General features: G+C 47.1%; 1 protein-coding gene across 2 annotated transcripts; it reads left to right on the forward strand.

The window, feature by feature from the left end:
* The first annotated feature begins 27,966 nt into the window (after positions 1 to 27,966).
* On the forward strand, positions 27,967 to 55,087 carry SLC46A1 (solute carrier family 46 member 1). 2 transcript variants are annotated; one of them, XM_073565537.1, is made up of 5 exons: positions 27,967 to 28,264; positions 46,012 to 46,864; positions 50,773 to 50,856; positions 51,835 to 51,991; positions 54,270 to 55,087. In XM_073565537.1, exons 1-5 carry the CDS (start codon positions 28,016 to 28,018, stop codon positions 54,325 to 54,327), a joined length of 1,401 nt encoding a protein of 466 aa, XP_073421638.1. In that variant the 5' UTR covers positions 27,967 to 28,015; the 3' UTR covers positions 54,328 to 55,087. The 2 variants fall into 2 exon arrangements, with proteins under 2 accessions (XP_073421638.1, XP_073421637.1); XM_073565536.1 differs by lacking the exon at positions 27,967 to 28,264 and adding an exon at positions 34,847 to 35,150.
* The last annotated feature ends 17,002 nt before the right edge of the window (positions 55,088 to 72,089 follow it).

The following is a 72,089-nucleotide window of genomic DNA, read 5'->3' on the forward strand; positions in this document are numbered from 1 at the left end:
CCTAAACACAGTATGATGAGCCCACTCCTCCACTGTACACAGTATGAGCCCATAGCTCCCCTATACACAGTACGATCAGCCAACACTTCCCCTAAACACAGTATGATGGGCCCACTCCTCCACTATACACAGTATGAGCCCATAACTCCCCTATACACAGTATGATCAGCCAACACTTCCCCTAAAAACAGTATGATGGGCCCACTCCTCCACTGTACACAGCATGAGCCCATAGCTCCCCTATACACAGTACGATCAGCCAACACTTCCCCTAAACACAGTATGATGAGCCCACTCCTCCACTGTACACAGTATGAGCCCATAGCTCCCCTATACACAGTACGATCAGCCAACACTTCCCCTAAACACAGTATGATGAGCCCACTCCTCCACTGTACACAGTATGAGCCCATAGCTCCCCTATACACAGTACGATCAGCCAACACTTCCCCTAAACACAGTATGATGGGCCCACTCCTCCACTGTACACAGTATGAGCCCATAGCTCCCCTATACACAGTACGATCAGCCAACACTTCCCCTAAACACAGTATGATGGGCCCACTCCTCCACTGTACACAGTATGAGCCCATAGCTCCCCTATACACAGTACGATCAGCCAACACTTCCCCTAAACACAGTATGATGAGCCCACTCCTCCACTGTACACAGTATGAGCCCATAGCTCCCCTATACACAGTATGATGGGCCCACTCCTCCACTGTACACAGTATGAGCCCATAGCTCCCCTATACATAGTACGAACAGCCAACACTTCCCCTAAACACAGTATGATGGGCCCACTGCTCCACTGTACACAGTATGAGCCCATAGCTCCCCTATACACAGTATGATGGGCCCACTCCTCCACTGTACACAGTATGAGCCCATAGCTCCCCTATACACAGTACGATCAGCCAACACTTCCCCTAAACACAGTATGATGGGCCCACTCCTCCACTGTACACAGTATGAGCCCATAGCTCCCCTATACACAGTACGATCAGCCAACACTTCCCCTAAACACAGTATGATGGGCCCACTCCTCCACTGTACACAGTATGAGCCCATAGCTCCCCTATACACAGTACGATCAGCCAACACTTCCCCTAAACACAGTATGATGAGCCCACTCCTCCACTGTACACAGTATGAGCCCATAGCTCCCCTATACACAGTATGATGGGCCCACTCCTCCACTGTACACAGTATGAGCCCATAGCTCCCCTATACATAGTACGAACAGCCAACACTTCCCCTAAACACAGTATGATGAGCCCACTCCTCCACTGTACACAGTATGAGCCCATAGCTCCCCTATACACAGTATGATGGGCCCACTGCTCCACTGTACACAGTATGAGCCCATAGCTCCCCTATACACAGTATGATGGGCCCACTGCTCCACTGTACACAGTATGAGCCCATAGCTCCCCTATACACAGTACGATCAGCCAACACTTCCCCTAAACACAGTATGATGGGCCCACTCCTCCACTGTACACAGTATGAGCCCATAGCTCCCCTATACACAGTATGATGGGCCACTGCTCCCCAATACAGCATGATGAGCTTATAGCTCCCTTATACATAAAAATGCTTTTGCAGCAGCAAGGTTTTCCCATGGGGGCTAAATTGTCACCCTCACTGACTAACATATATATGAATTGGTGGGAGGAAAATTAGTGATCGGACACACCTGAGAAGGTATATTAGAGTAAGTGCACACGTAGTTTTTAGGTTGTGCGGATTTTGATGAAAAATACGCAGTTAAATCCGCAGGACAAAAGTCCTGCGGTTTATCTGCGGATTAGCCTTCAGTTCAGCCTCTGAGCGCTCCGTGGAGCCAATCAGGAGCTGAAGAATTGCTGACAACATTGTGTAACTCCCCTAAGCTTGGTAGGAGGCGTCCAAACTGCTAGCGAGGGGCTGCGCTGCGATTGGCTGGCTGGATGGTGTGATCAGGCAGTATAAAAGGTTGCGCCTGCCATTTTAGCCTCACTCTACTGTGAAAGCAGATAGGGATAGGTTGCTGTTGGAGATAGGGAGAGATCTCGGATCTAATAGCGATAGAAATTGTTTTTCAGTGACTGTAGCAGCCCCTCTGTGTTACAAAAGCAGTCTTTTTCCTCACTGACGCCGCTCAGTTTCATTTTTTGTGCTGTGCAGGCTCTCAGTGAGATGCTTAGTGAGACAGCGCAGCGCACATTCACTGCAGCTCCTCTTGCTGCAGCACTGTATGGTGTGTGTCTCACTGCCTTTTCTTTTCATCCCTTAAATCCCCTTCCCCTATTTTTTCCTAAAAGTGTAGCTTCACCATCCAGTACATTTTGGTGAACGCTATATAGGGATTTTTCAGTGAGGGGTTCACCCCCCAAACCTACCCCCCAATCCCTTACCCCCATTTATCCCTCAATTTTCCTGGTGCTCGGGTGCGCTTTGCACAGTTTAGTCACCTCCGCTGCGCAGACCGCCTGTGTGCTTTTTTTGGGGAGTGCAGCACCCACTAGGTCAGTCTTTGTAGTCACATCAGACTGCAGGACCCCTAGTCGGCCTGTTCTATTGCGCACCCCCAAATTTTTCACCAGTAAATTCACTCTCAGTGCCCCTATAAGTGTTACTTTACCTCACAGCATCTATTGAGGTTAAAGTTAAACACTATATAGGGATTGTGCTGTGAGGGACCCAAACAACCTCTGTGGCTGGTGTCACACTGCACCTGGCCCAGTCTCGGAGAATCCTTTTTTTTTTTGGTATCACAGCAGTGTCATTTATTGCGCTGTGACATCCGACGGTAACGTGTACACCAACACCACAAACACACGTTACTCTTTGTGTAGGCCACACTAGATTCAAATAAAGTGTAGCAGACACACCATCATACAGTGCCATTAGTGTTTCTTATACCTGTTTGTAGTCCTACAGGAATAAGCACACTAATCCCTAATAATTACTTTCTTGCCGTTCTGAATCCATCGATAGAGATGAAGAAGGCAGGGAGTAAGGGACATCCCTGTGGCAGCCGCGGAAGAGGTGCATCAGCAGCTAGACATGGCGCACATCCAGAGCAAGCATCAGGCCCAAGTCACTCAGCACCTACTTTCACCCGGCAGCAGTCATTTATGCGCAGCTTGTTAGGAGCGCAGAGCCATAGGCTGATAAGAGAGGATCAAGTAGAAACCGTTGTTGGTTGGATGGCAGCTGAGGCATCCACCTCAATGAACGCAGCATCCTCCCAGGACCTCTCCACCACATCGGGTCAGGCCACTGAAGAGCAGCACCCATCTGCTTCTTCACCGCCCACTAAAATGCCCAGACATTCAGAGGGCCAGGAGCCAACCTTAATCCTCTTCTCAGAATCTGTTGGCTTGGAATCTGTGTGCCAGCCAGACAGCACTCCTGCAGCTGAAGAGGAGGTAGTGTGCACAGATGCGCAACCACTGTGTGCGTCTGAGGAAGAAGTGGAGGGTGGGCCAGTGCCCACAGTGACCAGACCCCAGTCAGCAGATGATGAAACTCAGCTGCCAGTTTCTGCTGACGAAAGTGTATTGGATGACGAGGTCCTTGATGTGGCGCCCCTGAGGCTTTAGTCGCCACAGAGGTACTGCTCCTTCTCCTAAGGTGTAGTGCCCCACCATCCAGGTAAGGTGGGAACTCCTGACCACACTCCACACCTGCATTCCACACACAGGATAGTTCAGTGGGGCCACCTAACAGCTTCATGCTGGGGATTAGCAGAGCACCCCTCGTGGAACCCTGCTTCGTAACACGAGATGTGCTGGGAGGCGGGTGGAGTAAGATGATACAAAAGAGTGGGAAGAGTGAAAGTTATCGGTTAGTTGGTTAGAGGAGAGAGAAGATGGGTGTCTGAGGGACGTGCTGCAGCAGGTCCCAGTGATCTGGGCTGCTGGCACGAGAAAGACCAGAGAAAGAGACTGATAAGATTGATAACCTAACCTTCCATGAGAGAGAGAGAACAGATCGGAACGAAGGAGAATAGAAGGACGGTGGGAAGCAGGTTGAGAAAGAGAGAGAACCCTTCCAGTCCAAAGAGCGCAAAGGCCGGGGCCCGGTCCCCGAGGTAGATTGGATCTTTATGTCCGGCAACAGACACCGGAGGAGTAGTGAGCCGCTAACGCCTTGCTCCCATCATAGACTTGGGACACAACAGCAACTGAATAGAGAGCCGGGACGCGGTGAGGAGTCCCCAAAGCAGGCTACAGCTGTCTGTCATACAAGTAAAGACTAGGAACACCTATAGAGAGGCATTCCAGGGTAACTAAGTACTGGAGTGCTTCGCACCTAAAGGCGCATTGGAGGAGTCGTTCAGTAAGGTACATGTTGGCGAAGTATGGAAGGGAGAATCCTATCCTGCCTGGAGGTTGGCTGGAGCCCTGACCTGGAGAACACAGTGCGGAGGCAGGCAATTGTGTGAACTGCAAACAGTGAGTAAAGCTTTGGAACCGCATACTCTGGTGTCCTCCAGTTATTCCAGCACCACTACACCTGGGTACCAGCCTCCATACCATTCTGCGCCTCTCCTCATCCATTGCACCTACACTGCCCTGGGACTACAGCTCCACCTGTGGGGAGCTATACCATCTCTGCTGCACCACACCATCAGTCCCAGCGGATCTCCATGCAGCGTTGGCTTACCATCTTACTTGCCAAACACCACGGGTGGCGTCACAAACTATTCATATAAACTTTAACATCATTAACATCACTGCCATTGATATTGGGCGCCCAGGGCCACGGACCGGGTCGCCGCTGCTGTGACACATTCCCGCCTTGACACTGGCCCGGTACCGAGTACCCCGCTGCCCTGGGTATGCGAGGGCGACCCATCATGGCATACTGAGGGGCAGCAAGCAAGTGGGGATAGCTCAGAGGGAGAGCTTGCAGGTGTGGCGCAGCGTGGCCATCCACGTGGGAGAGGAAGAGGGAAAAATTGGTTGTCGGCTCCCTCAATTTCAGCACCCATTAGGAGCAGGGCTCTTTTAACCCCTTTCTGCCATGAGACGTACGTCCATGTGCCCTGGGACTTAATTCCCAGGGACGGGATAGTACGTCATAGCGATCAGCGGCGCCCACGTGGTGAGCGCCACTGATCGCGGCCGGGTGTCAGTTGATTATCACAGCTGACACCCGGCACAATGTGTCAGGGGCAGTCACGGGCCGCCCCCGACACGTTAACCCCTTGAACACCGTGATCAAACACGATCGCGGTGTACCGGGGGTTAAAAGGGAAGCATCGGCAGGGAGGCGGCTCCCTCCGTGCTTCCCTGAGCCCCCCACGGCAGCGCAATGTGCAGCGCTGCTGCGGGGGGCTCCTTCCCTGCAGGCCCCCGAATCCAAGATGGCGACGGGGACCTTCGGGGGCCTGCAGGGAGCCGGCTTCCTCAGTGCCTGCAAAGCGCAGGCACGAGGAAGCCTGCTGCACTGCCTGTGCAGATAGCCTGCCACAGTGATCTGTGATGTGACATCAGCGATCTGTCACAGGACAGTGCTGTCCCACCTGGGACAATGTAATAAAGTTAAAAAAAAAAAAGTGTTAAAATAATTTTAAAAAAATCGCCAAATAAATTAGAAAAAAAAAAAAATACTCCCCCAATAAATTCATTTTTTGGAAATAAAAAAACCCAAAAACAATAAAAGTACACATAATTGGTATCGCCGCGTCCATAACGACCTGCCCTATAAAACTGTCCCATTAGTTAACCCCTTTAGCGAACCCCTTAAAAAATAAAAAACTAAGCAAAAAATAATGATTTATTATCATACCGCCGAACAAAAAGTGCAATAACGCGCGATCAAAAAGACGCATATAAATATCCATGGTACCCCTGAAAACGTCATCTTGTCCCGCAAAAAACGAGCCACCACACAGCATCATCAGCGAAAAATAAAAAAGTTATAGCTCGCAGAATAAAGCGATGCAAAAATAATCATTTTTTATATAAAATAGTTTTCATTGCATAAAACCGACAAAACATAAAAAAACGACCTAAATGAGGTATCGCTGTAACCGTACTGACCCGAAGAATAAAGCCGCTTTATCAATTTTATCGCACGCGGAATGGTGTAAACGCACCCCCCCCAAAAGAAATTCATGAAACGCTGGTTTTTGTTCATTCTGCGTCCCAAAAATCGGAATAAAAAGCGATCAAAAGATGTCACATGCCCGAAAATGGTACCAATAAAAGCGTCAACTCGTCCCGCAAAAAATAAGGCTTCACATGACTCGGTGGGTCAAAATACGGAAAAATTATAGCTCTCAATATGTGGTGATGCAAAAACTATTTTTACAATAAAAAGCGTCTTTTAGCGTGCGACAGCCACCAAACATAAAAACCGCCATAAATAGTAAATCAAACCCCCCGTTATCACCCCCTTAGTTAGAGAAAAATAATAAAATTAAAAGAAAATGTATTTATTTCCATTTTCCCATTAGGATTAGGGCTAGGGTTAGGGCCAGGGCTAGGGCTAGGGTTAGGGCTGAGATAAGGGTTAGGGGTGTGTTGGGGTTAGGGTTGGAGTTAGAATTGGGGGTTTCCACTGTTTGGGCACATCAGGTGCTCTCCAAATGCAACATGGCGTCTGATCTCAATTCCAGCCAATTCTGAGTTGAAAAAGTCAAATGGTGGTCCTTCCCTTCCAAGTTCTGCCATGCGCCCAAACAGTGTTTTACCCCCACATATGGGGTGTCAGCCTACTCAGGAGAAATTGCAAAACAACTTTTGGGGTCCAATTTCTCCTGTTACCATTAGGAAAATAAAAAATTGGGGGCAAAAATATCATTTTTGTGGAAAAAAAATGATCTTTTTATTTTCACGCCCGGGCGTTATAAACTTCTGTGAAGCACTTGAGGGTTCAAAGTGCTCACCACACATCTAGATAAGTTCCATGGGGGGGTCTAGTTTCCAAAATGGGGTCACTTGTGGGGAGTTTCAATAGTTTAGGTACATCAGGGGCTCTCCAAACGCACATGACACCCGCGGACCATTCCATCAAAGTCTGCATTCCAAAACGTCACTACTTCCCTTCCGAGACCCGACGTGTGCCCATACAGTAGTTTTCTCCCACATATGGGGTATCAGCGTACTCAGGACAAATTGGACAACTTTTGGGGTCCAATTTCTCCTGGTACCCTTGGGAAAATAAAAAAATTGGTGACTAAAAGATCATGTTTGTGGAAAAAATACGATTTTTTTATTTTCACGCCCGGGCGTTATAAACTTCTGTGAAGCACTGGAGGGGTCAGAGTGCTCACCACACATCTAGATAAGTTCCTTCGGGGGTCTAGTTTCCAAAATGGTGTCATTTGTGGGGGGTTTCCACTGTTTTGGTACATCAGGGGCTCTCCAAACACGACATGGTGTCCGATCTCAATTCCAGCCAAAAACGTCAAATGGCGCTGCTTTCCTTCCGAGCTCTGCCATGCGCCCAAATAGTGGTTTACCCCCATATGTGGGGTATCAGCGTACTCAGGACAAGTTGCACAATAACTTTTAGGGTCCTGTTACCCTTGGGAAAATAAAAATTGGGGGGTGAAAAGATCATTTTTGTGGAAAAAATATGATTTTTTAATTATACCGCTGTACGTTATAAACTTCTGTGAAGCCCTTGTCGGTTCAAAGTTCTCAACACATATCTAGATAAGTTCCTTGGTGGGTCTAGTTTCCAAAATGGGGTCACTTGTGGGGGGTTTCCACTGTTTAGGTAGATCAGGGGCTCTCCAAACGTGACATGGCGTCCGATCAGAATTCCAGCCAATTTTGCATTGAAAAAGTCAAACGGCGCTCCTTCCCTTCTGAGGTCTGCCATGCGCCGAAGCAGTGGTTCCCCCCATATATCAGGTATCAGCATACTCAAGACAAATTGCACAATAAATTTTGCAGTCCAATTTCTCCTGTTACCCTTGGTAAAATAAAAAAAATTGAACCTGAATTATTTTTTTTGTGAAAAAAAGTTAAATGTTCATTTTTTTTTTAAATATTCAAAAAATTCCTGTGACGCACCTAAAGGGTTAATAAACTTTTTGAATGTGGTTTTGAGCACCTTAAGGGTTGCAGTTTTTAGAATGGTGTCACTTTTGGGTATTTTCTATCATATAGACCCCTCAAAATGGCTTCAAATGTGATGTGGTCCGTAAAAATAAAATGGTGTTGCAAAAATGAGAAATCGCTGGTCAATTTTTAACCCTTAACTTCCTAACAAAAAAAAATTTTGGTTCCAAAATTGTGCTGATGTAAAGTAAACATGTGGGAGATGTTACTTATCAAGTTTTTTGTGTGCCGTATCTCTGTGATTTAAGGGCATAAAAATTCAAAGTTGGAAAATTGCGAAATTTTCAAAATTTTCGCCAAATATCCGTTTTTTTCACAAATAAACGCAAGTTATTTGAATGAAATTTTATCACTAACATGAAGTACAATATGTCACGAGAAAACAATGTCAGAATCACCGGGATCCATGGAAGCGTTTCAGAGTTATTACCTCATAAAGGGACAGTGGTCAGAATTGTAAAAAATGGCCCGGTCATTAACGTGCAAACCACCCTTGGGGCTTAAGGGGTTAAAGAGCACAAGGGGTGCGCCCAAGAGTTGTGGTGCATGGGCCTTTTTCCACCAAGTTGCAGATGACGTTACAGTAGTCAGATGCAAGCTTTGTCGACAAACTGCCGAGAGGGAAGAAAGTCAGCAACCTTCATTCCACCAATATGTTGACGCATGTCAGGAAGAGGCACCCTGTGGAGTGGCAGCATCACACCCAAGATGATTCGCCACCTGTAGCTGGTCCCCCACCTTCCACCTCTTCAGCCACAGCGGCCACCTCTTCCTCTAGCTCGCAAACAACTGCTCCCGCTTCCTCGCCAGAATGCCAGGGTGCATCTGCAGGCAGTGTTGTACGGCGGCACACTGTCTGTACTTCGTCAGCATCCCAATCGATGGCATCCTCACACTCCCAATCCAGTGTGCAGCCATCTGTCACACAGGTGTGGGAGAAAATGCGCCCGTACTCGGCAAACCACCCACGAGCACAGGGCATGAATTCTCGCATTGCCAAACTGCTTGCAGTGGAAATGCTACCATTCTGGCTGGTGAGCAAGCCAGCCTTTATCGATATGTTGGGGTTTGTAATCCCACAATACAGTGTTCCCAGCCGCTTCTACTTCAGCAGGCAAGCCGTCCCCGCAATGCAACAGCATGTGGAGCGTAAAATTAAGCATGCGCTACAAAATGCAGTTAGTAGCAAGGTCGACCTGACCACCGACGCGTGGACCAGTCAGCATGGCCAGGGATGCTACATTTCCATCACCGCCCATTGAGTAAATGTAGTTGAGCCTGGAACTGAAGTAGACAGTGCAAGTGCGCGGGTCCTGCCAACTCCACGGATTGCAGGCCTCTCCTCTGTACAAATTGACTCCTCCTCATACTCCTCGTCAGACTCGCCTGCACCCAGACGTACCACAACAACCGATTTCAGCACTGCATCGGCCAAACATCAACAGGCCATGTTGAAATTGGTTTATCTGGGTGATGTTATCCACACCGCAACCGAGCTGTGGAACACGCTCAAGGAGCAGAGCGACATGTGGCTTGCGCCGCTCAACCTCCAGCCAGGTATGGTGGTGTGTGACAACGGTCGAAACCTGGTCGCGGCTCTGGGCCTAGGTGGTCTGACTCACATTCCATGCCTTGCCCATGTCCTAAACTTGGTGGTGCAGAGTTTCCTTAGGAACTATCCTGACCTTGAGGAGCTGCTGCACAAAGTCAGATTCGAGTGCTCTCATTTGCGGCGTTCAAGCATGGCTGCATCGCGCCTTTCAGCCATGCAGCGCAGATTGGGCTTGTCCGAGCACCGCATCATTGTTGACCTCCCCACCAGGTGGAATTCGACTTTGCATATGCTGCGGAGGTTGAGTGAGCAGCAACCTGCAATTATGGAGTTGCAGCTGCAGCAGGCGCAAAGTAGGTGACACACATCTCAGCCCTCCCACTTTACAACCACAGAGTGGGCATCAATGAAGGACATATGCACCATTTTGAAGTGCTTCGAGGACTCCACTCTGATGGTGAGCACGGATGCTGCCCTACTCAGCCTGACTATTCCCCTTATATGCCTTATAGAATCATCACTTAAAGGACTAAGGGATGAGGTTTCTCAGGAGGAGGAGGAGTATGATGAGACACTTGCACCAACCAGGCAATCTTCATCGGCCCAGTTGGTACAAAGCTCTGTGGGTGCCTCACAAAGGTCCAGGCAGGACACAGCAAGTGAGGAGGATGAGGAGGACTATGAGGATGAGCCAGAGGAGGAAAGTACACAGCGCTCTACTAGTAGTAGTCACCAGATAGAGCATGGATGGGGTGATGCAGAGCAGCCAGAGCACATTCTTCCAGCTGGTGACAGCGATGCATGGCCAGCTGGCAGCCTTCAGCACATGAGTGACTTCATGCTGCAGTGTCTGAGAAACGACCCACGCGTGGCTCGTATTCTCCACACAAATGCCTACTGGGCGGCCACCCTCTTAGATCCACGTTACCGGGACAGCCTTCAAAGCCTAATTACACCGTTGAGCCGGGCGCGTAAAATGCAGGAGTACCAAGACGCACTGGTTAATTCTCTCATGTACTCTTTTCCACCGCATAGCAGTGATGCGCGTGCACTAGCAGGAACGTCAGTGCGTCCTGGGCCCAGCGGAATCCGTTCAGAAGCCGGTAGCAGAAGCAGTACATCTGCTACTGACAGGTTCAGTATACCCAACCTGTTCCAATGGTTTCTGAACCCGCAAACAGTTCGGGCACCATCAGCACAGACAGTGCAACACACTAGGAGGCAACGTTACCGTGACATGGTGGCACAATACCTCTCCACCCCTGTCAGTATGCTTCAGGATGGATCTGCCCCCTTAAAGTTTTGGGTCTCCAAGTTGGATACATGGCCCGAGCTTACCCAGTATGCCTTGGAGGTCCTGGCTTGTCCTGGTGCCAGTGTGATTTCTGAACGCGTCTTTAGTGCAGCTGACAATGTACTAACAGACCAACGTACCAGACTATCCGCTGCAAATGTGGACTGGCTTACATTCGTAAAAATAAACCAGGCCTGGATTTCTGGTGACTTTTGCTGCCCTGGGCCAGAGTAGACAGGTTGCATGCATGGTTGGTAGCAGTATGCATGCTCTGTCATGTGCCTATGTTGCACACAGCATCATCTGTTATGCCCGTGCTCTGGCCTCTAGTACCAACATCTAGCACCTGGTTCTGTGACTGACTCTTTCACCTCATACTGTTTTCCATGGGCTCTAGTACCGCCAGCTAGTGCCCATTTCCATGACTGCTGATTTCACAGCATGCCGTGTTTCTGGGCTCTAGTACAGCCAGCTAGTGCCCATTTCCGTGACTGCCACTTTCCCAGCATGCCGTGTTTCTGGGCTCTAGTTCCGCCAGCTAGTGCCCATTTCCGTGACTGCCACTTTCACAGCATGCTGTGTTTCTGGGCAATAGTACCGCCAGCTGTACCTCGTTAGACCAAAGTGGAAAAAAAGGACGACAGATGCCAAACACCTATAGGCAGAAGCACAAGAGGCGGGATCCAGCCACGCCGGCTGTTTCCTGGCAGTGAAATGCGGACACAGGTGCCTCCCCCAAGAGGTAAACCGAGTTCCAGCATCGCCAACTGGTTCTCGGGAGTGCCCAAGTGCACGGGTACCTCCTGCTCCAAACCGTGTTTCAACAACGCTCGCCGTTACATGGTTGTGTCCGCCGCACTGTTCCACGCCCCCGCCGTACATCATTCCGGCTCAGTTTGCTGTTATCAGTGGTGTCGGCAGTGTAGGAGCCCCCTACATGGACTCCGGGACCTGGCGCTGAAGGCTGGTCTCGACGGTGCCAGTAGGCCCTGCTCCTCCCCTGCTGCGACTGCGGAGCAAAGAAGACCGTGTCCGGGTTGCGGGGGCAAATGTGGCTCTTGCACCTTCTGCCGAGAAGACATTACTCCGGTAGAAGACCCAAGACAGGAAGACAGATGCAGAAGACCCAAGACAGGAAGATAGATGCAGAAGACCCAAGACAAGAAGACAGATGGAGATGTCCCCGGAGTCCTATCTTTTTGCTCTTGAACTTGCGTCTTTATGGGGTTTTTTTGGGCTTCTCGGCATTGCTTTTGGCTTATGTCACTACTACATTGTGGTATCCGGGCTACAGTAATGTCAGCTGTTGCCCAGTACAGCCACTGGCACTTTTACCTTATGCTGCTTATCTTGGTTCCAGTAACGTCAGCTGGTTCTCAGTAGAGTCAATGGCTTAGGTCCCTCCTTTGTGGTATCCGAGTTCCAGTAACGTCTGCTGGTCCTTGGTAGTGCATTCTGGCACAGGTACCTCCTACTTAGTTAACGGGCTCCGGTAACGCCAGCTGGTGCCCGTTAGTTCCATTGGCTCTTATGCTGATTTCTGCTGCCTATATGGGTTCCAGACTCACCAGCTGGTTCTCTCAAGTTCCTGTGCCTACTGTTACTTCTGCGTATTTCCTCTGGGTTTGGGACATTCTGTGACCAGCCAATAGCAGAATAACCATAGACGGAGGTTTAGGAAGCAGTAGGAGCAGATGTACATGAACCAAAAGCAGAATATCAATATGCAGAATTACTGAATAACAGTAACATAATCAGAAGAAGACTAAGCATGGTTTAAAGGGAGTGTATCCGTTCCTCCACGTGGTGCTCCAGAAAACTCCCTGCAAAGCAAGGTGAGCTGAACGCGGACACATGTTAGTCAAAGGGCATATTGACACCACCACTGGCAGTTTTAATTTAATAATGTAAAATCACTAACCCTAACCCTTAACCCTTACCACTAACCATAACTAACCCTAACCACTAACCCCAACCCCTAACCCTTACCCTAACCCTACTAACCCTAACCCTGCTAACCATAAGCATAAGGCTAAGTGCACACGTACCGGAACTCTCGCGGAAATTACCGCGAGAATTCCGGAATTCCATTCCGCGGGAAAATCGCATTTTAAATTCCCACGATTTTCCCACGGAAATACTAGCATTTTGCAAGCGTATTTAGCTTGCAGAATGCTAGCGTTTTCCAAGCGATCTGTAGAATCGCTTGGAGAACTGATTGACAGGTTGGTCACACTCATCAAACATAGTGTTTGACAAGTGTGACCAACTTTTTACTATTGAGGCCGCCTACGCGGCATCAGTAGTAAAAGATAGAATGTAAAAAAAAATAAAAAATGGTGTTATTCTTACCTTCCGACGTCCCGCGCAGGCGTTCCCAGTAATCCTTTGCGAAAATGCCCGCGATGACGTCAGTTCTCGCGGGATCGCGATGTCTCGCGGTAATTCGCGATGACGTCGCGCGAATGACCGCAAGACTTCGCGATCCCGCGAGAACGGACGTCATCGCGGGCATTTTCGCAAAGGATTACTGGGAACGAGAGCATGGAGAGAGGCGGGAAGGCAGCGCGGGACGTCGGAGGGTGAGAATAACAATATTTTTTATTTTTAAATTCTATTTTTTACAGGGATATGGTACCCAAAGCCCGGAGGACAGTCTCCTCTCCTCCGGTCCGTGGGTACCTTCCGCAAATGTTCTGCTTACTTTCCGCATGGTGTGCACAGCCACATGCGGAAGTAAGCGGAACAATGCATTCCTATGGGTGCGGGATCGCCGCGATTCCGCAAATTAATGAGCATGCTGCGGTTTTTACCGCGAAGCGATTCCGCCGTGGTAAAAACCGCAGCATTAGCACAGCATTGCGGAATCCCATAGGAATGCATGGGATGCTTATTTTTCCCTTTTTGGCGGCAAAATCGCGTGGTTAAAACCGCCGCGGAAACGCGAAAAAAACGCCACGTGTGAACTCAGCCTAACCCTAACCCTACTAACCCTAACCCCTAACCCTACTAACCATAAGCATCACCCTAAACCCTAACCCTACTAACCCTAACCCCTGACCCTAACCCTACTAACTATAAGCATAACTCTAACCGTAAACCCTGACTCTGCTAACCCTAACTAACCCCTAACCCTACTAACCCTAACCCCTAACCATAACCCTACTAACCCTAACCCCTAACCCTCCTCCTCCATACTTTGCTACGTGACCACCCACCTCCCCGTTCTACGTTGCAGAAGACACGCCCACTTTCCTTACAGTAGATTTGGGCCAGTTTTGGGAGGTCTCAATCTTGTTCATTTTGGGCTCACTAACCCCGCAGCTCATCCGTGACCTAAGTACCTGCCTTCAGGCCCTTGGTACCGTTTCCTCCATACCCTTACCGGGGTTTCGGTGACTACATCACGCTGAAACACCGTGGTCCGCCCTAGCAACTCCGGGCATACATCCCTACCAAGCCACACCTTACCCCAAGCCTCCCAACACTGCTGTCTAGCGAGAGCTCCTTCCATTTTACCCTGACCCTCGGCCACATCCTTGGCTGGTCCCAGATGGTTCCTTGTGCGTACGTTCCTAGTCACCTCCGCAACCACACCTTCCCGGTTACTCCAGCCTTTCTTTTTTTCTTTTTATATGTGCGTTTTTTTATACCTGCTTCTCTGCATGGGACCCGGGAACTGAACTGCCCCGAACTTACGAGGGGACATTTCCAGCTCGGGTTTCGGTGGGGTCTCCATGACCTCTCCTGCCACAACCTCTAGGGGAAACCTATCGGGGTTACACACTGTCCCTAAGTGCCGACCCCTATGGCAGATATCCCTGACTTGGGATCTTCAGGTTCTGAACCCGGAACATCCTTGACCTCTCCTGCCATTATATCTAGGAGAAACATATCGGGGTTACACTCTGTCCAGAGGTGGGTGACCCCTATGGCAGATACTTCTGACTTGGGAATTTTGGGTTCTACGTTCGGAATAGCATTTACCTTGAGAGGGTTGACCCTGGAATCCCACAGGGACCAAAACAGGGGCAAATCTCTTCCCAACAGAGCCCCATATGGAAGGGTCTAGACCACTCCCACAACATGTTTAATGTCCCCACATGACGTAGAAAAATTAACCTCGGGTACTCCTGGATTTCCCCATGGATACCCATCATCTCCACTTTTCGTCCATTAGGATTGTCCCAGGCAACAAGGGTCCTATGGACATAAGTCACTCTGCTCCCCGAGTCCAGGAGAGCGTCCTTTTGGTACCCGGTCACGAGTACCTGGCACAGCTGGGGCTCGCTGTCTGCGGAACAGACTGGCTGGGCATACATAGACATACGGTGGGAATACCCGCAGTCCATGGGTTCAGACATCAGAGGGTAGTTGATAGTCACATGTCCGGACCCTTGGGACCACCAACACTTAATAAACACCTGCTGATCGACACTCACCTTAGGGGTCTCCTCTTTACTCCGCTGACCACCCTTCCTCTTAGGGGTCTCCTGTTTACAAGGCTGATCGCCCCTCACCTTAGTGGTCTTCTCTCACAGGGCCACAACCTGCTGCAAAATCAGCTCACATGTTCTCTGCTGCTTCCGCTGAAACTGCAGTACCTCTTGCTGGTGCCACTGGAACTGCAACTCCTGCTGCTGCTGAATGAGGTCCACCTGTTTCAAAAGCTCCTCCATTTTTCCAACCGGCTTGCTCACCGACATGGAGCACTCTTTAGGGTATGCCTCAGTTCACACTGCCCTGCATTCTCCAGCCATATGTAGTGCAGCGGTAGCACACTATGCAGTGATGAGGCAGTGACCCAGCAATGTTCAAAGCAAAATGTCTCTTTAATGTTCAACTCAGCAAAACACAGTACACGATATCCTCCGGATCACAGCCGGGCACATATCCTCTGGATTACAGTCACTAAACACGCCAGTCCACCTTTGACCGGTTGCCGTGGGCGACTGCACTGCTTTGTTAATGTGCTACTCACAGCTTTAAGGCCCCGTCTCACTAAGCGATCTCGGTAGCGAGATCGCTGCTGAGTCACAACTTTTGTGACGTAACAGCGATCTCACCAGCGAGATCGCTGTGTGTGACAGCGATCAGCGAGCGGCCCCCCTGCCGGTATCGCTGATCGCTGGAAGAAACCTCTGGACATTTCTTTGGTCGCTGGTCTCCTGCTGGCCAGCACGCATCGCTGTGTGTGACAGGCGGGAGACCAGCGATCAGGTGTAAAAAATAATTAAAAAAATAAAAAATATAGTTATTCTCACCTTCCGACGTCGCGTTCAGCCATCCCGTCTCTCTCCACGCTCCGGTCCCAGTGATCCTTTGCACGAATGACCGCGAGACTTTGCTATCCCTCGAGACCGTGACATCTCGCGGTCATTCGTGCAAAGGATCACTGGGACCGGAGCGTGGAGAGAGGCAGGATGGCTGAACAGGACGTCGGAAGGTGAGAATAACTATATTTTTTATTTTGATTCTATTTTTTACAGCGATAGCCAGCGATGCCGGGCGCTCGGCATCGCTGTGCTGATCGCTGGTGAAGCTGTCTGTGTGACAGCTCACCAGCGATAACATAGCGACTTACTAGCGATCCTGACACCTTGATATCGGTGTCGGGATCGTTGGTAAGTCGCTTAGTGTGACGGGGCCTTTACGCAGTAGACAATATCCTTCAGTTTACAATCACTAAACACGCCAGTCCTCCTCTGACCCATTGCCATGGGTGACTGCATTGCCATGTAAATGTTCTACTCACAGCATTACACAGTACACGATACCCTCTGGATCGCAGCCAGGAACCATATCCTCCAGTTTACAGTCACTAATCACGCCAGTCTTCCTTTGAGCACAGGACAGTCTACCTCCAGTTCACCAACAGGTGCAAGACCATCCACCTCCGAAACTGCACTGCTGTGTACGTGGTGGGTGCCAAGCTAATTCAGCTGCATTGGCGGTTTGGCTCCGCTGGCCTGTGTTGCCTCACACAAGTGGAGCACTGCAGAGCCTCCTGCTCTGTAATCTTGCCAACACCAGACTGACACTGACTCTCGACCTGACACACTCAAACCCTTTACTGCAAGGTTTTTAGCTAGCAACCTGTGGCCTTCAGCCACATGGAAAACCTGGGATGGGAATGAGACGGACTGCAAAACTACCATCTGCAGTATGTTTAAAAACACCTAAAACCCAGACCAGGGCAAATAGCTGAGGAACACTTAGTATTTAAGGCCCCTCCTCCGGCATGTAGGTGCCAGAGCAATGTGTAGTGTTAGAGTTTGCATGCTTGGTAGTGGTTAGGTACCTGCTAGTCAGTCTGCCTGCACTTGGTTTGTCTCACTGTATTTAAGATGAACCAGTCCTCACAAGCCAGTACTCATCTGTATACCAACTGGACCAGCCGGCATCTGCCATTACTTATCTGTTTACCAGCCGGACCAGCCTGCACCTGCCAGTACTTTCTGTATACCAACCGAACCAGTCCACACCTGCCAGTGCTTATCTGTATACCAGATAGACCAGTCCACACCTGCCAGTGCTTGTCTATATACCACTCAGACCAACCTGAATCTGCCCGTACTTATCTGTATTTCGGTCTTACCCGTCAGCATTCGTGGTCTCTGTGTTAATGCCAAGCCTGCCTGTATCAGTGGTATTCTCCTACTGGGCCATTCTAGCTCCCTGATCCCTGGGAGTCAGCTGACATGCGTCCGAGGACTGTCCTGGAGTAGTGTCAGGAACACCGCACTGCACCTGTTCACTGAGCCAGTACGCGGGTCCTGAGTACAAAACTGTGCACAAAGATACCTGTGGAATGGGGCAACAGTGGTGATGATGCATGCTCCAGGGTCACAGGACCTGAAGCATGTGACTGCTGAGGGCGTGGTCTAAACTCCAGAGAGCTAGGAGCTGAGGAAAACTCCTAGAAAGGTAACTACAGGACAATGTTACCAAGGGGCATAGACAGAGACAGAAACCAGATCAAGCCAGGGTCAAAGCACAAGATAGCATGACAGTACCAAAGGGTTAGGCAGAATGGATAGTCAGGACGTAGCAATAGATCAGAAAACCAGAACGGGCAATAGATGCTACAATAGGGACAAACTGTAACTGAGTAACGATAGCCAAGCCAGGAGGTCAGAACCGGAAAAGACAATAATACCAAAACAAGAGACGGAGTACAGAGTGAGGGGACTGGCCGGGTCATACATGGGAAGCAAACAAGAAATGCAGTGCACACGCACACCAGGGGTCAGACACACAATCAGAACAACAGTATAGCTGACAGAGAACCCAGGTAAAGAGTGAGTATAAGTACCCCTCCCAGATCCAGAAAAAGGCCACGTACACTTAACCTTGTGAGTGCAGGGAAAGAACACTGTCCAAACCATGACAAGTAGCACCTGGTGTTCATTGGGAGCCAAGCCTAACCCCACCAGGGGCTCTAGTGAAAAGTCAGGTGCTCACCTAGTCACACCTCTCCAGACTCTCCTCGGACCACAGCACAGTGGTTCCACCACCCCCATTACAGAAGCGGCCTGGATTTTTAATCTGGATACTAGAACTACCAAAGAGAAGAACATCAAAATTTAATGTATATATTGAAATTGATTTTATGTATATTGGTCCCAACATTGTATGAGGGCCCCCACAGTGGCCACCATACTCTATGAGGGCCCCAACAGTAGCCCCACACTGTATGAGGGTCTCCCAGACTTTATAATACCCCCACACTGTATGAGGACCTCAACACTTTATAATGACCCCACAACGTGTGAGGGTTCCCACATTTTATGATGGCCCCAGACTTTAGGAGGGCCCACCACACTAGCCCTCACGCTGTATGTGGGTCCTGCACACATTATGATGCTCCCACACTTTATGAGGGCATCCACACTAGCCTTCACACTGTATGTGGGTCCTACACACATTATGATGCTCCCACACTTTATGAGGGCATCCACAGTAGCCTTACGCTGTATTAGGCCCACCACAGGGTATGTGGACGACTACAGTAGCCCCTACAATGTATGTGGACCACCACTGTAGCCCCCACACTGTATGAGGGTCTCGCATACTTTATGGTGCTCCCACACTGTATGAGGGCCTCCAACACTTTATGATGCCCCCACAACTTATAATGGCCACTTTATGATGCCTCTACACTTTGATGTCCCCAACATTAGCCCTCACACTGTATGAGGACCCCCACACATTATGATGCCCCCGTACTTTATGAGAGCCCTCACAGCAGCCCCGCACTGTATTAGGTCTGCACAGTAACCCCCACACTGTATGAACACACTGAAAAGTAGCCCCCACACGGTATGCAGGCCCCTCAAAATAGCCACCACACTGTATGAGGGCCCCAGAGTAGCTACCACAATATATGGGGACCACCACAGTAATACACTGTATGAGGGCCTCCCATACTTTTTATAATGCCTTCACACCTTATGAGGCCTTCCACCGTAGCCCTGACACTGTATTAGTGCCCCCTCATTTTATTATGCCCTGACACTTAATGAGGGCCCCAGTAGCCCCACACAGTATGAGGCCCCTCACAGTAGCCCCACATTGCATGAGAGCCCCCAACATTTATGATTCCCCCACACTAACACACACAAATACACTACACGTACTTCATAAAATAAAACATCATGTAGCCACCTAACCCCAGGTCCCGACAAGTTTGCTGGCAATTAACACATTGATGTAATCACACTGATGGGCATACATGTCATCACAGTCTCGGCACAGTGACATAGTCATGCTTCTCCGCCCCCAACCTTGTCCAGTGCCACCACCATGCCATTCTGTAGGCTGTAGACTTAAGAAATCAAACTGCGGTCTACAAAATGGAAAGCGGTAGAGCAGGGAGACCCATCTGCTCTACCGATGAGCTTAAGTGTATCGGTGGGCTCTGACACTCTCTGAATACATCTTACTTCTTTCATTCTCTGCCACGCTCCACATTTCCATTGGGCATGTTTGCCCTCATGATATTCATTTCCTTCTGTGCTACACAGTATTTGTGTCAACCAGGCCCTTTCTGCCTTCTGCCCTAGTTCACATGTACATAAACCTATATGTTTGAGAAAAGGGATTAGAACTTGGCTGGAGGCAGATTGCTGTATCCGAAACCCTTCTTTCTTGTCTTGCAAAAATCAATCATTTAGCTAAAGATTCCACCCTGAGATATACTCCTTCTCTGCTCAGATGCACTGTAGAGTCGGCTGTCAGTCAAAGTGCTGGCCAGGTCATGCCTACAGCCGCTGCTTATTATGTCGTGATCAATGACGTGGTCACATCAGCACACCTGTCTAATAGCCTGCGGCTCCTGGGAGAACTAAATTTAGTTTTCTCCCAGGTGCCACACTTCAGTACAGCGGCCGAGCACCTACCTAACACTATTAACCTGCAGATAAACCCCATATTAGCAGGTTAATCTAACAGGTTCATGAGTTCTTGGCAGAACATCGTCATGTGTAAGCCGGACAAGCACCACCACGATCAATCTATTACTGATCATTCTGTGCCCATACATCTAAAAACTATATAAAAAGTGGTAACTTTTGTATTCTAATAAAAAAGAAAAAAATGGAGTTCCATAAAAAAACTATATATAAAAAATTGTATCGATTTTATTGCATCAAGTGACATACATATTTAAAAATATTTAATGGAAAAGACCCTAATAAAAATACATGGGTCCAGAGCATATAATAAAGTGATATAATAATATATATAGTGTATATAATCATATAATTCAAAAATAAGGCATAAAAACAAAAATGCAATATCAAGTGCAAATTTCTAATCACATTTACAACGGGCATTAACCCCTCAAACAGACAAGTGCTTTACTCATAAGGCCTGGAGCACCTCCAGTGTATATACCATCAGAGCGCTGCTGAGTGGAAATAGTTAAGTGCCATACAAAAGTGCTTTCAGTGCTTACCCATAAAATGTGCTGCTGTAATGCACTGGAGCCACGTGCCATCCTTGACGCACGTTTCGCGTTTGCTTTATCACTTTTGATAAAGCAAATGCGAAATGCACGTCAGGGGGGGCACGTGGCTCCGGGGCATTACAGCAGCACATTTTATGGGTAAGCACTGAAAGCACTTTTATGTGGCATTTAACTATATATATAGTTTTTGTATGGAACTCCATTTTTTTCTTTTTTATTGGTTTCTATCTGGAGTATACAGTCAGAGTCTTAAATAATCTTTTGGGGTAAAAATCACTTAATGTTTCCACTGTGATTTACTAATATAATCAAGTGTTGCACCCATTGTCTTGTTTTGGGAATTGTGTTAACTTTTGTATTCTGTAAATATAGAGCTGATGCCCATGTCCTATAAGTTCATAGCAAATTGTCAAGCTATGGAGACAACACAACCAGTTAGTTATTATGGCTTTACTAGGAAAATTAAAACTACACATTAGTCCTAATACTATTGTGATTGATGGATGGATGCCAAAAAAGCCTTATTCTATGTCACACATGTTAAACTTTGCCCCGTGGGCCAATTCTTGACTCCAGGGTGAGTGTTTTTGATCCGCGACATCAGTCGGGCACCCAGCCGGCATCACACTTTCAGCTGTATGGGCATCCTGGATTGAAAATGTTGTAGGCAATGATTAAAGAGATTCTCCCTCCGCCATCATTCTCCCTCTGCGTATGACATCGCTATTTTGCGCCTGCTGTGCTGAGCAGTGAAGAGCTTCAAAGCACTCGCTGCAGAAACCTGAGCTTCTGAAAACCGTGGAAAGGTGAATATTATATTTTTTAATGTGAGGCCATTATACTGTATTGAGGGCTGTGTGGGGCTATTATACTGTATGGAAGGCAATGCAGGGCTCATTATACTGTATGGAGCACTATGTGGGGCCCATTATACTGTATGGAGCACTATGTGGGGCCCATTATACTGTATGGAGCACTGTGTGGGGCTACTATACTGTATGGAGGACTGTATGGTGCCCATTATACTGTGTGGAGGGCTCAGTTGGGGAATCATACAGTAGTGTAAAGAGGTCACCATACTTTGCCAAGTTGTTGAGGGGTGTACAGTAGGGTTATCATACGTGAATGTGGAGGGTACTGTGGAGGATTTCACTGTGGGGGTATCTTACTGTGTTTGGAGGGTGTAAGGCACGCGAGTCGGGGGGAGGGGGTGGAGGTGCCAGAGCTGGCATCAGGCCCCACTCTTTTAACTGTAACAGGATTGTCGACGATGGAGCAATGATGGAGAAGGGAAACTGTCAGTTCCTTTCCCCATCATTCTCCCTCTGTGTCTGAGATCTGATGTCTCAGCGAAGCGGGCATGATGACATCATTACATGGTGCCCGTTGGACGGATATGTGTGGCACTTCAGATGACATGCTGAAGAGACCAGAACAGCGGGGGACCGAGGGGAGTATTTATTGTGATTTTTTAAATCAATGAGTACATTGTGTGGTGTGGTGCATTATACTATATAAAGTGCAATGGGGGCGTATTATACTATATGAAGTGCAATGGGAATGCATTATTCCATATGAAGTGCAATGGGCCGCATTGTTCTATATTAAGTGCAATGGAGCACATTATAAAGTATGGAGATGCATTACACTATATGAAGTGCAGTGGGTGTGCCCGATACTATATGGAGGGCAATAGGGGAGCTTTATACTACATGGAGAGCAATGTGGGTGCCATTATAACATTTGGAGGGCTATATGTGGGCCATTATACTATATGGAGGGCTATGCAGGGGTCATTATAATGTTTGCAAGGTTATAAGGGGCCATTATACTTTTTTCAGGGCTATGAGGGGACCATTATACTGTTTGCAGGGCTATGTCGGGGTCCATTATACTGTTTGCAAGGCTTTGTAGGGGGCATTATACTGTTTGGAAGGCTTTGTGGGGTGGCCTATTATACTGTTTGCAGGGCTGTCGGGGTCCATGATACTGTTTGCAGGGCTTTGTGGGGGGTATTATACTGTTTGGAGGGCTTTGTGGGAGGGCATTATACTGTTTGGAGGGCTAGTGGTTCCATTATACTATATGCATTTAATTGTACAGTCTAAATGTTTGTGTGGACGGGTGTGCGGGGACCATTGTGCTGTTTGGAGGGCTGTGCAGGGACCAATATGCTATTTGGAGGGCTGTGCAGGGACCATTATGCTGTTTGGAGGGCTGTGTGGAGACAATTATGCTGTTTGGAGGGCTGTGTGGGGGCCATTATGCTGTTTGGAGGGCTGTGCAGGGGCCATTATGCTGTTTGGAAGGCTGTGTGGGGGCCATTATGCTGTTTGGAAGGCTGTGTGGGGGCCATTATGCTGTTTGGAGGGCTGTGTGGGGTCATTATGCTGTTTGGAGGGTTGTGCGGGGGTCATTATGCTGTTTGGAGGGCTGTGTGGGGGTCATTATGTTGTTTGGAGGGCTGTGTGGGGGTCATTATGCTGTTTGGAGGGCTGTGTGGGGGTCATTATGTTGTTTGGAGGGCTGTGTGGGGGTCATTATGCTGTTTGGAGGGCTGTGTGGTGGCCATTATGCTGTTTGGAGGGCTGTGCGGGGGTCATTATGCTGTTTGGAGGGCTGTGCGGGGGGTCATTATGCTGTTTGGAGGGCTGTGTGGGGGTCATTATGCTGTTTGAAGGGCTGTGCGTGGGTCATTATGCTGTTTGGAGGGCTGTGCGGGGGGTCATTATGCTGTTTGGAGGGCTGTGTGGGGGTCATTATGCTGTTTGAAGGGCTGTGCGTGGGTCATTATGCTGTTTGGAGGGCTGTGCGGGGGTAATTACGCTGTTTGGAGGGCTGTGTGGGGGTCATTATGCTGTTTGGAGGGCTGTGTGGGGGTCATTATGCTGTTTGGTGGGCTGTGCGGGGGCCATTATGCTGGTTGGCGGGCTTGTGGGGGTAATTATGCTGTTTGGAGGGCTGTGTGGTGGCCATTATGCTGTTTGGAGGGCTGTGTGGGGGCCATTATGCTGTTTGGAGGGCTGTGTGGTGGCCATTATGCTGTTTGGAGGGCTGTGTGGTGGCCATTATGCTGTTTGGAGGGATGTGTGGCGGCCATTATGCTGTTTGGAGGGCTGTGTGGGGGTCATTATGCTGTTTGGAGGGCTGTGTGGGGGTCATTATGCTGTTTGGAGGGCTGTGTGGGGGTCATTATGCTGTTTGGAGGGCTGTGTGGTGGCCATTATACTGTTTGGAGGGCTGTGCAGGGGCCATTATGCTGTTTGGAGTGCTGTGTGGGGGTCATTATGCTGTTTGGAAGGCTGTGCAGGGGCCATTATGCTGTTTGGCGGGCTTGTGGGGGTCATTATGCTGTTTGGAGGGCTGTGTGGGGGCCATTATGCTGTTTGGCTGGCTTGTGGGGGTCATTATGCTGTTTGGAGGGCTGTGCAGGGGCCATTATGCTGTTTGGAGGTCTGTGGGGGGGCCATTATGCTGTTTGGGGGCCATTATGCTGGTTGGAGAGCTATGTGGGTGTCATTATGCTGTTTGGAGGGCTGTGTGGGTGCCATTATGTGATTTGGAGGGCTGTGTGGGGGCCATTATGCTGGTTGGAGGGCTGTGTGGGGGACATTATGCTGTTTTGAGGGCTGTGTGGGGGCCATTATGTGGTTTGGAGGGCTGTGTGGGGGCCATTATGTGGTTTGGAGGGCTGTGTGGGGGCCATTATGCTGGTTGGAGGGCTGTGTGGGGGCCATTATGCTGGTTGGAGGGCTGTGTGGGGGCCATTATGCTGTTTGGAGGGCTGTGTGGGGGCCATTATGCTGTTTGGAGGGCTGTGTGGGGGCCATTATGCGGTTTGGAGGGCTGTGTGGGGGCCATTATGCTGTTTGGAGGGCTGTGTGGCGGCCATTATGCTGTTTGGAGGGCTGTGTGGGGGTCATTATGCTGTTTGGAAGGCTGTGCAGGGGCCATTATGCTGTTTGGCGGGCTTGTGGGGGTCATTATGCTGTTTGGAGGGCTGTGTGGGGGCCATTATGCTGTTTGGCGGGCTTGTGGGGGTCATTATGCTGTTTGGAGGGCTGTGCAGGGGCCATTATGCTGTTTGGAGGTCTGTGGGGGGGCCATTATGCTGTTTGGAGGGCTGTGTGGGGGCCATTATGCTGGTTGGAGAACTATGTGGGTGTCATTATGCTGTTTGGAGGGCTGTGTGGGTGCCATTATGTGGTTTGGAGGGCTGTGTGGGGGCCATTATGCTGTTTGGAGGGCTGTGTGGCGGCCATTATGCTGTTTGGAGGGCTGTGCGGGGGCCATTATGCTGTTTGGTGGGCTTGTGGGGGTCATTATGCTGTTTGGAGGGCTGTGCAGGGGCCATTATGCTGTTTGGAGGTCTGTGGGGGGCCATTATGCTGTTTGGAGGGCTGAGTGGGGGCCATTATGCTGGTTGGAGAGCTATGTGGGTGTCATTATGCTGTTTGGAGGGCTGTGTGGGTGCCATTATGTGGTTTGGAGGGCTGTGTGGGGGCCATTATGCTGTTTGGAGGGCTGTGTGGGGGCCATTATGCTGTTTGGAGGGCTGTGTGGGGGACATTATGTGGTTTGGAGGGCTGTGTGGGGGCCATTATGCTGGTTGGAGGGCTGTGTGGGGGCCATTATGCTGTTTGGAGGGCTGTGTGGGGGTCATTATGCTGTTTGGAGGGCTGTGTGGGGGTCATTATGCTGTTTGGAGGGCTGTGTGGGGGCCATTATGCTGTTTGGAAGGCTGTGTGGGGGCCATTATGCTGGTTGGAGGGCTGTGTGGGGGCGATTATGCTGGTTGGAGGGCTATGTGGGGGTCATCATGCTGTTTGGACGGCTGTGTGGGGGTCATTATGCTGTTTGGAGGGCTGTGTGGGGTCATTATGCTGTTTGGAGGGCTGTGTGGGGGCCATTATGCTGTTTGGAGGGCTGTGCAGGGGGTCATTATGCTGTTTGGAAGGCTGTGCAGGGGCCATTATGCTGTTTGGCGGGCTTGTGGGGGTCATTATGCTGTTTGGAGGGCTGTGTGGGGGCCATTATGCTGTTTGGAGGGCTGTGCGGGGGTCATTATGCTGTTTGGAGGGCTGTGCGGGGGGTCATTATGCTGTTTGGAGGGCTGTGTGGGGGTCATTATGCTGTTTGAAGGGCTGTGTGGGGGCCATTATGCTGTTTGGAGGGCTGTGCGGGGGTCATTATGCTGTTTGGAGGGCTGTGCGGGGGGTCATTATGCTGTTTGGAGGGCTGTGTGGGGGCCATTATGCTGTTTGGCGGGCTTGTGGGGGTCATTATGCTGTTTGGAGGGCTGTGCAGGGGCCATTATGCTGTTTGGAGGTCTGTGGGGGGGCCATTATGCTGTTTGGGGGCCATTATGCTGGTTGGAGAGCTATGTGGGTGTCATTATGCTGTTTGGAGGGCTGTGTGGGTGCCATTATGTGATTTGGAGGGCTGTGTGGGGGCCATTATGCTGGTTGGAGGGCTGTGTGGGGGCCATTATGCTGTTTGGAGGGCTGTGTGGGGGCCATTATGTGGTTTGGAGGGCTGTGTGGGGGCCATTATGCTGGTTGGAGGGCTGTGTGGGGGCCATTATGCTGGTTGGAGGGCTGTGTGGGGGCCATTATGCTGGTTGGAGGGCTGTGTGGGTGCCATTATGTGGTTTGGAGGGCTGTGTGGGGGCCATTATGTGGTTTGGAGGGCTGTGTGGGGGCCATTATGCTGTTTGGAGGGCTGTGTGGCGGCCATTATGCTGTTTGGAGGGCTGTGTGGGGGTCATTATGCTGTTTGGAAGGCTGTGCGGGGGCCATTATGCTGTTTGGCGGGCTTGTGGGGGTCATTATGCTGTTTGGAGGGCTGTGTGGGGGCCATTATGCTGTTTGGCGGGCTTGTGGGGGTCATTATGCTGTTTGGAGGGCTGTGTGGGGGCCATTATTCTGCTTGGAGGGCTGTGTGGGGGCCATTATGCTGGTTGGAGGGCTGTGTGGGGGCCATTATTCTGCTTGGAGGGCTGTGTGGGGGTCATTATGCTGTTTGGAGGGCTGTGTGGGGGCCATTATTCTGCTTGGAGGGCTGTGTGGGGGCCATTATGCTGTTTGGAGGGCTGTGTGGGGGCCATTATTCTGCTTGGAGGGCTGTGTGGGGGTCATTATGCTGTTTGGAGGGCTGTGTGGGGGCCATTATTCTGCTTGGAGGGCTGTGTGGGGGTCATTATGCTGGTTGGAGGGCTGTGTGGGGGCCATTATTCTGCTTGGAGGGCTGTGTGGGGGTCATTATGCTGTTTGGAGGGCTGTGTGGGGGCCATTATGCTGTTTGGAGGGCTGTGTGGGGGCCATTATGCTGGTTGGAGGGCTGTGTGGGGGCCATTATGCTGTTTGGAGGGCTGTGTGGGGGCCATTATGCTGTTTGGAGTGACACATGGAGTTCTTAATACTGTGTATTGGGGTCACAGTCAGGACAGATCACACTGTGTGGAGGATTTCCCTGTGGGGGTCTCTCACTATGTTGAGGGGCCCTGTTGTTGGCCTCCTACTTCATGGGTGCAATAAGAGGGGAATCTAGGGGCTTCAGTAGAAGTAAAAACACTGTAATTTCTGCAGGGCTCCGGGACATGATGTTTTGTTCTTTGTGACCCCGTTGAATATTCTTGTTCTTTGGTTGAGGGCAGGATTTCTCTGGACGCCTCTGAAAATCCCTTGAATTTTTATCGGGTTTTATAACCCTACCATTGGCCTCGCTTGAAAATGGCTGCTAACAGGGAGCACCAGCATCCATAGTAATGGCATGTGTCTGATCCACTGCTGGGAAAGCGGCAGCGCTACAGTGACAGCGGATGATGATGAGGGGAAGGCGATGATCATTACACTGATGAGGGCAGCGGAGGGCTGGGAACGGAGGCAGGACGTGGGGGGAGTTCTGGGCGGGAAACATCCAGCTGTGGGCGGAGTCATCTCCAGCTGTGGGCGGGGTATCTCCGGTTCTGGGCGGAGTCTCCTCCTGCTGTAGGCGGGGTATCTCCGGTTCTGGGCGGGGTATCTCCGGTTCTGGGCGGAGTATCCTCCTCTCTGGGCGGGGCTATCCCTACCTCCTCACTCAGTCCTGGCTGCGGCCGCAGTGTTCCCGGATGTGCTGTGCTCAGCACTATGTCTGACAACGACCTGCCCGACGTGCTGTGCCCGGACATGGGCTCTGACAGGCACGATCAGCCGAGGCTCCGGCGCTGCTCTACGGGCCGGGTGACGGTGGAGCCGGTGCTGTTCCTGGCCATGTTTTCTATGGCGCTCCAGGGCCCGCTCACTACTCAGTATCTGTGGGAGAGGCTGAGCGCTGACATCGGCTACAATGGGAGCAAGATCGAGGGCTGCACGAATAACAGCAACCCGCTGGAGAAGGTGAGACTGCCCCCCGCGTATACCGCTCACAGAGACTGCCATATAACGTGCAGAGGGAAGGGTAGAAGCAACCAATCAAATGTCTGCTTTTATTCCCCACAAGAGGGCTGAGAAGTGAGAGCTGCAATCTGATTGGTTACTGAGTTTTGCACAAATTTTGATGCTTCTGATATGTTCGGGATACTGATCACAGTGGAGACCCCGTACTGGGGGTGATGCCAGGGCCACAATGGGTCTTGGCCTGAAGATTATACATTACATCCATAATCTTTGTGTCTGATGTTTTTCGGTGTATTCGCTTCATCGATGATGTCTTTATCATATGGGGCGGTGATGGGGTGGCCGTACCAAATTTCATTGGCTACATTAACAATCACTCAGAAAACATTTCCGTTATGTATTCTAGTCATTCCATACGTTTTTTTTTTGGATATTTTTTTAATTTAGAAATTCTTTTCAACAGAAAGTCCATACTAATATCTACAGAAAAACCAATAGCGGGTAAGGCTGTGTGCACACGCTGCGGATTTTGCCGCGGTTCCGCAGCGGTTTTGGCCGCTGCGGACCCGCAGCAGTTTTTGCTGCGGTGTACAGTACCATCATTCCCTATGGGAATCAAAAACCGCAGTGCAGACGGTGCGGAATTTTCCGCGGTTTTCAATCCGCAGAAAGAATTGACATGTCAATTCTTTCTGCGGATTCCGCTGCGGTTTGCCATCTCCTCCATTGAGGAGATGAAAAACCGCAGAGCAATCCGCAGGTAAAACCGCAGGTCTTTTGACCTGCAGATTTTACAAAATCCGTGCGGATGAATCCGCACCTAATCCGCAGCGTGTCCACACAGCCTTACTCTACTGTGTGCTGCCAGGTGTCATCCCAAACATGTAATACGCACCTTACCTGTAGGAGGGTATGTCAGAGCTAGGTCAGCTGCGGCCATCAACAATCTCTTACTAACATGCGGCTTTCACAAAGGGGATATACCACTGATGGAGCTAAAAAAAATATAGCTGACTCGAAAACAGAAGACCAGTATCTCACACAACCAAATAAACCAACTAATAATCACAAAATGACCAAACCTATAGTTTTCATCACAAGACAGTAATTAATATCCAATGATCAATATCAGAAATAAAAACATACGGTACCTATATTTTATACTGATTTATTCTTTAAAAAACATCCAAAATAAGGTTCCCGATGTGTCCCTAAATGAGGTACCACAATTAGACATATTATCTCACCTAGTGATCATATGACTAATAACACAAAAATAATAATTCGGCCACCTGGTTGTATGTTCACGGGTCATACATTGTGTCCTTACATGCATAATACTAAAATAGGTCTACTGTTACTGACGATAAATATGACATTAATCATTTCATTAATTGCAGCTTAACACACACTGTGCGTTATTACCTGTGAAGTATACAGATTGTTGTATGTGGGTTGCACTTCTCGTCCATCGAGGAAACACTATACTCATAGTGAGCATGTGAGTTCACTAGGTGTTAATGCCATAGACATGGTGTCTCAACCTAAACGGGGTGGAGACAGAAACCAAATACTAAAATATAAAGAAGCTGTAGTGCCAGCGACCCTGCACGCTGCCCCTCTTCCCCAGCAGGGACGCTGGTTCATAAAGCGCCGTGGCCCCCTTTCCCGCGCTTCCTCCCCCTTCCTTGTTGGTGGCAGCCCGGGTACGCACACAGCTCGTGTGTGCTCCCCTTCTCATACATCCTAACACCCCATCCTAAAGTGTCCCCAGCAAATAGCTGAGGTACATTTACTATTTAAGGCACCTCCTCCTGCATGTATGTGCCCGAGCAATGTGTAATGTTAGCTTTTGCATACTTGCTAGTTGTCAGGACCCTGGTACCCCCCAGTCAGTCTGCCTGTCCAGTGCCTGTCTGCCTATACTTGGTTTGTCTCACTGTATTTCAGCTGAACCAGTCCGCACCTGCCAGTGATCATCTGTATACCAACCGGACCAGCTCGCATCTGCTAGTGCTTATCTGTATGCCAGCCAGACCAGTTGTAGTGAAAATATGTATTTGTAGGCAATGTATGACCGGCAATAAGGCTAGCTTCACTCTAGCGTTCGGCAGAGCTGCAGCAAAATGCAACATGTTGCGTTTGACGCAGGACGCCGCCACATCAAAACGACGCATGCAGACGCATCCGCATACATCCGCATGGCCTATGTATCCAATGTTAAAGATAGGTACACAGGCCGCATGCAGACGTAGGTGGAGCTGAACGGAGGAGGTGCGGCAGTGCTTCACGGAGGAACTACGCAGCCCTTCGCAACTCTGCCGAACACTAGTGTGAAACTAGCCTAAATTAGCATCTGTTCTTAGGCTGCAGCTCTTCACAAAGGGCATAACCTATGTTATCTTGAGCAAAGGTAGCTTTGCTGGTTGCAGGGTCTCAGACCCCAGAGTGCCATCCTGAGAGCGCACAGCATTGGAACCATTTCACACCTCGGATGCCTTTGTGAAGGGAGACACCAAATGGGTTCAATGAAGCAGGGGTATAATGACCAATATCAAATTATTAATGGTGTAGCAAATTGGTAGAAATTATAAATAAAACACAACTTTTATTTAACCCTTTAAAAGCAACAATTGTTGCAATACAAGATGCAAACAAGTGAAAACAGTGCTAGAGTAACGTGCTCTTGATAAAAACAGACCGTTGTGTACCGCCTTATTGTCCTGTGGCAAAGGACAGCAAATAGTTATAATGATGGTCCATATGTTTCATCGGATAAAGGCACAATAAATATAAGTTTCTGGACCTATCTAATAACTGTGGGTCATCCACATAGTAAGGTCTCTGTTAGAACCATGAACCTTCAAACAAAATGTTGGACCATAAATTCAGCAATATAAAATCCACCATATATCAATATAAGTGTACACTCATGTGCGCTTTCTTTAGCCAGCAATAGTTACAAATTGCCCCTGGGGCACAATGTATCAGAACATATTCCTCCAGCATACATTGTATTCTTATGCCCTCATGGCATCTTTAGTGATGAAACCTCTGTACTTAGCTTTATCTTGCGCCCATGAAGAAAAGGGGTGATCAGGTTCAGCACATTCAGTGATGCCCAGATTAGCGACCCGATCCCCACAGATGTCACCCAACGCGTTTCGTCTGTCAGACTCATCAGGGCTATCCCGACATGTTATCCTAAGGCATAGCGCGCCCGTTCTGAATAACCTACTTTTTATAAGTCCCGGCGTACCGCGGCTTCCGGTCGCCGCACGTGGTACTTCCGGTTTGCGTGAGACGCTGTGTACTGCATACATTACTTGCCCCACTTCCTGGGTAGTCTGCAGATTAATGCGCGTCATATCCAGGTCAGACATTGTCGGCGCACATGCCCCCCACTTCCATAGCGTCACAGGAGAAACAAATCACGGGACGCCCCAGTGTCCATGGCAACCTGCTACATAATCACATTAAGTGCCATGTTACCATGCGGTTTACCATGTACAAAACCAAAATAATCAACTGTGCAACCTGCATTATATTCCACACACATGTTAATAACTTTTCCAAATGCACATTTTGGTAAAATAAGGAGGCGCTAGGACTTATCACTAGCGACATTTAACCCTTAATGCAGACATTTTCAGTGATTACTTTGTACAATCAATTATGCACCATATCAGTGGTCCAAAGCTCTAAAAGGACAATTTCAGAATGAGGAAACACGACTATATTGATGTAAATTTAGTCAATTTGGAGTATGTGATGAATGGATAAAAAGGGGTACCACCAATCTCCTTCATATCTGTAGAAGTATAGGAAGGGTGCTCACTAAGTCTGACCCTATTATTCCCTCTCTAAATGACCCCTACCTCACGCGGAGGTTGGCGCCCCCACTCGTCAACGGCTCTCCCTAGGTTAGATAACCCTATAAAAATCTCCCTACAAGAAGGAAGAAAAGGAAAGAATTTCATTAAGTCCTTTTGGGTGTGTGGTTTGTAGGGAAAAAATCCAATAGGTCTCTCTCTGGAGGATACGTTTGTCCCAATCACCTCCTCTTCGATTTTGAGGGATGTTCTCTATACCCATGAAACTGACAGCCTTTACATCCCCCTTATGAGTTTGATTAATGTGGTTGGCCACTGGTGTGTCACGTTTGTTGATTTTATCCCTGTGATGTTCTCCTACCCTGACCCTAAGTTCTCTTTTGGTTTTGCTGACGTATTCCAGGCCACATATGCAGGTGATCTTATAAACTATTGATCTGCAATTTATGAACTGGCAGACTGGGTAGGTTCTCCCTGTAACGTTGCTCTGAAATGAGGACAGAATACCCTCCCAGAGCTGTTGCTTAGATGTGACCTGCCTCCCACCATCATAGACACTCCTTTTGATGATGCTCCAGAGGTTCTCAATGGGGTTGAGGTCAGGGGAAGATGGTGGCCACACCATAAGTTTGTCTTCTTTTTTGCCCATAGCAGCCAGAGATGCAGATGTTATTTGCAGCATGAGATGGTGCATTATCATGCATGAAAATGATCTTGCTGCGGAAAGCACGGTTCTTCCTCTTGAACCATGGCAGGAAGTGCTGTTTTAGAAACTCCACATAGATTATGGAGTTCATCTTTACCCCTTCAGGGATCCTAAAGGGGCTGACAATCTCTCTCCCCATGATTCCAGCCCAAAACATTGCTCCACCTCCTCCTTGTTGACGCCTTAGCCGTGTTTTCATGGGGTGTCCATCAACCAGCCATCCTCCACTCCATCCATCTGGACCATCGAGCGTTGCACGGCACTCATCGGTGAACAAAACAGTTTGGAAGTCAGTCTTCATGTATTGTTTGGCCCACTGGAGCCGTTTCTGCTTGTGTGCAGTGGATAGGGGTGGTCGACAGGATGGCTTACGCACAGCTGCAAACCTCTGAAGGACCCTGCATCTTGTTGTTCGGGGGACGTTGGAGGGACCAGCAGCTTCAAAAACTTGTCTGCTGCTATGACAAGGCATTTTTGCAGCTGCTCTTTTAACCTGACGCAATTGCCTGTTGGAAAGAGTCCTCACTTTTTCCTTATCAGCACGCACACGTGTGTGCTGGGAATCAGCTACATACTTCTTGATTGTGCGATGATCACGATGAAGTGTCTTGGCAATGTTGATTGTAGTCACGCCTTGACCTAAATACTCCACAATTTGTTGCTTCTCAGCACCGACACATCCTTTTTCTTTCCCATTTTGGCAAAAAATGTAGGCTGCTTAATAATGTGGAACAGCCTTCTTAAGTAGTCTTGCCTTTATTTGGACACACCTGCCAAACTAATTTTCACAGGTATCTGCAATTGCTTTCAGTGATATAAAGAGCCCTGACACACATCACCATCAATGAGTGTAAATGAGAAACAAAAAAATTCTAACCTTATCACTCCTAAACTCTTTTTGCATAATAATTTGGAACACAGTTTACATCGGAAAAATGGTTAATAGATTGTGGGGGCTTGCTCTTTAATCTAATTGACACACTGAGATCATGATTGTGTGGTCCTGATGTTTGCCATAGCAGTTCATGGCCAAATAGCGGCCTCAGTCTCCCGGCTATAGCGGACGGTTCAGAAGTTAATGACATTTAGGTAGTAAACAAACACTTTTTCATTCTGGATATACCACTTTGCATTAATTCCTGAAAATCACCTGAAGGGTTAATAAACTACCTGACAGCAGTTTTCAATATGTCGGGGGGCTGCAGTTTTTAAAATGGTATCATGTTTGGGGTTTTCCAATATATAGCACCCCCAAAGTCACTCCAAACCTGGATAGGTCCCTCAAAAAATAAGTTTTGAAAATTTTCTTGATAAAATGATAAATTGCTGCTACATTTTTAAACCTCCTAAAAGGCTAACAAAATAAATTAGCGTTTTAAAAATGGTGCTGATGTAAGGCAGACATGAGGGAAATGTTGTTATTGTTTTTGTGGGGTGTGACTATCTGGATTAAAGGGAGGATCGTTCAAAGTTTGAAAATTGCAATTTTTTTTTTACATTTTTGTCAAGTTTCTGATATTTTTTTATAAATACAAAATATATCAATCTAAATTTACCACTATCGTAAGTTAGAATGTGCCACGAAAAAACAGTCTCAAAATCACTGGGATTTGTTGAAGTGTTCCAGAGTTAGTCAGAATTAAAAAATTGGCCCGGTCACGAAGGGGTTAATCCACCCCTGGTGGTGGGGCCCTGTTGTTGGCTTCTTACTTCATGGGTGCAATAAGAGGGGAATCTAGGGGCTTCAGTAGCTGTGGGACGTGTTGTGACCCCAGTGAATTTTCTTTTTCACATGAGTTCTCTGGACGCCTCTGAAAATCCCTGGCATTTTTATCGGGGATTTATAATAATATGAAAATGGCGGCTAACAGGGAGCACCAGCATCCATAGTCATGGCATGTGCCTGATCCACTGCTGGGAAGCGGCAGCGCTACAGTGACAGCGGATGATGATGATGAGCGCAGCGGACGGCTGGGAACTGGGCAGGACATGGGCGGAGATCTGGGCGGAGTGTCTCCCAGCTGTGGGCGGGGCTATCCCTAGCCGCCTCAGTCCTGGCTGCGGCCGCAGTGTTCCCGGATGTGCTGTGCTCAGCGCTATGTCTGACAACGACCTGCCCGACGTGCTGTGCCCGGACATGGGCTCTGACAGGCGCGATAAGCCGAGGCTCCGGCGCTGCTATACGGGCCGGGTGACGGTGGAGCCGGTGCTGTTCCTGGCCATGTTTTCTAGGGCGCTCCAGGGCCCGCTCACTACTCAGTATCTGTGGGAGAGGCTGAGCGCTGACATCGGCTACAATGGGAGCAAGATCGAGGGCTGCACGAATAACAGCAACCCGCTGGAGAAGGTGAGACTGCCCCCCGCGTATACCGCTCACAGAGACTGCCATATAACGTGCAGAGGGAAGGGTAGAAGAAGCAACCAATCAAATGTCTGCTTTATTCCCCACAAGAGGGCTGAGAAGTGAGAGCTGCAATCTGATTGGTTGCTAAGTGTTGCACAAATTTCGATGGTTCTGATACGTGGGATATTGATCACGAGACACTGGAGACCCCGTACTGGGGGTGATGCCAGGGCCACAATGGGCACGGAGTGTAGATGGCAGCGGATGAGCGGAGCTCATGTCCTGAAGAATATAGCCTGTTTGACTGTTAGTGACAGTGGGTTGGGGTGCAGGGACCGTCGGCCTTGGTTGGGAAGCAGTCTATCGGGTGAAGAGATCATCAGCTTTGGTTGGGGCGCAGGGTCTGTCAGGGGTGAAGGGACCGTAGGCCTTGGTTGGGATGCAGGGTCTGTCAGGGGTGAAGGGACCGTCGGCCTTGTTGGGGCGCAGGGTCTGTCAGGGGTGAGGGGACCGTCGGCCTTGGTTGGAATGCAGGGTCTGTCAGGGGTGAAGGGACCGTAGGCCTTGGTTGGGGCGCAGGGTCTGTCGGGTGAAGGGACCGTCGGCCTCGGTTGGGGCGCAGGGTCTGTCAGGGGTGAAGGGACCGTCGGCCTTGGTTGGGGCGCAGGGTCTGTCAGGGGTGAAGGGACCGTCGGCCTCGGTTGGGGCGCAGGGTCTGTCAGGGGTGTAGGGACCGTCGGCCTCGGTTGGGGCGCAGGGTCTGTCAGGGGTGTAGGGACCGTCTGCCTCGGTTGGGGCGCAGGGTCTGTCAGGGGTGCAGGGACCATCGGCCTCTGTTGGGGCGCAGGGTCTGTCAGGGGTGAAGGGACCGTCGGCCTCGGTTGGGGCGCAGGGTCTGTCAGGGGTGTAGGGACCGTCGGCCTTGGTTGGGGCGCAGGGTCTGTCGGGTGTAGGGACCGTCGGCCTCGGTTGAGGCTCAGGGTCTGTCAGGGGTGAAGGGACTGTTAGACCCTGCACCCCAACCGAGGCCATCAGGGGTGCAGGGTCTATCAGGGGTGCAGGGACCGTCGGCCTCGGTTGGGGCGCAGGGTCTGTCAGGTGCAGGGCCCGTCAGTTGACATGTTTAGGCTTACATTGACATCTGGGAGTGGCCAGTTGGTGGCATCACCCTGACCATTTAACACCGTTCATCAGACCCCTTGACAAATCTTTTCAGTAAACCTGTCCATGTACATACAGCATCTGATGGCCGGACACTCGCACGACCGTCCACCATCTCTCATGACTCCCGTCTACACATGAACATTCGGCTCAGCTGAGCGTTCATGTGTTTTCGATAGGGAGAGTGGAGTAAGTCGCAGTCAGACAGTTTTGGCGGTGGCTTATCTCCCAGGAAGACAAAAGCGATGGGCCATAACCTTCACACTGCCAACATCCGCTGTCAGGGGTCGCCGTACACATTACATCGTCGGATGACTTTATTGTAAAGGGATTTTCCACTTACAAAAAAAGTGTTCCTCAAACAATTGGATGTTTTTCAAAAAACAAACAAGGCCAGGTAATACTTTCCCTCTCACAGTCCTGCGCCAGATCCCGCTACTCTGGTGTTTGTTTTTTTGGCTGTAAAGCTGATGTGATTATAGTGCACATCACCGCTGCAGGCAATCACTGAGTTTGGTGGCTTGTGTTATCTGCCTCAGCAGCTTAGTGATTGACTGCAGCGGTCATGTGCACTTTAGTCATGAAATCCCAGATGCAGCAAAAACATGGGGATTATAGCTGTGTTGTGATTTTATGTTATATCCAGCCTTTTGGGGGATGCTTTTTTGTAAGTGGAAAACCCCTTTAAACGTGGGTAAATAAGATGGCACGGATTTGTGAGTAATGTGCTGCTGATCTACGTGGGACACAACCTGTAGGGGCTGAGGAGCTGTATCTGCAGTTCCTCCATCATTGTGCAATATGTAGAGGGGATAACACCGGTGTAATGCTGGACGGAGGGCCGGTGTTGTGTCTGCCACCTCGCTGTGTGTGCACAGGTGTGATCTCTGTATATTAGGCAGAACGTGCTGCCCGGAGCCCTTTACCTTCCTCTCAGTTCCATGAAATCATCTCTGGTTTCTGTTTAGACACCTGTGTTCTTGTTTTCATTCCTTTTCGTTTTCACAATCCAGATGACGTCATATTTGTGGGTTTCCAAGGAAACTTTAACAGTAAGGCTTGTACAGATGAAAAATTACAAATTGAGATCCCCCTCCCCCCTTCCGCTGCTCCCTCGTCCGCTCTCCGCTACTGCCCTCCGATTTTTATTGACAGGCTGAAGCAGTGATGTCAGCAGATGACCGCTGCAGCCAATCACTAGCATCACCAAAAGGTATTTCCCACCAGCAGCATCATTACGTCTGACAGGATCCTTGTGCTGGGATCATCGGTTTTTCCGTTTGTATGAAAGACACCAATTTCCGTCACTGTACCGGATCCGATTTTCAACTGATTTTGGTTCGTGTGTAACCTATTTCTCCACAATCCAAAAATAACAGACGGAGGTTTCCTAAGCTGCTTCTAGTAACCAGTCAGTGAAAAACAGCATGTGGGTATATAGATGACATCCATGTCCTGTCTATTTTTTTTTTTTTTTTCCACTTGAATGGGGAAAGTAGGATCTTACTAGGTTCCATTTTTTTTCTTATGCAGATCATCAGTCCGCAAAAAGAAAGTGAAAAAAACTGAGAGTATACATACAGGAAAGACTGAGCTGTCAATGACCCGAAGGCCACATTTACATTCCTGAGTTTTGTTGAATGTGGGTTGTTTGGTCATGGTTTTTTTTTTTTTTTTTTTTTTTTTTTCATAAAACGTGTACCTATTAGGCTTTCACAGCAATCTCGCCCATTCCGGCGAACGGGCCTACAAAACAAAAAAAAATCTAAGAGCATATAGGACGCTCATGTTGCACCTGCATGCTGCCATGTTTTAAAATATTGTCTGCTAAGAGAAGCTTGGGAATCCTCCAATGTCTTTTTATTTTTTTTTCATACGAGATGAGCGGCAATTACACAGATCACAAGCGGATGAAAATCGGATCCAGCGCACAGATGATCGATTCCCTTGTGTGAATCCGCTCCTTCAGCCGAGTGCATTGTCGGTGCGCATGCTATCCGTGCAGAAGGGGCGTCACACTGACCAAAGTAATCGAGCGTCGGCTCAGATTTTCATATGTGCATCGTCCACGTGTAAAGAAATTGCCGCTTGCACTAGTGTGATACATTTTTCATATCACTCTCGCCCTTAAACTCAATGTGTGCATTAAAAGAAAGGACACTGTCCACAGTGCATCCAATTTTTAATGAAACTTTGGTAATTATTAACATACAAAAGCAACATAAGCCAGCTCACCAGACATCCACCGCAGACCTCGGAACTCCGTCTGGACTGACGTGAAACCAATTAGAAGAGAAGCAATTAGTTCCAGCTGCGTGTAAAATTCTTCTTTATTCCATCATTTAAAATAAAATCTTCATAATGTATGCCACAGCCACGGACACGGCAACGCGTTTCGATCTATAAGATCTTTATCAGAGCCAAAGAAGAATTTTACACGCAGCTGGAACTAATTGCTTCTCTTCCAATTATTAACATGTTTGATCTTGTAACATTTTTTGTAATTGTTGATATATAACATTAGATGTCGCACAGATGTAAGAAACGGACATACAGGTGGCAATACGAATAATGTTATTTGTGGTCACCTGATCCCGGCCTCGCTCATATGATGTCCCCAAATTGCACAGTGCTCAGAAGCACGCCTTTGTGCCCCATTGATTTAGCAATGATTGGGTTTCAACTAATCAGCACTCCCAACTCATCGTTTCCCAAATCTTAAGGATATCCTTATGCAAAGTGTCTCTTCGGAGAGGAAGAGGACTTGCATTCTAGTGTCACCTATTGGAAGTAGCAATCATGCAAGGCGTACTCAATCTGACATGCCAGGCTTGGCTTGTCACTCTGCACAAGGAGATACCTTACCCCTTAGATCCTAGGATATCCTTAGTAATTGTAAGAAGCATAATTATAGTAAGTGCATTAGGACTTGTCATTGAAGATACAGAATAAATTGCATATATTAGTGGCAGCAGCAGACAGGAGCAAGTGAGCAGAGTTGGCAATGAAACTGAGCAAAACTGTGGAGATGCTGATTGTCATGCCTTGATTGTCAGCAGTGAATTCAGTTAGCGGCTTTGCACTTGCTCGAACATTGCAGCCTCGCTCACTTAGTGTCGATGCCGACTCTCATTGCTGCCTCCTGTCTGTGGCTGCTGATTGGTACTGTAATGCATACAGAAGTCAGCAATAACATTAGGTGAGCGCGGCGGCAGAGTTCAGGCAAGGGCTCGCTTGAGTGCTGTCAATCAAGAGATAACCAGCCGTGGCACTGCATCTGCGCATGGACCCTGCAGCTGCGCTTACATGGTGTCATTGCTGGCTCTCATCGCCTGCTCCTGTCTGCGGCTGTCGCTCGTTACTGTACTGCAGACAGGAGCCAGCAATAACACTAGGTGAGCGTGGCCGCAGAGTTCAGGCAAGGGCTCGCTTGAGTGCTGTCAATCCTGATTGACTTCAGTTCTGTCAATCTAGATCTGACAAGCAATTAATATGAATTGGCTGAAGCTGTGCAGGCACCAGACCCAACCTGTAATTACGTGAATTGCCCTCTTATATCGAGCTATACGCCTTGTGAAAGAACTATTGGCGGTGCTCGCATTAGATACTGTAGTATACCATAGAAGGAATGAAAAGCAGCACTCGCCAGGTTCTGCAGTTAGGTGCATACTGCTCTGGTTGTCTTGCTCCCTGAATTAAAGAATGTTTAACCGCCGCAGAGCCTGATGAGTGCCGCTTTTCATTCATTCTACGCTGGCGTACAAGATGTGACAAGCAGCTGCCCTTACATAGTGTCATTACCGGCTCTGATCATCGGCTCCTGTCTGCGGCCATCACTCTGTACTGTGCTGCAGACAGGAGCCAGCAATGAAAGCCGGCAGTAACACACTGAGTGTGGCTGTGCTCTCCTCAATGCTGTCAGTCAGGATATGGCAAAGTACTCAGTATGCAAATTGTGGAGCTGTAACATTGCACCGAAAACCCCTCATTTGCATATTAAACAATTTTATTTTTTTTTTGGTCCGAGCAAACTACTAAACTCTATACTACAGGTATGATATTTATAGGGACTACGCTCTGTCCATACCTGTACAAGTGGGTCAGATTCGCCCTCTGGATGGATCCTTAGTTCTAAAAATTGTTCCAGAATAGTATCCTAAGAGCAGCCAGAAGCCGGACGCCATCGGTATTGATTCGCGCCTATAGAAATAATATATACTAATAAATGGTCTTGAGATGACTGAATGCATTAGTCAGCATCCTGCAGTCAGACACGTGATGGCAATGGAATGATAATGTAATGCTGTGATCTGGCGTAGATCCACCCTGTACACAGTATAGTTCATACGTGGGGCATCTTCTGACTAAGACCCCCTGTATGGGCCAGAGCCAGGGAGCCCATCACATTGGTTTGCTGCCCGAGCCAATTAATTTCATTGGGTCACCGGCTTTATTCTGAGTCACTAGATCCATATTTTTTTTTTTTTTATCCGCCTCATTGTTGCTCCGTCTGTTATTCATTAGGAAGGTGTGAAGTCCGCAAGTAATTTAAAGGGGTTTTCCGAACAAGTTTTTTCTTAATTCTAGCGAAAATGAAGCTAAAAGTCCCTTTCTATACATCACTCAACCTGTATTGTGCCCTTCCTCACCATGGTCCGGATGGAGTGGCAGTGTCTGCAGCCCGGGGCGGTGGAATTATTTAATTTGTAGGGCGGGTGACAAATTTATAAATGCAAGAAGGCGCCATGCAGGGTAACACGCTGGCACAGGAGGAGAAGGGACCCTTCCTACGAGACGTAATCTGATTACCTCGACTCCTCCCACTGTCCAGATCACAGCTTTCTATAAAAATCTATAAAATCTACCGCACATCTGTGATTTTTTTAGGACCACGTGCACGGACCCCGCAGGGTCGTTTTCCCCATGGATCTTTATTGTATCTGATGGAGAACGCCTTCCTGATACTTGATGCATTAGAACGTGCTCATTTATTTCCCTTTCACATGTTCTTACAGAATCCATATAAAATGGTGAGTACAGTTTGGGCCGATAGTGAGCCGTGAGTGATGCATTATGGATCCATTCATCACCGATCTAAAACATTACTACATGCCCTGACATTAAGGCTGTGTGCACACGCTGCGGATTTTGCTTCGGTTCCGCAGCGGTTTTGGCCGCTGCGGACCCGCAGCAGTACAGTACCATGATTCCCTATGGGAATCAAAAACCGCAGTGCAGAATTTTCCGCGCGGATTATCTGCGGTTTTCAATCCGCAGAAAGAATTGACATGTCAATTCTTTCTGTGGATTCTCCTGTGGTTTGCCATCTCCTCTATTGAGGAGATGAAAAACCGCAGGACAAAACCGCAGAGCAATCCGCAGGTAAAACCGCAGGTATTTTGACCTGCGGATTTTACAAAATCCGCGCGGATGAATCCGCACCTAATCCGCAGCGTGTGCACACAGCCTTAGGGCTAATCTGCGTTACGGAAAGTTTTAGGTTCACTAAATTTCTGAGCACATTACTGCCAGCTGTTCTTCACCAGAGTGGCATAAAACCTCCATAGTGGTGTCCCTGACATATCAGCTGGGTCACATCCAGTCTCGGTGCTACTGATCAATTCAGACCTAAAAGGCCTAATGCTTTTCATTGTCAGGCCGCACATCCGAGCAACGCCGTGTACTTTGTCCTGTAATTAGCCGTTATATTGAAGGCAGTATGGATTTTAGATGACAAATGGTTCAATCCTCTTCACAACAACCAGGTAGTCACCGGCTCTCATCCCTATATTGTAATATGCAGACAGTTGACTAAGGCTACATTCACACATCAGTGATTTCTCACATCTGCAAAAAACGGTCTGAGCTTCATCGGTGTCTGGTCCTTGTGTCCTTTTTTTTTTACCATCAGTGATTTTCACGTGTAGAAAAAATGACAACTTCTCCTATACATAATGATAAAGGGGTTGTCTGGCCTTGGGGTACAAGTCTGCAGTCACTCTGTGTGACTGCAGACTTGTAAATCTTCACATTGCACGCACTGCCAGGATTCTGGGTGCATGACCACAAGTATATGATTTGCATATATATGGTCACGTGCCGACCAGATAGGCACAGCCTCGCTCAATGCAAGTGTATGGATCGAGGTTGCGCCCACAGATGGGTTCTGCCCATGAGAATGCCTATCGTATACTGGGCTGCCATTCCCGGCACTGTCACCGGCGAATCCTTGCAGTACGTGCGCTGGGAGGATTCACAAGCCTGCAGTCAAGCAGAGTGACTGCACACTTTTCATTCTAGACCGGACAACCCCTTTAATATGGTCGCATATTGGGTATATTCACACCTGGTAGATATGTTGCAAAATGTCTGGAACTGAAAATCTGAGTGTAATATTGAGAATTAATAGGGAAATTGTCCAGTTGCCCTTTGTTTTCTTGTATGAGGAAACCGAACAGATCCCTTGCTTCCACCCTGCAGGACAGACACTGGGAGAAAGGAATGCTCATAGGGTTGTGCCAGCTGCCTGCACTCCAGGCTGGGAGTGTGTACAGTAATAAAGTATATAAATTGCCCGTGTCGGTGTATTTTTATCACGACTTTTATAACTGGATAATTTGTGGATTTATTACCAAAACCCAGCGTGAGTCGCCCATTTATTACAGTGTTAAATGTTCTACTTACTATCAAAGTGAAAATATCTTGCTTAAAGGGTATTTCCTAGAGCCGAAAACATTCAAAAGGCCAGCAGTGTAATACACAGCAGAACCTTTACTCGCCTATTACATCCCCTCCATTTCTGTGCCCCCATGGCTTTGATTATTTGGCTGCAGCAACGATGTGCCATCCACTCCACACTGGGCTCCATGGTGGAGGGCACAAGAACGATGCCCCTTTCGTACAGCGGTCACTAAGGGGTCTTATTGCACAGTTCTTTGTCATTACTGTTACATTGACAGGCAGTGTCTCAGGTCCCAATTGTACATGACGGACCTGGGGCCTATTTTTGGGCCCCTAATGGACACCTATGAGCATATGAATGAGCTCTGTATAACCACTTATATACCAAAGTTGTATTAGTGGCATCTAAGGGGGTTAGCCAGCCGGTATAGAACGAATTTTCAGTCCAAGTCATAAGTACAGGGTGGTGGGCTGGATGTTGGTATGATGCCGTTAATATGGGTCAATGCTTTGGCTTTTAATAAACCAATTTGGATTCCGTTTAGCAGTATTTTTGTATTTTTGGGTTTGCAGCATTTTTTTAATTCTTTTTTTTTTTTTTTTTTGGAATCTAGTCCTATTGGTGCTGTTGCCCCCTGTTGGCGGCAGGACTGTGGAGTCGGAGTCGGTGCTCATTTTGGTGGAGTTGGAGTCGGTATAAAATGGACCGACTCCGACTCCTAAAATATATAATAAATTGGGTACAGTAGTTCAATGCAGAATGTGCTGAATATTTTTTCATAGGAGTTTGGGAAAGTTATGAAATGTCCTATAAATGGCTGTTCTATTCCTGATCTAAGGCTACATTCACGCACAGCGTTTTTCCTGTGTTTTTTGAGGATACGTTTTTCAGCTGCAAAAGCTGATCATCTTTTTAAAAAACTGCATCACCTGAAAGGTTTTTGAGCTCATAGATAATGTTACTCAATAGAGCAGATTTCTAATCTGCTTTTGCTATCTATCCATTTATCCATATCTGTCTATCCATATCGTATCTGTACCAAAAAGAATGAAAACCGGGTAGTACACCAATATATATTCTGTTCTAAATATCTTGATTATTGGATCATAAAAATGATTAAATGTCTGAGGTTCACATTGTACTACAATAAATTTTTCACTTAAATATAAGCAATATGTGTGGGAGTCGGAGTCGGTGTAAGGGAAATTGAGGAGTCGGAGTCGCAGGTTTGGCTTACCGACTCCACAGCCCTGGTTGGCGGCCCATCATGGACTTTCAGCTTTTCCCAGCTTATTGGTCTAATGGGAGGAAAAGTCTTGTATTTCTCTCTCTCAGCACTATATACGTATATACTGTACAGACAATCAAGTCACAGTCTGTTCTTATTGACATGCTAGTGGGGTCCACCCGTGGCTACAAGGGTGCAGTGGGTCTGTTGCGTTGCCAGGTGTGTGATTCGCTCTTGCAGTGAATATCAAGCAATGGGTATATTAGCTTGTATGTCATAACTCTGGTCTGGTGAATTTGCAAATTTAGTCTAAATGATTTACTTTTGTGCACTTCTATATGCCCTTACCACTGCCCTGTGCCCCAGACCCTGGAGTTTCCTCATATGATCCTGTGATCCACCGTGGCCATCTGAAAATGCTGATGGCAGCTTGTAATGTGCTAAATAAGGAAGAAAAATAAAATATATTTTCTGCCCTCAGGTAACCTTAGACATGGGCAGCACCGATAAAATGTACATGCTAGTTTACCGGAACTGGTAAAAAAATCAAATAACCATTACTCGCCTATGAAATACCTTGCGGTATATAGCGTGAACTGAGCGGCTCCCACGCACCTTCTGCATCAGATATCACTGTGGGACTCTCGCTGCGGGAAATCTGTTTCATGGGAACATAGCCTTAGGCTATAGTAAAATGAGAGTACATTCTATCATACGAGAGAATCGGTCAATTATGCTAACCACACTCCGATCAGAGTGTTGATCTGATTCTCTCGGATGAGAACATGGAGAAAAAATGAGATGTCATCCGAGTGCAGAATGATGGTTTCCACAGACTCATTGGCTTGCATTGCCGAGTGCGATCTAAATAATGGATACAAATTAATTAAGTTTTTTTCTCTCGGACCTTGCTGTCTCGGCAAAAAGTTGGGCATGTAAACGGCCCCATAGACTAATATTGGCCCGAGTGCAATCCAATGTTTTTTCGGATCGCACTCGGACTGAAAATACGGCCATGTGCATGAGCCCTTAGGGTCAGTCTACACATTGAAATTTGCATAAAGTCCACTTACATTTTGCATCCCATACATGTGATTGGATTTCCAGGACACGTTTACTTGCTGCAGAAAATTCCTCTGCTAATTTTTGACCGTTCTACAAAAAAATGTATATAAAAAATAAAATCTGTATGTGTAAAAAGCAATAATCATATTCCTGTGGATTCTGCAGAAAAGAGCCTGCGGAGTATAGACGATTAGTGGATTATCCCCATTGACTCTGGCTAATCATTGTGCTGATCTGACACGTGTGAATTGCCATAAGTGGATGACAAAATAGCGCCACAATAATACGTGTAAACGTTCTGCGCTTATAAACCTCAATGTTAATGCTTATGTAGTCAGGATGACTAAACACTCGGTGTTTAGTAAGATTACACCTGTGGTACGCCTATGGTGACACACATGGAGTTACTAAAGCTCTGGGTGACCAGCACTGTACTTGTGCAGTAATCTAGTAACTCGTATTTAGGAAATGACTACTCTCAGATTAGAATTACAGGTCGTCACTGACAGGTCATCGTGATAATACCTGTAATTGATCAATGTCTGGATCTGTCGGTATCCTGTGTGCATATTGTCATTCTGCCACCATTACATTTCCATTATTCCAGAATATAGGTTAAAATCGTGTTCCTGTGCTAGAACTGATGCAAGCTCTTCACCTTTCTGTATGTATTTTCCAATATTCTCTAATTCTGGTACATTGTATCTTGACCTCTTTCCTGTTTGTAGGAGGTGGAGTCCCTCACATCGCATTGGAGTCTGTACTTGAACTTGAGTGGTTTAATAGTCGGCCTGTTCTCTGTGATGCTCCTCGGCCCCTGGAGTGACCAGGTGGGTCGTCGCTCCGTACTCATCGCTCCGTTCATCGGACTGGCCTTGCAAGTTGCCGTCTACCTTGTGGTCATGTACCGGGAGCTACATGTCGGTTACTTATTGCTGGGACGCATTATTGGTGGCCTCACTGGTGACTTTAACATGATCCTCGCTGGCTGTTTTGCCTACATTGCAGATGTGACTGATCGACCATCTCGGACCTTCCGCGTTGCCATCTTGGAGGCTTGCCTTGGCATTGCGGGAATGATAGCCAGCATCGTTGGTGGACACTGGAGGAAAGTTCAGGGCTACATTAACCCTTTTTGGTTAGCTTTTGCCTTGTACATTTTTACTGCCTTTTATGTTTATTTTTGTGTCAGGGAATCTGTGAAGGACCGGAAACCTTCCCGATTGTTTACTGTCAAACATTATCAGTCAATTTTCCAACTCTTTACTTTGCCTGGAGAGAATGGTCGAAGAAGCAAGCTTTGCCTATACTGTTTGGCTTTCCTGCTGGTGGTGACTGTTCACATGGGGGTCAAGGACTTGATGGTGATCTATGAGCTCAGCTTTCCGCTGTGCTGGGATTCGGACCTGATTGGTTATGGATCAGCAGCGGAGCACCTCACATACCTCAGCAGCCTGGCAGGACTACGACTCTTCCAGCTGTGCCTGGCAGACAGCTGGGTGGCGGAAATGGGATTCTTATCAAACATCTCAGGCCTGGTGGTCTTCTCTTTGGCCACAACTACTCCAATCCTGTTTACAGGTGACGTACCATGTTTTTTCTTACAAGAATCAGAATTCAGTACTTAAGTACTTAAATATACAACTTCAGGCATATAATATATTAATCAGTTTCTCTCTCCCATCATATGCCAAGATTTGGTTATGCAGTTGACTAGGGGCCTGTGGATATGCTTAGCCCAGGCATTGGGAGCTTTCCTGGTGCAAACGCTGAACATAGGGGCAAAACGAGATGAGAACAGACTAATGCATAACCTGTAAAATTACATATGTCCTAAAACTCCATTAGGAAACAATCACAAGTCCCTCGAACTGACAGATTCACATCCTTAGTACTCTTGTAGGCTTACTGTGGAAACGTCCTACTGTGCCAAAGGTGAGGTCCCAATTCTGACCCTTTGACACACCACTAGTCACATATTGTTTTCTCTCAACCTATTAATAAGTCACCTTCCTCCCCCTAGTCTCGGTTTTCTTGCTCCTAATTCCCCCATACACATTAGACTAATGTCAGCTGATGTTCGGCCAATAAGCTAATGTCTGAGGGAGGCGGCCAACTGATGATCGGGGAAGATGTTGGTCAGGTATGTCCAATTTCAGACTGCAGATCACTTTGATCTCCCAGAGATAAGCGGCCAGGAGAGATGTCTGTTGGCGGCTTTCTCCTAGAGAATACTGGAGCGCTCCTGCATATGGGAGAGATGGCAGGGACCGAACGATCAGCTGAAGCATCACTCGGCCAGCAGCCACCTAATGTGTGCGGCCTTCTTTATTCTCATACATTGACATGTAAAGGAGGTAAATCTCCTTCAGGCTATGTGCACACACTCGGAATTTCCGCGGAAATTCCGCAACTCCCTGCCGCGGAAAATACACATGCGGAATTGGCATGCGTATTCCCGCTAAACACTAGCGTTTTGCAAGCGTAATTAGCTTGCAGAATTCTAACGTTTTCCAAGCGATCTGTAGAATCGCTTGGAAAACTGATTGACAGGTTGGTAATAAAAAAAAAAAAAAAATAGTTATTCTCACCTTCCGACGGCCCCCCGATCTCATCGGCGCTCCCGGCATTTTCCAGTCCCAGTGATGGTATGCGCGAAGGACCTTTGTGACGTCACGCTCGCGAGAGCGCGAAGTCATCTCAGGTGATTCGCGCAAGAGGAAGCTGCACATACATGGCACTACTCCATTCATTGTCCGCGGGGCCGCTGGAGATAGCTGAGCAGTGCTTGGCTCTCTGCCCGTCCCGTAGACCAGGGTTCCCCAACTCCAGTCCTCAAGGCCCACCAACAGATCATGTTTTCAGGATTTCCTTTGTATTGCTCAGGTGATAATTGCTTCACCTGTGCAATACAAAGGAAATCCTGAAAACATGATCTGTTGGTGGGCCTTGAGGACTGGAGTTGGGGAACCCTGCCGTAGACAATGTATGGAGCAGTGACGTGTGCAGCTTAGGCCTCTTTCACACTTCAGTTTTTTACAATCAGTCACAATCCGCCAGGTTTAGAAAAAAAACGGATCCTCAATTTTCTTTTGAGGATCCGTTTTTTTCCCCATTGACTTTCATTAATGGCGGATTGTGACGGATTGCTGTCCGTTGTATCCGTTTTTTTTGAGGATCCGCCAAAAGTTTCTGTCCGTCACCATCCTCAAAGATTTCAAAACGGAGCTTGTAACGTTTTTTTCTCTGGCGGATCCTCCAGACACTCATTTAACCCGAAATTCTTTCTGGGTGCTGGACAAAAAAACTTTCTCTTTCTCTCCTCTCCTCTTTCTCTCCTCTCCTCTTTCTCTCCTCTCCTCTTTCTCTCCTCTCCTCTTTCTCTCCTCTCCTCTTTCTCTCCTCTCCTCTTTCTCTCCTCTCCTCTTTCTCTCCTCTCCTCTTTCTCTCCTCTCCTCTTTCTCTCCTCTCCTCTTTCTCTCCTCTCCTCTTTCTCTCCTCTCCTCTTTCTCTCCTCTCCTCTTTCTCTCCTCTCCTCTTTCTCTCCTCTCCTCTTTCTCTCCTCTCCTCTTTCTCTCCTCTCCTCTTTCTCTCCTCTCCTCTTTCTCTCCTCTCCTCTTTCTCTCCTCTCCTCTTTCTCTCCTCTCCTCTTTCTCTCCTCTCCTCTTTCTCTCCTCTCCTCTTTCTCTCCTCTCCTCTTTCTCTCCTCTCCTCTTTCTCTCCTCTCCTCTTTCTCTCCTCTCCTCTTTCTCTCCTCTCCTCTTTCTCTCCTCTCCTCTTTCTCTCCTCTCCTCTTTCTCTCCTCTCCTCTTTCTCTCCTCTCCTCTTTCTCTCCTCTCCTCTTTCTCTCCTCTCCTCTTTCTCTCCTCTCCTCTTTCTCTCCTCTCCTCTTTCTCTCCTCTCCTCTTTCTCTCCTCTCCTCTTTCTCTCCTCTCCTCTTTCTCTCCTCTCCTCTTTCTCTCCTCTCCTCTTTCTCTCCTCTCCTCTTTCTCTCCTCTCCTCTTTCTCTCCTCTCCTCTTTCTCTCCTCTCCTCTTTCTCTCCTCTCCTCTTTCTCTCCTCTCCTCTTTCTCTCCTCTCCTCTTTCTCTCCTCTCCTCTTTCTCTCCTCTCCTCTTTCTCTCCTCTCCTCTTTCTCTCCTCTCCTCTTTCTCTCCTCTCCTCTTTCTCTCCTCTCCTCTTTCTCTCCTCTCCTCTTTCTCTCCTCTCCTCTTTCTCTCCTCTCCTCATCTGAAAACGGATCCTGTGCCATCCGTTCACATCAGTTGAGAACGGATCCGCTTGTCTGACTTTTTGGCGGATTTGAACTGAAGTGTGAAAGAGGCCTTACTCCGTTCTACCAAGGCATTTCAGAGCCCCGTTCTTGGGATCGGTGGGAATTCCAGCAGTTGGACCCTTAGCAATCTGCAGATTGTCACCATCTTTGAGAAGAACCTCTCAGTATTTCAGGACCGTCCAGGGTGCACACAGACAGGATAATGTGCTGACAAACACTTCGGTGGGGAATTTGCAGACAGTTGTAATATTCCGGAGATGGAGGCAGCACAGCTGTACAGACAACTGCTGACTGCACAGTGTGGTTTTCCTGACTCGCTCTTCTCGCGGTCTATGGTTTTTAAAATGAGGCTGCTCGTAAAAAATGAAAGGACTGAGCAGAAATTTGAGGCTCAACCTGTTCAGCCTGTTCTGGCTATTGGCTCAGATTATCGGGCATTTTGTACAGTCACATCCAGCCCAAGTGCAGCAGGAATGAGCATTATGTAGATAGGGTGGCATTATTACATACAGATTTATTCCGCTCCCACGGAACTCAATAAATATGTATGTAGTAAGATCTAGGTTCCCCTAGTTGTGTTATCAGACAGCTGAAATGTTTTGATTTGTGATGCCTGAACCACGGGCACCATAAATCGGAGTCCTGCTTCATCTTTCCAGCAAGATTACTCCTATTCTTAATGCTGCATCGTTACAAAATAAAGCATATATTTAAAATCCGTGCGGGGATTATACTGCTTGTGGGCTAGTCCAAGAGGGCCGGTCCTGTGTGTGTGTGTGTGTGTGTGTGTGTGTGTGTGTGTGTATAGGAGCGGTTAGAGGAGAAGCTGCAGAGACCGGCCTCTTGGACTAGTCGCCCCGATCACATGGTCGCCGGACGGCTTTTCAATGAGTGCTTATTTCTACTGTGCCACTGTCGGGTGCATAACTAAGTGTATTAGACACAGACGCAGTATGTTCCCAGCCTCACACACTCTACATACAGCAGCATAATGGTAGGACTTTTTAGAACGCTGCTTAATTTATCATTTGGGCGGCAAATCAACAAAAAAAAACATTCTGCGCTTCATACCCTTTTTCTGTTCACTGTGTGATTGGGAAGCAGGGTTTGGGATTTCTATGAATTCATAAAACCAGGCAGAAAATGAAGTGGTGTCTGTGATGTAACCAAAGTGTAAATGGGCAGATCCATATGTTCTCTTTGCTTATCTCCTAGGCTATGGCTTAAGATTCTTCTCCATGGCCACAACTCCAATTATCAGATCCAAGCTGTCCAAACTGGTGGAAGAGGGAGAGCAAGGTAAGAACATGCAGTGTTGGCGTCTCGTGTCATCTGTCTATACGTGTAAGATGTCCAAAACATGATCAGCATAACCAATAACCTAAAATGTACATTAGATCAACACCGTGATGGGGGTAAGCAGCCAACGGGTAATTCATAAGCAGTTATCTACAGGGAGGAGAAATCTACTGGAATTTAAAGGGAATCTGTCAGTAGGGTTTTACTATTTAACCGTAGGGCTGTGCATGATGTAGGGGCCGAGATCCTCATTCTAGTGATGTATCACTTATGCTCTAGTTTCAGAAGAATCAGTAGGAGATTATCACAGCTGGAATAGGTCACATGCCAGGCAGTCCATCTTTACTTGTGTAACCCCGCCCCCACCACTGATAGTCAGCAAGCTGCCAATGTACGTACAGTGTACAAAGGAAGCTGCCGATCCGGGACGTGGGCTGGGTTATACACAGCTCAGCATTCTAAGCACTGCTGCATCTACAGCAGAGACAACAGGGATCGTATCAAAACTGCACCAAGCAGCCCAGTTAGTGACATATCACATCACTGGAATCAACCTCTCTGTTTTTATATCATGCTTCTCTCTGATTACATGGCAAAAACATGACAAATTCTTTTAACAGCCAAAAAAATATATAATGGCCATCCCCATGTCATTGGATATCATCGGCGGGGTTCATTGAGTGTTTGTCAATGCGTATGACAGAATGAGCCGGACCTTTAATTAAGTTTCAGGGATTCTACTTATGCGAAACTAGATAATGGCGTCTCATATCTGTGTGTAATAAATCTCTGAGGACAAAGGTTCATCATTCCCGGTAATCTCTGCACCTTCAGTTGCTTTACATTCTGGCTCACAAAGCGGGTCTGATCTAGTTCTCATTTCACACAGTGTTCATAGTATTTGACATGTGAATTGTGCATTTGTTATAATGCTCCTGGCTTCCATGCTGATTGTGTCTCCAATGTTCTCATCCACAGGGGCGTTATTTTCGGTTGTTGCGTGTGTGGAGGGCATTTCCTTCATCTTTGCCACCAGTATCTTTAATTCTGTCTACCCAGCTACGCTCTACTTCATGAGAGGGTTTGCGTTCTTGTTTGGAGCCATTGTCCTGCTGATCCCAGCTGGAATCATTGGGTAAAGTTATTGCACTGCATTCTCCTTTTTGATAGGATATAAATGATCAAGGTTAAAGTGGTGTTGCCATCGGGAGTGTTTATGGCCCACCTAGTACAGGTCCACTACTTGGTGCATTGTAGTGATGGTCCTGACAGTGGAGCCATCACTTATCAGGCAATGTCTAAGATGGGAATACTTCTTTAGCAGTGACACTGGTGCAGATATTACAGAATTCTCTTAAGAATATGGACTCTTTAACAAGCTGTAAGAATTCTTATATTTGACTTCACAACATGAACCAGAGGTCATTTTGTGTGAATTCACTGTACAGATGTGCTTCCAACATCACTGAAATGAATGTGACTGGTAAGATTTCTACTCATATTACAGGCTACAGTGGGATCATCTTGTGCAAAAAGGAGACTCCATCTTCAGGCTAGAGATACATAGCAACTAGGGTTGCACAAAGATTTACAGTACCCTGGACTGATCCCCTGTGGCACGCGAACTACAGTCCTGTGAACTTACTCCACCAGCACTCCAATGCCGGCGTCCTTGGTGCCTCTTCTGATTAGGGTCATATAGTCTTGGGGGACGTAGTAACCAGAAGCAGCACACAGTTTGGAAGTTCACAGGACCCTAATGCGGCATGCACTTCTGTATTCAGCGGCAAATCTTTTTCTTCTCAGCTTTAAAGGAGTTGACCGCTACTAGGACAACCCCTTCTTCATCTAAATGTTTGGCGCCGATAAAAATGCAGTGTCCGCATTCACGGGCTCGGGGCTCTCATGCGGTTGTTATGACAAGTGAGCCTGGTGCCTAATCACAGCTGGCGTCACTGTCCCACCTTTAGACAGATCTAACCTCAAGAGGAAGTGCGGGAGCAGCCGCAGCCCCAACTTCCTGTTGTTCGATTCGTCCGGATGTGGGTGACGTCGGCGCTGATTGGGCGCCAAGCTCGCTTGTCATATCAACTGCACGAAGGATCCCAGGAACACGATTGTAGATACCGCTGGAGCAGTGTCGGCACGGGAGGGGAGTATTGGTCTTTTCTCTCTCGTTCACACTCTCACTCTAGGTGTCCGGCACTAACCATGAACGTTACAGTTCGGGCTCACTCATCTGTAATTGTTGTAGGGTAGGACTGCTTGGCAATTTGTGGCAATGTCCCATTAGATCAGTGTCCAGTCTTAATTACATTTCAAACAGAGGAAAGGTCAACTTGAAAACTCATTGCTATCTCCTTATAGCCTTCTCCCACTATGTGGGCCGCCATCATTGTCAGAGTGCAAGGCAGCTGCTTAGAAGGCTGTTGTTTTTTGGCACAAGGTTAGAGGAGGCTGGGTTTTTATAAAGCTGGGAAATTTGAATCACCTGTCCTTTCCTAACGATGATGATGAAAAAGCCATAACATTAATTAAGGTCAAATCTTGGTCAAAGTTATCTGAAGACACAAATCTCCAACGGTGCCCAAAATTTAGCACTGGCCCATTTTTCATTTTTGTAATTTTCGAAATGTAAAGAAAATTTTTTTTTCTTTTTTGCCTAAAATGCAAAGGAAATGCGTCATCTTTAACTTTAGGCCTTTTACGGATCTTTTCAACTTACGTGCCCAGACTTTTAGATGCCACTGTAAATGATTGTGATATAAGGAAAGCAGTAGGGTGGCTCAGTGGTTAACACTGTAAACTTGCAGCGCTGAGGTCCTGGGTTCAGATCCCACCAAGAACATCTGATAAAGGACTTTATATGCTCTCTCCGGTTTCACCAGTTTCCTCCTACATTCAAAAGACATACTGATAGGGGCTCTCAATCCAAATTCCCTCTGGGGACAGCGATGATGATGTCTGTGAAGGACTGTGGAATAAATGGTGCTATATAAGGGAGTTAAATTCTAAATATAACGTTTCATATGGGAATTATTGTTAATGCAATTTCTCAGTGCATACAGTCTTTTTTTTTTTTTTTTTTTTTTTTTAAATTCTGTATTTATTTTTCTAAATGTCTTACACTATATACCAGATTCCGCTCTGGTGCCGTTCTTTAGCTCGTATAATGTCCATACTGACCGCACATTTGGTGACTGTCGGCAGCACAATCTCACTCAGGGCGGCAGAGTAAATGGTATATCTACAGAACAAGCATAACATTTCTGGAAATGAAACCCTTCAATTGTTGACCTTTTTATGGAACAGCCGCGTGTGATACAGTTGCTCCTCAGGCTTTCTTGGCGTCTATCACATCTCCTATTTCCAGGATTGGTCACTAACCATTATATCCACTTATTTCTTTGTAGATTGATCGAGATTTATGGCCAGAAACCCCTGTACAGCCAGTTTGCTGAAATTTCTTGACGGTCTTATTGAACATTGCACTGTTGAAGATGATGAATCCCATGACTCCTCACCGAGGACGGGCGCTTAAAGACCTTACAAAACAGACCAATTTTTGACATTACTAATAATCTTTACAGAACGTAAGACTTGTGTAGTTCTTGTGCGTAAAGATTTAACCATCTTCGGGCCAGATGGTCAATTTAAGAAGTCAAGTTACGCTCCCAGATCTGTGGTCCGGAACGGTACGTGCCCATTGGATTTGGTTAAATCCTGCGTGAACCTGTGCAGTCATATTTCGGTGTCTGGCACCTGACTGAAGGGCATTGAAGATGCAACTAAAAAGAGTTTCTTGACTGAGCTAAGTGAAGCCAACCCCACCTCGTGGTACTGGGTGCACCGCCATGGTTGTATATGTGCTACTTCTGTGCAGACAACCCAAGTGCATGAATCCCTTCTGCTGCTAACACACTTTATGTACTTGAATGGAAATGCCACGCTCCATGTATGACAGCCTTACCGATGTAGCTGAGCTCAGTTTGTGATTCAGTCTCTAAATTAGGGTCACGCACTTGGTATATTTGCGTTGTTTTAACCACAAATGATATATTAATATTGTAGTGTGACGGTGTGCAAAATGCTCTGTGTCTTAAAGTGATCAATTTTTTTAATACATTTATTTCTGTATGTTTGTCCTACATTATTGTTATTTCTGACGTCATTTACTGTGAAAAACAATGAATCATAAAAGTGGTAATAAATGAAATTGCTACAGTCTTAATCTATCTAATCACACCCGTCCACTACCCTACATTGCCACTTACACTGCCCACATGGCCTCATGCAGTGTGACTCAGCCACGGTGTGACACATTTCTGCAATAAAATGTGATTGTATCTGTGAAATCATTCCGATATGGTTTAATCTGATGTATGTGCATATCTCGCTGTATGTGATAACACTCCCATTAAATTCTCTGCTAAGCATGCATGGACTCTTTGTAATGGTGGACGATGCTTGTGACTTGTAGTGTTTTTATGAAGGAAACCCTATTCTCTTGGGGTCAACATTAGTGATGAGTGAAAGTGCTCTGATAACGCTCTGGTGTTGTCCAAGCATCTGGGAGTGCTCGTATACTATGTTTGCGTCCCTGTGGTTACATCATTTGAAGCTGTTAGGGAATCCCCACATGTGTTTTATCTGTCAAACAGCTGTAAATCATGCAGCCGCAGAGACTCGAACATAATATGCTAGCGTGCTCAGATAAGACGTTATCCGAGCACATTGACTCGTCAGTCGACATGTTTCAAGTTTCTAATGTTAAAAGGATGGTCCGGCAGATAAAATTTTCTTTTCTAAATATCTTATCTTTACGCTTTAACCACTTTTGTATTTGGCTTTATTATACGTTACCCTACACTTCTCCCTATCTAGTTAATCCCTGAATGATTTTTTTTTTTTTTTTTTTTTTATATACTCCCTGTGAAGTTTTGTTTTCAGAGCAGTCTCACAAGTATTTGAGTTTTTTACCCCAGTATTTGTAAGCTAAAACCAGGAGTGGGTGAAAAATGCAGACGTGGTGCACATATTTCTATTATACTTTGTTCTTTTCCTGGTTTTGTCTTACAAATATTGAGGTCATAAATAGAGATGAGTTAATATTTCAATATTGGTTTTTGCTCATGATCGCCGAATTTGCAATATTCGACGATTTAATCATCGATGTAATCGCCGAATGTAGCCAAACATACGCAGCACAAAAGCCGGTGTTTCTCATGCTGTGTGACAGCGTAGAAAACACCAGCATAGCGGCTGGAGGAGAGACCGCTGACTAACAAGGAAAGGAAGGAGAAGATTAGCTTACCGGAGGAGAGGGAGGTGAGCTGGTCGCACGTGCCTGGCTGGTGATCAGAGGGTGGCCGCAGTGCTGGGTGCTCCTGGTGCATTGCCCAGGGAATCTGAGACGGTCGCTCCTGCTGCATACAGCGACTGGGGGTTTGGGGGTATCGCTCCCCCCTTTCAGAGACGCTAAGACCAGCCTAATTTTATACCACAGCAGTGTGAGACTTTCTATATAGTGCACCACATCAGGGCACGGATCCCGCCCTATTCACTCATGTCAGCGCTCCACCTTTCAAGACGCATGGGGTTATCTTCATCTATGAACATGCATTAGTAGACTTTCCCTGAATGCACGAGGAGTGATTCAAATGCATGCTTTAATTCAGCATTATGGTTAAATCTAATAAAGAGTGTGCAAAACCGCTGGCTATTAGTGTACATCAGGGCAGGCAAAGCGAAATGGAGACATTTCTGAAAAATAAACCTGGGTTGGCTAGGCCCACACCAAAAAAGCTGCATGCAAATGCTGAGGTGGAGGAACAGGTCGAGGACTCGGACTCAAGTGATGATGTCTCAGGCAGTGATATTACCCATTCAGACTCTGGGAAGTTATCTAGATCAGTATTCAAAAAACTTCTGGCCCAAGCATTAAAGCCTTTGGTTACAGAGATATCTGGTATGAGAGCAGATTTGTCACACATTGGTAACAGAGTGGAGTCTCTTGAATCATCTCAGTCCTCTCTCATTAGCCACTCCAATACCATGAGAGATCATTTGGACTACCACAGAACACAGCTTAATAACTCTCTTCTGGCCTTAGAAGATCAAGAGAATAGGAGTCGCAAAAAAAATATAAGGATTAAAGGCTTGCCTGAAAGTGTGTCTGCAGAAATACTAGAAAAATCCACGAAAGAGATCTTTGCCCTCCTAATCCCGCAAGAAAAATGCCACCAAATTGTAATAGAGAGGGTCCATAGAGTGCTCAGACCCAAGCCTAAGCCTTCTGAACCCCCGAGGGATGTGATCTGTGGCTTGTTGAGCTATGTGGACACCAATATTTTGTCTGCCTCAAGGGACGTTAAAAATCTCACCTATGAAGGATCTGTTATCCAACTTTATCAGGACATTGCGCCGTCGACTCTTGCAAAGAGAAGGATTCGAAGACCCTTATTGGAAATACTACGCTCGCGTAAAATTCTCTATAAATGGCTATTTCCGTTTGGAATATCGGTAAATGGGGATGGCAAACAAATAACAGTGAGGAGTCCCGAAGATTTAAACAAAATATGGGACACATTTGACATTGCTCCTATTGATATTCCTTCATGGTTACCTTTAGATATGGATCTTCGCACGCCTCCTCCTATCAATGCTTATACAGGAGGTCAGGGGGATTGGGCTTCAGTGACGAGACGCATGCCCCCTAAACGAGGGAAATCTGGGGCGAGAAAAGAGATGCCCCCCCGAGTTCTGTTGTACTCTGTCTAGCCGTATTTTCTTACATATGGACCCGGAAATTTCTGTATAACCCTGCAATGTTTTAGATCACTTTGGTTTGCCTTGATTGGCATCTACTAATGTGTTGCTGCTTTCATTTAACTGCCTTATAAGCTAACATATACCACTCGTGTGTTCGTGATGTAATTCCCTGCTCTGTCATGGAGGGTATGTTTGACCCCCTGCCACAGGCAGGTAGTTGGTTATTGTTATCTGTCTGTTACTGTTACTTTACCTTGTATTTTTTGTAGCTCATCGGCATAGGGCACTTTATCATTTATTTTTTCTTTTGCTCCATCTATTTTACTATGGGTGATAAGGAAATTGTTGCCACTATAGTAGTGGCTTCATACAATGTAAAAGGCTTACGCTCCCCGTGTAAGAGAAGTCAGGTATTGAACCTTCTACATGCAAAAAAGGCTAGTGTGGTCTTCCTACAGGAGACACATTTTAAAGTGGGGAGAGTACCAGATATGTCTAGATCCCGTTACCCGACCTGGTATCATAGTCCGGGTGGATCGGCGTCTAGAGGAGTGAGTATTGCTATTAAAAAGAATGTTCCTTTTGTCTTGCATGATTGCCTCTCAGATTCCGAAGGAAGGTATATTATACTAAAGGGCCTTATTGCCAATACTAAAGTTACTCTATGTAACCTATACGCCCCAAATAGGAATCAGATTGGATGGCTGTGCAAAACAATGAATACCTTAAAACTATTTACTGAGGGTTTGTTGTTGATGGGGGGGAGATTTTAACGTATCACTCAATCCATCTCTGGATACTTCCACAGGCAAGTTGACCCTTTCTCAAAGGGCACTGAGAAAATTACACCTTTCTTTCCAAGAATTACACTTGATAGACCCCTGGAGGACATTCTTTCCTTTGGGCAGAGACTACACTTTTTATTCCCATCCGTGTGGTAGCTATCATAGAATTGATTATCTATTGACACAAACAACTAATCTCTCATTAGTTAAAAATGCAACTATAGACACTATCTCTCTATCGGACCATGCTCCTATTTTTCTTGACATAGGCATAGTAACCCTTCCGCGGCCAGCCAAGTCATGGTCACTTAATGAGACATTATTAGATTCAGATTCCCACATTACAAAACTGACTGGCACTCTTGAATTTTTTTTTTTCAGACAAATTTACACTCTGGCCCACCCATACCTGTGGTGTGGGAATCACATAAAGCGGTAATGAGGGGAGAATTTATAGCTTTGAGTTCCCATCTCAAAAAAGAAAGAACCAAACAGGTTGTGTCTATTTTGCACCAAATTAATTCCTTGGAAAGATTGCACAAGAGATCTCAAGTAAATAAGATACAAACTGAACTGACGGACCTAAGGAATTCGCTAAAAAATCTTTTAAATATCCAATCGGCCAAAACCTATATGAGATGCAAACAGAGGTTCTATCTCCACGGCAATAAAAGTAGTAAGCTTATGTCTTCACTGCTTAAAAAGCAGCAGGACAAGATGTTTATTAGGCAACTCAAAGCTCTGGATGGCTCTTCAATTTTCGAGACCGCTGACATTGCCGAGGAGTTTAGATCCTTTTATGACAGTTTATACAATTTAAGCATACCAGATAGCATGCAAGACCCAATAACAGCTATAGAAAAAAAATCAGAGAGTTCCTGATTCCACTAAATCTACCTAAAATAACACCGGAAGGCCAAACTTTATTAACTGCTCCCATAAAGAAATTTTGGACACCCTCTCCACCATTCCAAATGGAAAGGCCCCAGGCCCGGATGGTCTCCCCATTATATACTATAAAAAGTTCATAAAATCATTCTTACCCCATTTGGTGACCTTGTTTAATTCCTATTTGAAGGGCCAGCTTCCCCCTAAGCAATCCCTGGAGGCATATATTACGGTTCTCCCGAAGGAGGATAAGGATCCCAACTTGTGCACCAGCTACAGACCAATCTCATTGCTTAATGCTGACATAAAACTGTGGGCTAAAATACTAGCGGGCAGAATAAGCAACTTTTTACCCAAATTAATTCATGTGGATCAAGCGGGCTTTGTGAGGGGTAGGGAAGGGAAAGATATCTCCACTAGGGACATACAGTCTATAATGTTTGCCAAGACCCGGCAGGTCCCCTTGGTACTCTTGTCAACGGATGCCGAGAAGGCTTTTGACAGAGTGTGCTGGAGATTTATGGAACAGGTATTGATTAATTTTGGCTTCCCTCCTCAATATATAACAGCAGTTCTCTCTCTCTCTACTCTCAACCGACGGCCAGGGTCAGGATAAATGGCACCCTATCAAACAGTTTTGAGATTCACAACGGGACTAGGCAGGGATGCCCTCTGTCTCCATCCTTGTTCATTTTAGTCATAGAAACTTTGATACAAAGCATCAGACAAGAACAACGCATAGAGGGGTTGTCGGTGGGTCCTGGGACACTTAAAACGCTAGCTTTCGCAGACGATCTGCTTTTCCTCATATCCAACCCGTCTCAGGCATTCCCGATCATCCTCCAAATTTTTCAACAGTTTGGCTCCCTTTCCAATTTTAAAATTAATCTAACCAAATCTGAAGCGTTAAATATTACTCTCCCTCATTCTCAACTTTCCACTATTCGTACACAGACTCCCTTCTCTTGGGCTAATAGCTCTTAAATATTTAGGACTATTCATAACTAGGGACCCCACTAACCTATTTCAAAGTAATTTCATTCCCTTAATGAAAAAAGTTACAAACCTGATGCATAAATATAACCTACCCACTTTATCCTGGATGGGTCGCATCAATGTGTTTAAGGCATATATCATGCCTATCATTTTGTATGCCATGAATATGGTACCGATTCAGATACCCCTGACCTTTTTCGGGTCATTAAAGTCACTAATAGGAAAATTTATCTGGAAATCTAAACCGGCTAGGTTGCCTTATAGGCTTCTTACTTATCCAGTCTCCTCTGGTGGATTGGGAGTCCCAGACCCCCTTTTATATTATAAAGCAATCCACCTTAGCAGATGGTTAAAGGTGGTGTCTTGCACTGAAGGTGGGGAGGGAACTTGTGTCGACCTGGCTTTATTGGGCCCGAGGGGTTTGCCTTATCTCTGGACTAAGGCTAAACCACCGGTCGCTCTTAGACTAGATGAGATAACTTCTACTACATTACATATCAAAAGATTGATGTTGGGGGAACTACCGGAGGACACTTTTCCCTCGACGTTAACGCCGATTGGATCAATACCTTATCTAATAGATTTTGATTTTCAAGATCCTTATAATCTATGGTCTACCCTCCCTAGAGATACACTGAATAGCTTTTATGGTAATAAAATATTACAGGGAGGAGTTTGGCCACCAAGTGCAATGATTCAACCATTTAATTTTCTTCAGAGCCAGCACATTCGACGTACGCCTCTGCAGTTTAGGAAGAAATTCCCGACCAAATCCAATTGGTCCTGGCTAGATATCATGGTCAAACTTCCGCTTCCACGGCTAAAAATTTTATCTCCTATTTACTCACACCTGATCTCTCTGGGAGTACATTTTAAGCCCTCATTTATTTACTCCTGGGAAATGGAACTTAACACTACGTTCACAGAGAAACCAGTATCTAGAATGCTGTCTATTGCACGGGGATTCTCTAGGTGTGTACTTTTGCAGGAAAATTCTTATAAAATATTGACCAGGTGGCATTGGACTCCCGCGAAGCTCTTTCAGATGGGTCTTGCTGATAATGATGCTTGTTGGAGAGGCCTCAACTCTGGAGGACATCACACACACATATTCTGGGATTGTCCCAAACTGAGACATTTTTGGGACGGTGTTGAGCTAGTTCTCAAGAAATTGCAACTAATAAAGACTAATCTCAGGGCTACGGAAGTTCTTCTTTGGTGCCCGTCAAAGGATTTCTTACCAAAAAAGCATGGTCTACTCCCACTGATGCTAAGTGCTGCAAAACAGCTGATAGCTGTACACTGGAAAGATGTTGCCCCCCCCACATTGGAGGAGTGGCATGTTAACCTCTTCCCGACCGCCCACAGTAGATAAACGTTGGCGCTTGCTGGGCTTTGTGCAGCGCCGACGTTTATCTACTGTCGGCGGTTTTGTGCCCCCCGGGACCCCCTCATACCTTATAACGTGGGGATCCCGGTGCACAATGCATGCTGGGACCCCCGACGTCATCGAGACCTGATTGGTTCAGGTCCTGATGACGTCGCGTCACAGCAGCCAATGAGCGAGCTCGCTGGGAAAGCTGCTTGTTTCCCGGCGATCTCCCTCATTATAACGCGACTTCTCCTCTGAGCTCATGCTGACAGATGAGCAGAGGTGAAGCAGCGTTACAGTGTGACTAGATCGCTGCCTGGCACAGCTGATCGCTGCCTGACACAGCTGTGTCAGGCAGCGATCTTGTCACACAGTAACGCTGCTTCTCCTCTGATCATCTGTCAGTGTGAGATCAGAGGAGAAGTGACGTTACTATGTGCCGGGCAGCGATCTTGTCACATAGTAACGCTGCTTCTCCTCTGATCATCTGCCAGTGTGAGATCAGAGGAGAAGTGGCGTTACTATGAGTCAAAAATACAAAAAATAAAAAACACAAAAATAAAAAAAAAAAAGTAAAGAAAAAAAAGCAGGTAGGCCGGCTAGGGCTATGTCTAGGGTTAGGGCTAGGGTTAGGGTTAGGGGTGTGTTGGGGTTGGGGTTGGAATTCGAATTGGGGGTTTCCACTGTTTAGGTACATCAGGGGCTCTGTAAATGCAATATGACGCCCGCAGACCATTCCATCAAAGTCTGCATTCCAGAACGTCACTACTTCCCTTCCGAGCCCCACTGTGTGCCCAAACAGTGGTCCCCCCCCACATGTGGGGTACCAGCGTACTCAGGACAAATTGGACAACAACTCTTAGGGTCCAATTTCTCCTGTTACCCTTGTGAAAATAAAAATTGGGAGCTAAAAGATCATTTTTGTGGAAAAAGATTTTTTTATTTTCACGGCTCTACATTATAAACTTTAGTGAAACACTTGGGGGTTCAAAGTGCTCACCACACATCTAGATAAGTTCCTTGGGGGGGGGTCTAGTTTCCAAAAAGGGGTCACTTGTGGAGGATTTCCACTGTTTAGGCACATCAGGGGCTCTGCAAACGCGACATGACACCCGCAGACCATTCCATCAAAGTCTGCATTCCAAAACGTCACTACTTCCCTTCCGAGCCCCACCGTGTGCCCAAACAGTGGTCCCCCCCCACATGTGGGGTACCAGCGTACTCAGGACAAATTGGACAACAACTCTTAGGGTCCAATTTCTCCTGTTACCCTTGTGAAAATAAAAATTGGGAGCTAAAAGATCATTTTTGTGGAAAAAAAATGATTTTTTTATTTTCACGGCTCTACATTATAAACTTTAGTGAAACACTTGGGGGTTCAAAGTGCTCACCACACATCTAGATAAGTTCCTTGGGGGGTCTAGTTTCCAAAAAGGGGTCACTTGTGGAGGATTTCCACTGTTTAGGCACATCAGGGGCTCTGCAAACGTGACATGACACCCGCAGACCATTCCATCAAAGTCTGCATTCCAAAACGTCACTACTTCCCTTCCGATTCCCACCGTGTGCCCAAACAGTAGTTTTCTTCCACATATGGGGTACCAGTGTACTCAGGACAAATTGGACAACAACTTTTGGGGTCCAATTTCTCCTGTTACCCTTGTGAAAATAAAAAATTGGGGGCTAAAAGATCATGTTTGTGGAACAAAAATGATTTTTTATTTTCATGGCCCTACGTTATAAACTTCTGTGAAGCACTTGGGGGTTCAAAGTGCTCACCACACATCTAGATAAGTTCTTTAAGGGGTCTAGTTTCCAAAATGGGGTCACTTGTGGGGGTTTCCACTGTTTAGGCACATTAGGGGCTCTCCAAATGCGACATGGCGTCCTATCTCAATTCCAGCCAATTCTGCATTGAAAAAGTCAAACGGCACTCCTTCCTTTCTGAGCTCTGCCGTGTGCTCAAACAGTGGTTTAGCCCCACATACGGGGTATCGGCGTATTTGGGAGAAATTGCACAAAAAATTTTGTGGTTCATTTTCTGTTTTTACACTTGTGAAAATAAAAAAAATGGTTCTGAAGTAAAATGTTTGTGAAAAAAAGTTAAATGTTTATTTTTTCCTTCCACATTCCATTCATTCATGTGAAGCACCTGAAGGGTTAATAAACTTCTTGAATGTGGTTTTGAGTACATTGAGAGGTGCAGTTTTTAGAATGGTGTCACTTTTGGGTATTTTCTGTCATATTGACCCCCCAAACTCACTTCAAATGTGAGGTGGTCCCTAAAAAAAATGGTGTTGTAAATTTTGTTGCAAAAATGAGAAATCGCTGGTCAACTTTTAACCCTTATAACTTCCAAAAAAAAAAAAAATTATGTTTCCAAAATTGTGCAGATGTAAAGTAGACATGTGGGAAATGTTATTTATTAACTACTTTGTGCGATATCACTCTCTGATTTAAGGGCATAAAAATTAAAAGTTTGAAAATTGCAAAATTTTCAAAATTTTTGCCAAATTTCGATTTTTTTAACATATAAGCGCAGTTCATATCTAAGAAATTTTACCACTATCCTGAAGTACAATATGTCATGAGAAAACAATGTCAGAATCAGCAGGATCCGTTGTAGCGTTCTAGAGTTATGGCCTCATAAAGTGACACTGGTCAGAATTGAAAAAATTGGCCTGGTCACGAAGGCAAAGACAGGCTCAGGCGCGAAAGGGTTAAGATAAATCAGATTTCTCGTCTGGAGGAGCCGTCTAGCTGGGAGATCTTTAACCATAAATCTTATGTGTCGACCTGGGCCCCGTGGACTGGATATCTAGGGGATGATCCTCTGGGTGAGAAATCTAATACCACATGAAGTCTTACTTGGACCTGATGGCCTTTATACTGGGGTAGCTGATCCCACGGTTGCTTACAGAACAGTCCACCTACTCTATTTTCCTAAATACACCCATCAAATGCTAGTGTTCATGCCGACGGCTACTTTTTGTTGTTGTTATTGTTATTGTTCAATATTATGTATCCCTCTTTACCCTTCCCTTCTTTCTTTTTCCCACCCACATTTCCCTCCCCCCTTCCCATCCCTTTCACCTTGGACCGACTCCTAAGCAATACTTCGCCAATTGTACTTGTAAAATGGTGTTGTGTCTTATGGTGTGGTTTAATTTTGAAAATAAAGAATTAAAAAAAAAAAAAAAAAGAAAACACCAGCATAGCGCTTCTGATCGGTGGTGAAATCATCCCTGCCGGTCAGAGAGCGCTCAGCTGTAATCGGAGGTCTAAAGTTTACCTCCGGTCACTGGTGTTAGCTGATGGAACTACAGCTCCCATCAGCTGACACCTTCTGCTGCTAATAACAATGAGAGCAGGAGCAGCAGATGCGAGTATTCATCAGCCGCTCCTGTGCTGTAAATAAATAAAAAAGAAAAAAAAAACTTGCATTGGTTCCCCTGTATTTTTGCTAACCAGCCAGGCAAAACTCACAGCTGGGGGCTGCAACCCTCAGCTGTCAACAAGGCTACTTATCAAGAATAGAGGGGTCCCCACACTGTTTTTTAATTAATTTAAATAATTTAAAAAAAACCCTGCATGGGTTCCCCTGTATCTTTCATAACTATCCTTGCCAAAGCAGACAGCTGGGGGCTGGTATTCTCAGGCTGGTAAGGGGCCATGGACATTGCCCCGCCCCCCCGCCTAAAAATATCAGCCCCCAGCCGCCCCGAAAAAGCACATCCTTTAGATGTGCCAATTCTGGTACTTGCCCTTCTCTTCCCACTTGCCCTGTAGCGGTGGCAAGTGGGGTTCACATTTGTGGGGTTGATGTCACCTTTGTATTGTCAGGTGACATCAAGCCCATGGATTAGTAATGGAGAAGTGTCTATTAGGCACATATCCATTACTAATCCTATAGTTGAATGGTAAATAAAGACACAGCCAGAATAAAGTCCTTTATTAGGAATAAGGCCTCTTTCACACATCAGGTTTTCGCCGTCAGGCGCGATCCGGCGCTTTTGACAAAAACCGGATCCGGCGAAATGCAATGCCGGATCCGGTTTCCCCCCCAATTGACTTGCATTTGCGCCGGATCGCGCCGGATGGCCATGCGTTTCATCCGGTTTTCGCCGGATCCGACAATGTGTCTCAATCCGGCGTCTGGAAAAAACGGCTACTGTAACGTTTTTTTTGTCTCCGGCGAAAAAGCCGGACACGCCGGATCTGGCGCGTCCGGCTTTTTCACACAATGAAAGCCTATGAGCGGATCCGGTTTTTTTGGTCTGAGCATGCTCAGTAGCTCTGCCCACAAGACACATATATAAAAGCAAGACAGTGGGACCCTCAGCCACACCCAACATGCCACCCAAGACAGCAACCAGGCGCAGGAGAAGGCAGGAGACCACTGCAGCACCATCAGCACCACCACCACCCCAAATGGAGCAGCAAATGGAACATGCTGAGGAGGGGAGTCCAGCAGCAGATGAGAGACGGTAATTATCAAATCCCCCATTCCTCCAAACTAGGGCCATGGAATATCAAGATATTCATTGGCCCTTTGTTTCTCTTTATTCAACAGCCGCCCAAGAGATGCAGCAGCACTGGCAGCAGCTGTAACACCACCCACAGGCATGGAGTCTGGCCAGCAGGAAGACAGCACATCTTCTTCTGGGAGCCCTCCCTCTCATCGTCAGCGTTTGACGGTAAGTTTTTATTTCCAAAATCCATCATCTCTGTAATATATGTCTATTCATTGCCTTTTATTTCAAAACAGGAATCACAAGATGAAGAGGAGCTCCCAGAAGAAGAAGGAAGGGGTGGACAGACACCTGGAGTGGGCTCACAATTGGTAAGTTTTTGGCATCAAACGCAGAAACACAACATCACACTACACACAACACATAGAAAACAATGTTCTGCAGACCACACACAGCAAACAAATGCCTACATCCAAAGACATAACATTTTTTGTTTTCTTCTCTAGTCTTCCCAATCTGGTGCTCGGCCAAGAGGTCCTCGCAGTGCCTCCCAGGGTCGTCGGCGACAGCAACGCGGCGGTCACCAGCGTGTAAGTATAAATATTTTTGCTTTGTTTTTTTGCACTTTTTATTTCATTTCTTTTGTGGAGGCTAATTATGTTATTTTTGTCTTTTTCTTTAACAGCCTTCACAGCGTGCTCCCGACTCTGACGGTGAGGATGGAGGAATCGATGTGGACCACCTCATCGATCTCGTCAGAGAAAGGGAGCCGCTCTGGAATATGGCTGACCGCCGCCACGCTGACCTTATCGTTACCCGACGACTCTGGGAGGAAATCTGTTCGCTCCTTGTGGGCCGCTGGGAGGACCTCGATGTTCGGGCCCAGATTAAAGAGCGTAAGTATATACAGTACCGGTTGCTTGATGTAAACCAGTGTTTCCCGAACAACAGTCCTCGTGGTCCCCACGGATCATGTGTTCAGGATTTCTATTTACTATGGAATTCCTGAACATGACCCCTGGGGACCATGAGGACTGGAGTTTGGGAAACACTGATGTTGTATACTAACCACTCCTTTCTCGTTTCAGGGGACAGAATTGTGAAGCGGTGGCGGTCTGTGAGGGATCGTTTCAAGAAGGAGTTCAATAAAGAGATGCGGGCCCCGAGTGGATCTGGAGGACGCAGGAGCAAGTACAAGTACGCACAAGCCCTGTCGTTCCTCCGGGATACAATGGTCACCAGAAGGTAAATATTACACACCACATGTGAAAAAAAAATGTTTAGATGTAACAATTTTTTTTCAGCCAGGGCCATGCCATGTCACTTTTTTAATTGTTTTTTTTTCTCTTTATTCCACAGCACGGTGAGCAGCACTCGGGAGCCTGCACGGTTGGACCCTTCTGAGGCGATCCCTGAGGAGACCGGCACCGAGGGACACTTCGACCACCCCGGTACATCTGCACCTTCACAGCCTTCCCACACATTCGACCCCTCTGTCCCATCCACCAGCACAGGAGCATCGTGGCCGCCTACATTACATGAAGCTGCTGGTGAGGAGATCGCTTTCCCTTTACCCCACCCTTCTGCCCCTGCCACCTCTAGTACACCTGCGGGTACTGGGCGGCAGAGGGGTCAGGAAAAGACTTATGCGCCAGAGTTCTTGCATCTGAATGCATCTTTCCAGAACTGTCTAAAAGTCTTGTCAGAGCAAATCTCCGCAGGCTTTCAGCAGATCAACTCCAGCATACTGGAGGTGAAGACACTTCTGCAAACCATGCATTCAGAAGCAAGATCTTCGCCAAACCACACCTTTTTCAGGTCTGTTGTGGAGCGCATGGAAACGCTATCTCCTACCCAGCAGATGCATGTAATGCATTCATGCCACGGTGCTCTCCAGCAAGTTACCTCCCAACCTCCTCCTCCCACCACAGTAGTTCCTCCACCTGCACCCCCTCCAGCCACTTTCCATCCTCCCCCTCCTATTACATACCATCCACCTCCCCAGTACCAGCAACCTCCCCAGTACCAGCAACCTCCCCAGTACCAGACATTCACTTCCAGCAACCTGCCCCATACCAAATTCCTTCCCCATACAACTTGCCATCAACATCATCTGCTCCTACAGTCCCTGCCCAACCCTCCACTCCACCGCCCACCACCTCTTCTGCCTCCCACATGTCCACCCATTCTGTAGCTTTTTCCACACCTTCACCTCTAACTGTTCCTTCCCCACCATGATCCCAGTCCTCTCTCCACACTCCCAGTGTCGAAGTGTCCCGCAGCCCCTCCAGCAGTATTTCCACCCCACACTACACAGATTTATAATATGTGTGTATTTTAATAAAAATGACCAGTTTTATGGTTTCAAAGCTTTATTAAAAAAGTTTATTAAAATTTAAAAACAGTTTACTAAAAAAAACATTTTTCAATAAAAGTTAAATTATTTCACACTGGTTGTCTGTCATCTCTTTCTGCGGCCAAAAAGGTTAAATACAGGGTATTTAAAAGGTAAAATGGTATTCAAAACTAGGTATATAACTGTGGGTAAACTTTAGCTTTTTGCCACAGTTGTGTTCCTGGTTGTGTTTGAAGCAAAGTATTTCACCTAAAAAGTTGTGTTTATTGTTGGTGATTTCCTAACAATGTACACAACTTTTGTTAAAAGGTGAAATACTTTGCATAAAACACAACCAGGTACACACCTGTGGCCTAAAGCTAAAAATAGTAAGACCATGACAAGATAGCCAACTTTGGTTGGCAAAGGTATATACTGTTGGTACAGAAGGTACACAATTTTGGTTAAGGGCACAAATCTTTCACACTCTGTCATCCTGCCAGTGTACTCTGCCTTGAGGTGACATAAAGTATAGTGCAAAATTGTCCCTCATTACTGAAACCGTCACAGAACTTCTAGTGGTAATGTCATGGTAATCTTGCAAGGTGGTTTCTTCAGAGGTGTCCTCAATGGAAATGGGTTCCTTGCAGATAACAAAATTGTGGAGTACCACGCAAGCTTTGATCACCTCATCCACAGTTTCTGTCTTGAGGTTGATCGCAGTCAATAGGACCCGCCATTTGGCTGTCAGAATACCAAAGGTACATTCAACCATTCTTCTTGCTCTTGTGAGGCGGTAATTAAAAATGCGTTTTGTTCTTGACAATCCTCTGCTACCGTACGGTTTCAAAAGGTGTTCTGACAGCTGGAAGGCTTCATCCCCTACATAGACAAATGGCATAGGTGGACCAGATGTTTGCGGCAGCGGTCTAGGTGGTGGGAACTGGAAGGTGTTTCCATACAGTTTACGCCCCATGGCAGACAGTTTGAAAACTTGAGAGTCATTGGAGCGGCCATAGGCCCCAATATCAACAGCAATAAATTTGTATTCCGCGTCAGCGATGGCCATGAGGACAATTGAAAAATATTTCTTGTAATTGAAATATTCCGATCCCGATCCGGCTGGCTTTACAATGCGGATATGTTTCCCGTCCACAGCGCCCAAGCAGTTGGGAAACTGACATATCTGTTGAAACTTTTCTGAAATTTCAATCCACCTCTCTGTTGTGGGCTCTGGTAAAAACTCTTCAGCTAAGGAGTCCCACAGTGCACGGCATGTGTACTTCACTATTCCAGATATGGTGGAAATCCCGAGTCTGTACTGGAAATGCAGTGACGAAAGGGATTCTCCAGTTGCAAGAAATCTGTGGGGAATTAAAAAACAATCAATTAGTTTTAAATCACAGCATTACATACCAAAACTCAGCTATAACACTTGGAGATACAAACTACCACCAACAAGATTGCAGTGAAAGTGTGCTCTGATGCGAGCATATCCAATAAATGTGGCTTACCTTAAAGTCACCATCAGACGCTCTGCGGGTGAAACAGAGAAGCGGCAATAGGTGTCTGCTTTTCTTATGAGGTGTGCAATGCGCTCCACCAAGTAATCAAAATTCTCCATTTTCATCTGAACATATCCAAAAAATTTATCCGGGTTTCGTCGAAGGTCCATGCAGAGTGTAGAATAGACCCCACGCGTCATTCTCTTGGCTGTGATGGGGTGGATCCACAAACGTCGTCTACGATGCCTGATGCGCTGCTGTCTCGCTCTCTCCTCCATAACAATCACCCTCAAACGATTCGCCTCCGCTGTAAAATACGCCAAATTCTTCAAAATTTTTCCAATGACAACATCCATCTTCGCCAGTAACTTGCTCTTCTCTCCAACCTGCACTTTCTCCTCTACAACCTGTCAAAGAAGGGCTGTAGGAACACGCTATATATAGTTTTCCAGTAGCCAATCCCGTTCGGAAGGCCACAAGGGGTGTTTTTAAAAACCGGATCCGGCGTAATCCGTCGAAAAACGGATGAGACGGATCCGGTTTTGTCTGTCAAGAACAAGACGGATCCGGTTTTATGAAATATTTGCCGGATCCGGCGCTCCGGCACGACGCCGGATCGCGCCTGACGCCGAAAACCTGATGTGTGAAAGTAGCCTTAGACTAAACAGTTTTCCATTTTTTTTTAAAAATAACAAACAGTTAAGGCCCCGGTAGGTCTCTTTCACACATCAGTTTTTTGCATCAGTCAAAATCCGCCAAAAGGACGGATGCTGGATCCGTTTTAGAACTGATGACAACGGATGCCACCCATCCGTTTTTTTTTGACGGATCCGCAAAATGAAGAATTTTAAAGGAATCGCAGAGAGAGAGAGAATTTTTTTTTTTGTCCGGCACCCAGAAAGAATTTCGGGTTAAATGAGTGTCTGGAGGATCCGCCAGAGGAAAAAACGTTGCAAGCTCCGTTTTCAAATCTTTGAGGATGGTGACGGACAGCAACTTTTGGCGGATCCTCAAAAAAAACAGATGCAACGGACGGCAATCCGTCACAATCCGCCATTAATGGAAGTCAATGGGGAAAAAACGGATCCTCAAAAGAAAATTGAGGATCCGTTTTTTTTCAAAACCTGGTGGATTGTGACTGATTGCAAAAAACTGAAGTGTGAAAGAGGCCTTACACATAACGATGTCCCAGCGATCCCACCAACGATCCAACATGGATGGGATCGCTGGGACATCTTAGGCTAATCGCTGGTGAGCTGTCACTTAGACAGCCCCTCCAGCGATCAGGACCAGCGAGCAAGCTGGTTTCCAATGTTAACAGCGGGTATCTAAGAGCCACGCATCTCTTGGATACCCGCTGTTTACCCTAGATACCAGCGTGCGCTGGTATCTAGGGTAAACCAGGTATCCAAGAGCCGCGCGGCTCTTAGTTACCCGATGTTCACATTGGAAACCAGCATCGCTGGTCTCTCGCCACGCGCAGCAATGCGTGCTGGCCAGCAGGAGACCCAACTATCAAAATATGACCCAGCACGATTGTGCACGATCAGCGATACCCGGCAGGGGCTGGTCGCTGATCCCCGTCACACACAGCAATGTCGCTGGTGCGATCGCTGATGCGTCACAAAATCAGTGATCTCGCTGTGTGTGACGGGGCCCTTATACTCACCTAACCTCTATTGCACCGAAGCCCTTGTTCTCCTGTAATAAAACAACAATATACCATACTTGTCTGTCGTTCTGTCCCACGCCGTATTCCACGTCTGGGGATTAATAGTTTTCAACCTGGATAGTGCCAAGATGCGACCGTCCAGGCTGAGAACCACTGGGGAATGAACTACTGCGAGTGGAGCCTCAGTGACCGGCAGTGATGTATTCAAGGTTCCGTCCGGTCACTGAGGCTGCGTTCCCAGCCAGACTGAACTGTTGTGACCTCGGTGAGATCCCTGATAGCACCATGGGAAAAAATCACTGAGTACATCGCAGTTCAAGATCAGTGGCTTCACAGCAAATCACCGTGAGAATTTCTCACTGATCTGCGGTGAAATCACTGAGCTTGAACTGCGGTGACTTCAACACTGACTATTTTTTCCCCACTGTGCTGAGGTC

This window comes from Dendrobates tinctorius, unplaced genomic scaffold (assembly GCF_039654945.1).
Source record: "Dendrobates tinctorius isolate UK_male_01 unplaced genomic scaffold, ASM3965494v1 ptg000016l, whole genome shotgun sequence".
NCBI classification, from domain to species: domain Eukaryota; kingdom Metazoa; phylum Chordata; class Amphibia; order Anura; family Dendrobatidae; genus Dendrobates; species Dendrobates tinctorius.

What these genes read in the sequence shown, in the direction of transcription:
- SLC46A1 (XM_073565537.1), top strand. Translation starts at nt 28,016, where the DNA reads ATGTCTGACAACGACCTGCCCGACGTGCTGTGCCCGGACATGGGCTCT. An exon ending in TACTCCAATCCTGTTTACAG is followed by an intron (nt 46,865 to 50,772) that starts GTGACGTACCAT and finishes CTTATCTCCTAG; the next exon opens with GCTATGGCTTAAGATTCTTC. An exon ending in ATCCCAGCTGGAATCATTGG is followed by an intron (nt 51,992 to 54,269) that starts GTAAAGTTATTG and finishes ATTTCTTTGTAG; the next exon opens with ATTGATCGAGATTTATGGCC.